General features: G+C 37.4%; 1 protein-coding gene across 3 annotated transcripts; it reads right to left on the minus strand.

Annotated features, from left to right (window-relative positions):
* Positions 1-8,580: 8,580 nt before the first annotated feature.
* On the minus strand, positions 8,581-44,773 carry SLC35F5 (solute carrier family 35 member F5). 3 transcript variants are annotated; one of them, XM_063341104.1, is made up of 17 exons: positions 44,683-44,773; positions 42,028-42,098; positions 39,784-39,860; positions 35,804-35,945; positions 34,539-34,682; positions 32,532-32,594; positions 30,875-30,956; positions 29,340-29,530; positions 27,647-27,728; positions 26,758-26,845; positions 26,146-26,210; positions 25,652-25,756; positions 25,022-25,181; positions 21,481-21,571; positions 16,465-16,619; positions 14,037-14,125; positions 8,581-13,187 (listed from the first exon to the last, which is right to left on the minus strand). In XM_063341104.1, exons 4-16 carry the CDS (start codon positions 35,936-35,938, stop codon positions 14,044-14,046), a joined length of 1,443 nt encoding a protein of 480 aa, XP_063197174.1. In that variant the 5' UTR covers positions 35,939-35,945; positions 39,784-39,860; positions 42,028-42,098; positions 44,683-44,773; the 3' UTR covers positions 8,581-13,187; positions 14,037-14,043. The 3 variants fall into 3 exon arrangements, with proteins under 3 accessions (XP_063197174.1, XP_063197176.1, XP_063197175.1); XM_063341106.1 differs by having other exon boundaries at positions 42,028-42,095; positions 44,683-44,718; XM_063341105.1 differs by lacking the exon at positions 44,683-44,773 and adding an exon at positions 44,428-44,661.
* Between the last annotated feature and the right edge of the window lie 12,706 nt (positions 44,774-57,479).

Raw genomic sequence — 57,479 nt, forward strand, 5'->3', positions numbered from 1 at the left:
AAAGGTCCTGGCCCAGCACTGGCAATAGCACTGATTTATTACTGTTGGCATCTCTAGTGAGGACTGATTAAGGACTTTGGGAAGTGAACTGACTGCCCATGTAGTACAGGTTGAACAGGGCAGGGAGATTTAAGGGAATATGAGAGAAAAGATGGCAATGTTGCTGAGTAGCTGAGGCATTCTTAAGGAAGTATAAGCTACAGCTTTCTGCCCAAGCCCCACAGCAACATTGCCAACAATTTGTTATCATGTTTTTACCTCATAAAGAAATAAAGTTATAATCACTACCATAATTTCAGGAAGGGGAAAACCCAAACCATGGAAGGGTGAGGGGACTTTCCCAAGAAGAATCAGTAATGATAAGGAAGACAAAGAGATAGTATGGCATCCACTCTCAACATTCAAAGCATCACATAAAAGATCTGGTCCTTGGTACGGGTCAAATTCAGAAGGAACACTATGGAGCTGACTGCAAGACTGTAGACTTTCTTTAGGGTCCATTTTGTGTTGAGTTTACACACAGCAACCTTCACCTCGAAAATATTGACCCTTACTGAAAACAAAACTAAGCAAGAAGTACAATATTCCCTACATGTAGAACAGCAAGCTCCCAGATACTGTTACGCAAAACAAGAAGCTTTGTTAAGAGCTTTCTTGAAGATAGCCTTCAAGGCCAGTGTATACTTTCAGATGTAAACGGTCTGGTATGTGAGGAGAAATGTGCAAAGCCAGCATTCTTAACTCTTCTCTATTTGTGCCTCTTCATTATACTGCTATGATGCCTCTGTTGCCAATTTTACAAACAGTCCATCATTAAACAGTCTTTTTTTAAATCTGTGAGAGAAAAATGAAGAATTTATGAAGGGAGACATAAATGTGGCAGTTTTAGAACTCATCTGCAAAGGGAGGAGGTAGACTGGCAGGTATAATGGCAGACCAGAGCCAGAAAGTGGAGACACATCATTAAAAGCATTAACTAGGTGTTTTGAGGAATTACTTTGGCAGAGCGCCAACACATTAGTATTATTTCATGACAGACTCCGTGCGTTACCAAAACTTTATATCAGTTAGACCCCTAAAAGCAAATTAATGTTTTTTTAACATAATGAAACACTTCTACCATTTAAGTTTTTGGGTGTTCTGAAACTTTTAATCCACAAGAATTTGAAGTTTATTCATCCTCTGTTCACAGAACAGTTCAGATTCTCAAAGTTGTTCTGTCTTGGACGTTTATCATGAACTCCACCTCTTACCCTACCCTCAAGTACAAAAGGAATGGACAAAGATAGAAATAATTTCAACTCAGGCTATCGCCTTTTGCAAGAGCTCAGGTATACCTCATTTACATACCTACTACATATACTCATTTGCCTCATTATGCATCTCCTCCTAGTTCTGAAGGGCTGTTCTTTTCCTTACCATGTCTCTCCATCAGCTCCTGGTAGATCATCACTTTATTCTTTTTCTTCTCTAGGTTAGGCTGGTCCTGATTGCCCTTTTGCATCTCAGAAAGGAGACTGGCTTAGTCCGTAACTATTTCCTTGAGAAAATACTTTGGTGAGACTCTGCTGCCCTGTTCTAGGAACACATTATTCAGGAGCTTCTCTTCCTACACTTGAAATTCACTGTGGCTGACACACTCCTATATGAAAAGTAATGAATCCAACTACATTTTTAAGCACTTTGTGCTTACAAGTATGAGCCACTTCAATTAAACAGTGCCAGATACTTAAGTCAAGATATATTTCCATTCACTGGTGGCTGATCATACGCAAATTATGGGGAAAACAGTCATATGCAAAAGAGTGACAGATGGAGATGTATCAGCTTTTACCTAATAGTGAAGAGGGGAGGGAGAACTCAGTGTCAGCACTTTTGTCAAAATGTGTTTTTAACAAAAGCCAGTTAAATCACTAACACAGTCCCAAAGTATTTTTAAATATTTATACTATGAACTAAATGTCCTCTCAATTAGTGAGGAGAGTCTTCTTTGTGAGTAAGGAAATACATAAAAAAGCAAGGAGGACTTGGGGAAAGGTATGATTAAGACCAAACTCCATTCATCAGTGGTCCTTACATTGAACTTCGTCATCTCCCACTCCTCTCAGATCACCACATGCCCCACTGTCAGAAACCTCTCTTGGAGCATTGCTTGCCTGTTTGCCTGCAACACCACAGCCACAAAAGCCATCTGCTTATAACTTGAATTTTTTTAAAAAAAATTTAATCTATTTTTTCCTTCCAATAGGATTTAAAAAAAATCTACTGGCAGATGAGCTTCTTTCTAAATGGGAACACTGGTACAGATCGACAGAATGCTCCTTCATGCTTATGAAGCTTCCTTTGCATTGTGTAAATGCACACTTGCAGTGCAATCATGAGTCTTCCATCATCATAAGCAGCGTGATCCTTGTAGTTAAATCAAAGAAGCTTAGTAAATGACACAATACTGGAAGGTTCTGACAAAGAGCCTACTTAGAAAATTAAGGAATCTTTATGGTACGAACTTCATGTCACAACAAATCTTAACACAGCAGATAACAGTACCAAAGAAGTCCTGAAAGCTTGCAAACCCACAAACTAGAACTTGCAGTAAAGATTGGGAGCAGAGCGGTGAAAACAAGGGGAAGAAAAGAAGAGTTCACACTGAGGTAATAAACCATCATTTCTTCGGAAACCTTAAAGCTTTGTCAAGCTTTTTAAAATCAATATAAATGGGATATACTTGGGTTGCAGATATAATTAAAACTGAAGAATGTCTCCCACATACATGCTATTGATAGAATAAGAAAAAATTTGAAAATAGGGTTTAAATCATCTTTCTCAGAAGCTTTAAAGCTCACCTACTAGAAACTAGAAACTACATTGAGCTGCTGGCAAGGGGCAGTTTCATGTATGAAATGTGTCTCCTGGAACTGAAAAGTAGAATAAAAGAATGTCAACAAATTATGTCCTAGAGATTGAAAGCAATCTAGCTAGCTTGCACTAGCTTATCCCATTGTATACACAAAAGTACTAGGTGTCAAGATATCACAGAAGATAGTTTAGATCTTACTAGCCTAATGGAATAAAGATACACCGATTCACATTTTGGATAAGGAAAACAAACAAAAAAAACCCAAAGCAAAACAAAAACCAAACAAACAAAACAACAAAACCCCCCCACAAAACAAAACAAAACCACAAAACTTCTCATCTCAGTCATTTACCCCGTAGCTCCCCGGCTCTTGGGGCTAAGTGACCGATGGCAAACCATTGTCGACTCCCAGCACTCCTTATGGGCCTCCACACATCTTCATCAAACCTTCCACTGAAAAGCCTCCTTCATATGGTTTTGTGACCACTGGCCCTGGCCGTTTATGCAGCTACTTGTTCACTCAGCACAACTCGTGAAGTACCGGTATAGCCTAAGAAAGTGTTAAATCTTAGCTTAAGTTTATGTTTTAAGGAGAGAACCTGCCAAAAATGGAAAATTATTCCACATTTTACGTATCACTGACTTAAAAATGGAGTGATAAGGCAGCGACTGAGATTCCAGCCATCAGTTAGGACACTAGAAAAAAACAACAGGCATGTTATTGCCAAGTTGCCTTTTCAAGTATATAGAAAATTTTTAAGCCAACTTGTTTCAAATTATCGAGTTCCAGAATTCCTGTTGCTTGTCAGGGAACACTATGAGATGAACTCCATGCTAATTACTTAAAACATCCATCCCAAACTCTAAGTACTGAAGTACACTACAGCCTTGACTAAAAAATTTTGCTACATTAAATGTCTCTCAAAGTTCTCTGCCAAGAAAGATAGAACAGAGACCTTTCCACATTGCAAAAAAAAAAAAAAAAAAAAAAGAAAAAAGGGGCATATATGATACTTGTCCATTTGGTGTCAAGAATAAATTGTTGCATGACAATTTCAGTGGATTTTTATAAGCCCTTTTTACAGTAATGTTTATCAAAGCAGTAAAGCAAGTAAGTTTCTTACCAAAATTTGTTAGTCTACTGTAAAAAAAAATAAAACATCACAGGGCTATTATTCTTTGATTCTACTAGTTCTTCCTGGTCCTGGAACATTCACAAGACAGCACAGTCACTGTACGAGCAGCTTCCAAGAAATAAGTGTTTTGATTACATCATCCTTGCTCATTCCAAGTTTTCATTTCAGACATTGGGACACAGTGGCAGGTAAACCCATGGCTCTCCCCAGGGGATTCCTGAAGGTGAAGATGGCTCAGACACAAATCCTTGCACTACACTGTCCCAAGACCTTAGCTAAATTGCCATTTGTTTCACGCACACTCTTGCTTCTCCACATCGTGATTTGTATTTGGCATGATGTCTTTATGCCTATGCTTTTAACTTTTTCTAAGAAACTCTGGTTTAAAACTTAAGATTCATCTATTTGGTACCTGCATTTTCAGTAACATCATATTGTATTTTTGCATAATTTAGATATGGCACAGCAAGTATCCCCTTGTTTTAGTGTAAAAATCTGCTTCTTGCTACAGCTGTGCAGCAGCATTAAATATATCAGTAAACAGAATTCAGCTGTAGGTAATCCAGAAAACTCAAAAAAGCACACAGTAGGAAAATACTTTTTCTAATTTTTTTATTAACTATTTAGGTAAATGCCCACCATCCGCAAGATATTTTTAATAATTAAAGACACTGAAAGTTCAGCTGCATGAATGAAGGTCAGCATCTAGTCCTGGTTAACTCCAAGAATCAAGGATGATAAACAGATAAAGTTAATTGTCTTTTTACCACTTATATCATTTCTCATAGTGGAGTTCAGGAATGCAGTAGAATAGATGGATACTACAGTAGCTCCCCCTGCTGATGAAGAGTCTTCTCGTATCTTTTATAATTCATGTATTAGCAAGTAAAACTCACCTGTAGCTGTGAAAATGGATTTTAAAAAAAATTGGTATTTTACTACTTAAAGTAATGGTCCAGCACGAGACCAAATTATAGCTTTTTGGCACCCTAGCTGACTTCACGTAAAATGAGACATCCTGAGACTCACTTTTAAGGGTGGAAGAGGGGAATTAGGTGGGTCAATTCATGGCCTTTTTACCACTGTGCTATTCTCACAAGGCAGCCCACCCATAGCGACCACTCATTTTTTCTTAACTGATGGTATAAGATATATTAAGTATTAACCCCAACCAAATACTAATTCCTGTTAAGAAAATAAGATTTATAATCTTTATTGTTTACTTACATATAATAAATATGATACAGAACACACATATCACACCCATTGATTGCATTACACAGGCTGTTTATCAGAATACATTACATTTTCTTTTCATTAGCCCTTTTATAGGGTTTTGGTATTAGATCTTAAGAATTTCAATTTATAAGCCTATCAACAGAAGAACAACCCTCCAATTTTCACCTTTATGTATGCTTCAAATTTTTCATATACATACTGATTTTCTTAAAAATATATATGCACTGTTCAATATTTTCAATATAAGCCTTTATTTTCCATTCATTAGATCTCTAGTAATATAGAGAATTTCAAAATAATTAATAGCTTAAATCTGAGTTTAATTAAAAATACTTATTCTGTATTTCTCACTTTACCGAGCGCCCTCCTAGAAAATGAAGTAACAGGACAAAAACTCCAGGCAAAAGCCAATATTCACTTTTAAAAACCAAAGCGTAAAAGTTCTGGTCCTTGCTTTACCTGTATATTTCTGGAATAATGGAGACATCAATTTGGTATAAAGAGGGAAGGAAGAAACCAGAAGCCAGAGTTTCCGAAGAGACATGCATCTTCATTTCAGATTTACTACCGCCATCCTGCTGTTTTCCTGGCTTAAAAATCACTGCATCGAGCCATAATTATATGTTTTTCTCTGCATGAATATACTTACCATTAAATGGAAACTAGATAAAAATGCTACATTTCTTTTTTTATCAAAAATAGATCAAGGTTTAACACACTCTGAAATCAGGTATTTAAGTGCAAATGCAATACACATCAGCAATTGAGGTCCTGGTCTCACTAAAGAAAATGGTTAAAAGATTATGCATAAAGGTATTCATAGAGGATATATACGTGGAACTAGCTGTGCTCTCAGAACACCTGCATTACCAGCAAACCGAACAGACTTCATGGAAATGAAAGTTTTCTTTAGTTGAAAGTTCTTCAGTGAAGAAGTCCAGAAGTCACTGAAACTTACTACAAAATGTAATGCTAAAGATCATTAAAATACTATTAGTTTTGTGCATCTTTTTAATGCACAAATGCATTAGAAGTTCCACAAATTAAACTGCATAAACAACTAAGAAAAAGTTTCATAAACAATTTTGTTTTACTAGTACCCACTCCAAAGGGAACTCACAGAAATTTTAAATCGTTACAAGGACGCCTTCAGCTGTACAATGCCAAAGTTGTATCGTGTACTCATTACACTTCTCCAATTCCATTCAGAGAACGTTAACTTGAACAACTGCCTAAGCTTTCAGTACAGCTTTGTATAAACAGCCTCTCATAATTTTCAGTTAATACAGCATTCATTTGTAACTGGACCGTATGTGAGACTTTTTAAACACTTTACGGAAAACCCCAAAATACAGAGTAGAAACTCCTTCGCATTTACACGCTCCCTCCAAATATCTTTTTTCCAGATTTTTTCCCAGATTTTTTTTATTTTTTTTTGAAACAATCACAGGGCTTAATTCAAGCATTCAGCTTTAATATGAAGTGATTATTTAAAAAAAAAAACCCTACATTCTATATTAAATCAAGTCAACCAGAGAGATCAATCCAATACACTACTGCCGAAGCACTTCCTATATGTAATTGTGCTATGTAAGAAATTACCCCGATGGTTTTACAGCTGACCCCACATGCTGCCCAGTAAGATTTTTTTTCTTTTCAATTAAGATTCCTGTTTCTATTTTATTTTTTAATTTTTTTTTTCTTCTCCAATAGGAAAGGGATACTGTTTGGCTGGACAGCCCCTGCTGCTTCCCTAGCTAGAGGAAAAAGAAGGAGATTCTAAAAATATTTTAGCAATTACTCATTCTGGTAGAGGAACTAGTTTAATTGGCATGCAAAAGGTCAGATTTAGGTAGAAGAGAAGGGTCACCTGTAACACAGACAAGGAAGAAAAGTAATATATTGAAAGATATCTCTAATAAAAACACAGTTGATTTGCATGTTATAAAATTAGTTCTACGCTAAATGGCTAATTCTCCTCAGCTTGATAAGTGTGGTTTTCTGGTTTTTTTTGTTTGGTTGGGTTTTTTTAATAAAAATGTGGAAAAAATTCAGGAATATATGTGAAGAACTACAGAAACATCTCCGAATTATTATTTCTGAGGCCATTCCAGTATCTAGCCATATTTCTTCTGTGGCACATATACCACATTTGTGCACCTTCCCTGATAAAACAGTCAAAAGTTCATTCAAAAATAAAACGAACATGGGATGCAACTTTATCAACTGAGATGCAGTTAAAGAACTCTGCACTTGGAGAGCTGCTTTCTACAAAAATCCTCAGGAAAAAAAACCCCAACTTTTATCTTTATAAAAAGTAGGAAGCAAAAATTAGATGACATTGTGGATGCGTTCCACATCACAGCATAGGAATTCCAGGAACAGTCTGGTTACCTACTAATACCAGATGTAATGATGCAATACTTTGCCTCGCAAGAGAGTGAGAGCACAGATAACTAAGCAGAGTCACATTTATATGTTAGGGTTATGTTTTATGTTAAATTTCTAACCATACAGAGAACTAGGGCAGTCAAAATACAATTTCTGTAGCCTTACCTAGAGAGGAAATGCCCTGTTACATTCTTTGCAAAGTGAATGTAAATGGAAATGTCAAATCAGAAATCAAGAGGAAGCTGATCCTCAAGGCTATGATGACTACAATCACATATTCTCACTATCAACAAAAAATTATTCTAGAAGTATACAACTAGGTGAAGCGGTTAACATTTCTTGTACTCCTGATTTTAAAGGAAAGTCACAGAGCAAGACAAGTTCGCCTTCTAAATAATTAAGCTGCATGCTGGCTATAGGGAAATATTTTTTGTGACCGGTTACAACAGTATGTTTACCAGTTTACATTTTTACCAGCACTAAAATCCCTCAGATTTATATTACTGAAGTCTTAAAGCAAACCACTCCAAATGTATGCTGCAGACAGAAATACTGCAAAGGCATAAAGGTCAACCTGACTGCAGAGTTTCTTTTCAATAAAATTCTACTTTATTAATGCTGTCTATGACTCTCATGGGCTTTGGATCAAATCCCAGTCTAGCCAAAGTAACTTTACCGGAAAAACAAACAAAAATCCCCAAAGTGAGCAGACTTTTTAAAAATTTAATGATATAAATGAATATGTTAGAAGATTTATACTGGTAGTCTAACCCAGACTCAGATCATGTATTACTATAGCCTTCCTAACCCTGAAAGTCACTGTCATGCCGTAAGTGCAGCTTTGAAATCAGCAGGGCAACTATTAACTTATATGGCGCATAGTACAATAAAGCAGAAAAGCCACACACAAATTGCAGCATCAGTTTAGAATGGATGTTTGTCCAAATAGTAACGAAGTGTTAGGTAGAGTGTATTTTATTCACACCTTTAAACACTCTTAACATTCTCATCATGATTTACTTAATAAGCCTAAGGAATTTCAACACAAAAGTCAGGTGATGTGAAATGTTTGAGTGAAACCTGAAAATATTTGTAACAGTTTTAAAAGCAGGAATTAGTTACCAGCTCTCACAACGCATGGTATCATCCATATTTCCCTGAGAAATCATGCCCTGCAATAACCATGTAAAACAAAATACACCATTAATGCAATCCTGGATTAGATAGGAAAAAAAATAAAAAGCATGCATAACAACTTCTTATGAACCAACACTTAAATGCTACTGCACTTATAACTATGGAATTGCAGACATTTCATCTGACTGCATAACAGAAACGGTAACCAACTAAAAACTTATCCCAAATAAAGAAACCTGATTAAAAGTACCATACTATAGTTAGCCACATAACTCAGTGTGATATTAACATTATTTTTTATTTCTTGATTTTTGAGTATGCCACTTCTTAACTTCATTTATAAACATACAAACGCTCTGCCTTACTGATGCCTATTTTCATATGAAATTTGAAAGTGTGTCCATAAACTCACCCTGTGTCTAAAATTTAACTGGGTTCCCCCCCTCCTCTGATAGGGAATTTAAGTTACTGAGCTAAACTAAGCTAAGATAGAAGGATCTTTTAGTAAGGAACAGGAATGATAACATACAACACAGAGAGATAGAACCAAGAATTACAAAGAAATCATTTTACCACCTTATTTAAAGCAATCACAGATGTGAATAGCAGTACCTGGGCACAATGGGGATCATGAGAGAGAATGACAATTACAACAGCACATACCAAGATAAGTAATTTGCAGACTCTCCCATTTTTGCCAGTACATTACAAGGAGGTACGCAATGCATATACCAGCATATTGAGTCAAGTATCGCACGCAGCACCATCGTTTGTCATTTGAATACCACTGCTTAACACTGCGTTTCTGCAAAATACTTCAGCATTTGCAAAACCGCAGTGAGATACCCAGGCAGTGCCAGTGCCGTAGCCTCCCTGCTTCTGAGTGTCAGTGTGCAGTCCACTCCAGCCCCACTTCGTGACAAACCAAATCAGTCATGTCGTACAGCCTCCACTCCCCTACATGGATCTCCACAGGCAAAAAACCAACAAGCAAGATGCAGTGCACACTGGGCAACAGAAACATGGGGCTCGCAGCGTCTTCAGTGGCATTCATGTGTCCCATACTAAGTAGTTGTTGAGTACCGACGTCGCATGTACTTTAGTCCTTTGCTGAACTAATTTTGCACCTACAGCAACCCCTCAAAGCAAACACATTTTCAGCATGTCTGAAACCTAACAGAAAGTAGCCAGAAAAACTCAAATCCTTTTTCCCCCCTTTGTTCTGTAGTGCAGTACATAGTACATCAAACTACGCAAGACTCACCAAAACCCTACGAGCACACCAAAACCTTAAAAGCAAAGGCAAGCTACATAGCATCTGGCAAATTATCATAATTTCCTCCATATATAAAACCTAAAAAGCTTCAAAACCTCATCACACACAGAAGAAATTGTTGGTTGTCTCACAGGATTACAGGAATTAGTTCAACTGTTTGACAGAGCGACACATGTAGTATTCATTTTCCATTTTGTAGGCATGGGAAATCACTGTTCCTTAAGCATCTAATGACATTCAAAGAAATGCTTAAGATAAAAATTCCTTTTTTTTTTTTAAAGTGTACGTGCTTCCTACAAGAAATAAGTCAGAATAAAGACATTTCCAAATTGAAACAGTAACAGCAATGACAGTTTATGCTAGCACACAGAGCTAAAGCATTTACGAGAGAGCTCCTTCACATTCCAGTTGTGTCATGAGGAAGAAAAACCCAGCATGTCTCCATTACATCAGAGGTACCTGAGAATCAAAGCTAAATCTCTTGTGCATTTATCAAGCACCCATTAGAGAGCTAAGCAATTTACATTTCAAATTAGACATTATATTTATAAAATATTATTGTACTAAAAATCACAGGATTCTATAGAAAAAAGCCTCATCACATTCTATTAAATGCAGGAACAATGTTACACGTCATAGCTTCCGTAATTAAAACTGTTCACACATTTCTTTTAACTACAGGGGCACCACTGTTTAAAAATCCTTTCAGGAAGGACAGTTTGCTTTGTTTCTTATTCGTTCATAACTGTAATTTCATGCAAAAAGACCACTCGAGCTACCTAGTGCCATGAGATTAAAGTATTTAATATCTTTTAAAAAACAAACAAAAAAGATTAACACATTTTTGTTAAAAAGAAAACCAGTGGGAAGGCCCTAACTTTGAGTTTACTGAATAGAAACATTATTCAACATTCCTGGGGTCAGAGACAGAAGAATATTCTCCTGGTACTTAGGAGACTATGATAATCTTTCACTTCAAGCCACGAACGTAAGGACAAATATGAATAGCAATTGCCCATTATACATTACAGCTCCAATTCTATCAGTATGACCAATTTCAAAAGACAGTATTAGAATATTTTGCTAAAAATACTGTAATTGCCCATCTGAAAGCAAATTCAGTTTTCCCAGGCTTAGTTTGTTGATACCAAGTCCCAGCTGATTTAAATTTGTAGTTTATGTCTGGTATTATATATTCAGTATGATCTCATTGAATTATTAATTGAAAGCAGACATTAGCTTTTTATTGCCAGTAGATCTTAACATTACTTCTTGGAAAAAAGCTGAAGCTAATATTCTCTAATTTGTACTAATTTATAAGAAAAAAAAATCCTTAAAAAAAAGCTAAGGAAATTCCACTTACCAAAAAATCTCTGAAAATTCTACCAAAGTCAAATGTAAAATTAGTCATACGTACTGCATTTTATCCCCTCTACTTATGGTGTTTGGGAATTGAAATGGGAAGTTTCTCAAAATGCCTACATAAATTTAATAAACTTCTTTGGGGTTTGTGGTTTTGCTCTTTGGATCTTTTTCATTCCTATTTCAGGCGTCCAAAGAAGCACTTGCTACCTCATCTTGAGGAGATGTCTCAGATCACTGAAACTTGCAATCCAATACTAAAAATTGGAAGGAAAAATTTGATAAAGGTACAATATTTGACCAGAATAGCCCCCAGGTTTTTTGTTTTGTTTTGTTTTTTTTCCCCTCTCCCTTTTCTACTTACAGGTTTTTACATTAAATTGTAGCTGCTGGCTAATCAATCCTTCTAAATGTATAGCTGCCCATGTTGCTTTCCTGCATTCCCTCTCGCCTAGTAGTTGAATCACCAAAACACCAAAATTTCTTTTGGAAGTATCATTACTGAGCGTCAAAACATGAAAATGCGTTTGTGTTATGTCCTCCTCCTGTATTTGTGTGGAAGGATGGTGGAAGTATGCTACTAATAATCTCATTATGTGGAAGAGAATACTGTTGGCTGAAAATCCATCCTTCATTCATTATAAAAAATAAAATCCATCAAAAGCCAAAGTTAACTTTAATTGAAGTGTCATACAGGCCAGAAGTTGGAAAATGGCACTGACTAATTTCAAATATTCCTGAATATAATTATTTATAACTTTTCAGAATCAAATAGGACAGAAGCACTGCAGTGGAAGGAAGATACAAGTTAAGGAAAATGATCACTTTTATAATAAATTTATTAATGCCACTGAAAAAAAAAATCAATGCAAACACCTTTATCTTTTTCAGATTGTTTAGCAGATTACTGTAGTGCCAACCCATTGACTGAAAAGTTCCACAATTAATTTGATCTCTTTCATAACTTGGCAGCTATACATGTCAAAATCTTCAAATTTAGTTTTTATGTAAGATAAATGGGAATAAGAATGGGTTACAGAATCAGTCTGTTTAAAACAAACACTGATCTTGAGACAGGACACCCAAATGTACTGTAATTAGAAACATTTTACCATTCACTAAAACTTTAAACACTCCAGATTGTTAGGTAACAAAAGATTTTTAAACATCGGCACCCATTGCCATTACAAGGCTTCTCAAAATGGCATCAGACAATATATATGTAGTGTTCCAGGACCCTACAAAGATCCTGCCTCAATAATTACAAGAATGCACTTAATAAATTATTTTTCTATTTTCTTCTATTAATATGCAAATAGTTTATACAACATAAAAAAGTTAATTTGTACCTACTACAGGTAACATATCTATTTAGCTTTTCATCTGAAAGCCTGTAAGACTTCATGACCTGCGAACTTATTTACATAACTCATTTGAAAGTATTTTTTAAAAATAATATTGTCCAGCATTTAACAAAATTGTGAGTTAAAAAGAGAAAGGAATCATTTAACAGCATTTGTTTTCTTGATTTTGTCAAGTAACTTCACCAGCTCAGTGTTATAAGGCAGGTTGGTTGCTCAGATGGACTAAGACTCCCTATGGTGATAGGCATGTAGTAAATTTGTTCATTTATAAAACCAGATGAAAGCAAGATAGAGGAAAAGTTTAGAGTTTCAAAAGAACTGAAACTTCTTATTTTTACTACAAATTCGGAATAGGCACTGAAACATGATTCCTTAGGACTTTTCCAGAAGATTGTCTCTTCGCTGGGCATCATTCCATTTTTAAACTAAGAAGAAGAAGAAAACAAAGAAGTTATCAGGGCTACGTAATTAAAGATCATAAAAAAGCAATCACCACATGTATTTAAAGCAAATAAGTTATCCCAATTACTGTTTTGGTTAGAACATTTTAAATTTCATTATTAGATTTAAGCAACATTGGAAAATAAAAATATACTTATGTAATTTGCATGTGCTACTTGAAACTAAAACCCTGTTCCTTTAGAGGTTTGCGTAACCTCCTCTTAGAGATGGGTAGTATGAAAACTCCCTAGCTAGTATGAAAACTCCCTAGCTAGTCTACTATAGTTTCCCTATCCTTATCATGAGAAATATTTTCCCAATGCAATTTAACAACTTAATTCTTGTCAACACAAAGAATCCTTTCCTTTTTCTAGATCCATAACGATAAAGTCTGGTTGTGGCCCCTAAACCTCCTCAAACAGTCAATATTTTCCATCAACTACAGTAGCCCAAACTGAGACCTCAATGGCATTAAAAAGAATGAAATAACTACTTCAGATCTCTTCCACACACATCATCCATACCAAGAAGTTGTATGCCTCTTCTGGTTTACTGATTCACATCCAATTTTTTTTATGAATGTTGTAATATTCTTAAGCAAAAAAAAAAAACTTTACATTTCAAAACCATCGACCAAGAACTGTGCCAAGGTAAGAATAATGCTTGGTAACAAATAATAAGAGTTCTGAAGGCTGTCTTCCAAGTTATTATCCATCAATACAGAACAAGATGAACTGTATGCTCTGTAAAAACGTGTGCTTGTATAACACAAATGCCATCATGAAAATCAATCCTCACGTCTCTCTGTATTGGCTGAAGTTTATTAAGCATACCTTTTGTCTATGAACAGCAACTGTCTCCATCTTGTGAAACACTATGCATAGGAATGAGACTTTCACACTGCTCATTTTCTTCTGGCATTCTTAAAAAAAGTAAAATTTATTTAAAGTTACACAGTAATATTAAATTGGTTGTTATGAAGCCAACATAAGTACTAAGTATGCTAGTTGTTTGAACTGCAGCCATTAAAACATACAAAGACCCCATAACTTCATAAAATATACTCAAGTTTGCACAATTTTCACTGCATGTTCTGGGAACATCAACTATCACTGAAGTATTAAGGGAAAAAGAGAAAATTGTGACAGCCACTAGGAAACTTCTTTACAAAGGTAAATGGACTTCATATATTTCCATTTTTTTGAGCATTACATAGGTTAATAAGTAGATTGGCAACTACTACTATTAATAAATTAGTACACCTGAATACATCTGAATATAAAATTAGATAAAAATAAGTACAGTATGAGTAGAATCATAGAATATTCATGGTTGGAAAGGACCTTTGAGATCATCGAGGCCAACCATACACACAAAAAAACCCCAAACCTACAATCTCTGACAGTAGAGCACGCCCTGAAGTGCCAAATCTACACGTTTCTTAAATACCTCTAGGGATGGTGACTCGACCCCCTCCCTGGGCAGGCTGTTCCAGGGCCTGACCACTCTTGCAGTAAAGTAATTCTTCCTAGTATCTAATCTAAACCTCCCCTGCCGCAACTTCAGACCATTTCCTCTGGTCCTGTCATTATTCCCTTGGGAGAAGAGGGCAACACCCACCTCTCTACACCCTCCTTTCAGGTAGTTGTAGAGGGCAATGAGGTCTCTCCTCAGTCTCCTCTTCTCCAAGCTAAACATGCCCAGCTCCCTCAGCCTCTCCTCATATGACCTGGTCTCCAGACCCCTCACCAGCCTGGGAGGTCTCCTCTGGACACGCTCCAGTGCCTCAATGTCCCTCTCGTACAGAGGGGCCCAGAACTGAACACAGCACTCGAGGTGGGGCCTCACCAGTGCCCAGTACAGAGGCACGGTCACTTCCCTACTCCTGCTGGCCACCCTGTTCCTGTTGCAAGCCAGAATGCTGTTGGCCTTCTTGCCCACCTGGGCACACTGCTGGCTCATGTTAAGCTGGCCATCCACCAGCACCCCCAAGTCCTTTTCTGCCGGGCAGCTTTCCAGCCACTCTTCCCCAAGCCTGTAGCGTTGCTTGGGGTTGTTGTGACCGAAATGCAGGACCCAGCACTTGGCCTTATCAAACCTCATACAATTGGCCTTGGGCCATCAATCCATCCTGTCCAGGTCCCTCCATAGAGCCGTCCTACCCTCAAGCAGATCAACACTCCCACCTAGCTTGGTGTCATCTGCAAACTTACTGAGGGTGCACTCAATCCCCTCATCCAGATCATCGATAAAGATACTAAACAAAACTGGCCCCAAAACTGAGCCCTGAGGGACACCACTGGTGACCGGCCACCAAGAGGGTTTCACCCCATTAATCACAACTCTCTGGGCACGGCCATCCACACAGTTTTTTACCCAGTGAAGAGTATACATGTCTATGCCATGATTTGCCAGCTTCTCCAGGAGAATGCTGTGGGGGACGGTGTCAAAGGCCTGGCCCAAGTCCAGATAGACAATGTCCACAGCCTTCCCCGCATCCAGAAGGCAGGTCACATGGTCACATAAAGAAATCAGGTTGGTTAAAGCAGGACCTCCCTTTCCTAAACCCATGCTGGCTGGCCCTGATCCCTTGGCTGCCCTGCATTTGCTGTGACAGCTTACTCAAGATGATCCTCTCCATGATCTTTCCTGGTACCAAGGTCAGGCTGACAGGCCTGTAGTTCCCCGGATCCTCCTTCTGACCCTTCTTGTAGATGGGCATCACATTAACCACCCTCCAGTCATCTGGTGCCTCCCCTGTTGACCAGGATTGTTGATAAATGATGGAGAGAGGCCTGGTGAGCTCTCCCGCCAGCTCCCTGAGTACTCTTGGGTGAATCCTATCCAGCCCCATAGACTTATGTGCATCTAGGTGCAGAAGCAGATCATCGACTACTTCCTCCTGGATTATGGGTGGGTTGTTCTGCTCTCCACCCTTATCTTCCAGCTCAGGAGACTGAACACTCTGGGGATAGCTGGTCTGACTATTGAAGACAGAGGCAAAGAAGGCATTAAGTATCTCAGCCTTCTCCTCGTCCTTGGTTGCAACACCCCCCCGGCCCCATCCAGTAAGGGATAGAGATTCTCCCTGACTCTCTTTTTGTTGATGTATTTATAAAAACTTTTTCTGTTGTCCTGTATGTTAGTGGCCAAGTTGAGCTCCAGCTGGGCTTATACTGTGTGAGTACCGTGGCTTAAGAAGAGTATAGGATACTGGAAAGGCTAAGAAAGACATAGGATTATACTTTGTGATTGCCCTACCTCTGAATTCGATGTTTTCTACAAATAAAGGCAAAAATTCTTCTGATCCCCACCATCACTGGATCCCAGTTGTTATAGTGACATAAGAGAGTTGCAATGAAAAAAGAGAAAAATACAGGTACTGCCCCTGCAAAAAATAACCAGGAAAACTGCACCTGGAATTAAAACACAAACATCATTCACTTAATAGTAAAAAAAAATTGGCATAGTGTATATTTGGAATTATTATTGTAAGTTTGAGTTCAGTTTCAGTTCTTTTAAACTGTGTGAAATATTACCAATATTTTTTTAAGTTATTTGGTACAATTTCTATAGACACTGCTGCTTCTAATAAATGAATAACCTTTCTTCACTGATTTGTTCTTTACAATGGAATATACTGTTTGCACTGTGGTGTGAATGAAGACTGCTATTTCCAAATGTTCTCATTTTTAAGTTTTAGCTGTCTGACTGGTACCAATGAGAGTCCCCTAGATACTTCAGAAGTTTCGAATTAGAGAACTCACCTGAAAGATTTGGGCACCTTTTTATTCACTATGAATATACTGTCACTGAATGGTAACTGGTGAAATCAATGCGCATAGAAGGACTAGCTATGGGAAATTTACAGTAATTATCTTTTTCATTTAAAAAAACGGCAGGGCACATTATTTGCCCAATTTACATTAAATTCTACTCGTATCTATCTACTACTACACTCCGCAGTGATGATCTGAGATAATTTAAAATTTAAAATTATAGAACGTTAGCGAAATCAAAAGGTGCAAGAACAAGAACTAGCCTCTGCAATGCCTTTAAGGCTAACAGAGCCATGAACCATGAGCACGGCTCCCTCTTGTGGACAAAGTCTCCAAAGTTGAAGACTTCAGAGAAAAAAGGTACAGTTTTGATACCTAGCACTAATGTTCACTCTCAAAAATCTAATAAACTGCAGTTGTTAGAGCCTTATGCTATCTTTATTGATTTCTAATAGAAATTCATACACACATAATTTACCAAAAGGAATATTTAAATAGTTGTTAATAATTTGGTTGTAATTTCTTAAAATTCAGATTTATGTCAAATTATTACAGAATATTAAATACCCAGAAAGTTAGTAATATGCATATTGGATAATTACCATAATATTTGACAGTCATATGAAGACTGCATATATTCATAGTTTAAACTTTACATTATTAGCCATGCCAGTGGCATTCCTACCTCGGTTCCTTCTAAGGAAACTGAAATGTGGTGTAACAACAGGGCTGCCCAGAAGAAGCACTAAGTAGAAAGCTTGAAGTTGGAAGCTTAAATTCTATCAGCCTAACTTGAACACCTGAGACTTCAGTGAGCATAGAGCTTGGCTTAGGATATTTTAATGTTTGTAGAACAGAGACATACTTGTGCAAACAACCTCAAGGTCTAGAGGAGTTTGCATTAAATTAGGGTCACTCATTTGTGCTTCTAATAGTAGCAATTCTTTTTTTAAAAAAAAAAAACAAGAGACAGAGGATTTGCCTCCAATAGCAGGAGAAGATACAGTAGGAAATTCATTTTGTTGTCAAGGTCAAGTCCCAATGGCCCCATGGCCTCATGCTCAGAAGTTCAGTACCAGAAGGTGGTGTTTACACACTCAAACACACAAGAAGCAGCCACAAACCAAAAGCACCAAACAGACAGGAAAGTAGAAACTTGGACAGCAACTACATAACAGCCAGGGGAAGAAGGAAGAACAGTAGTGTGTAATGCATATATGAAATGGAAAAGGAATAAAAAGAGAATGAACCCCCAACCCCTCCCTGTTTACTCTCCCACATATGGCAAGACACAAGAGGCATCACCTGATGGCCAGCTGCCTAAAACCAGTCAGGTTCTGTATTTGTCCAGAGGAAGACAAAGCAGCCTTTTCAAATAGAGAAAGAAAAACTAAACGAATAGAAGGAAGGAAGCAAGTACATGGACCACAAACTTCAGAAAGAAGCAAGTGGTAGCAAATGAAAATGGTGGATGAAATGGAAGAGGCATGAAGATTCAGACCATGAAAGATGTTGCCACCACATAAACTGAGACAACACAGGAAGGTGAAGATTTGAGATGAGAAACAGGAAAAGAGCAAATACAAGGTGTACAGAAAGTTAGACTGATAGTTACCTACATTTGTGGGGCTTTTTTATTTGTTTATAAATACCAGATACATAAACATTGGAGCAACTCTAATAGTGATAAACTATACACGAGTTAGAAGTGTAACTTGGCCTTACGTTACCAACATCAACTGAAAGTCATCCAACAGAGCCTTTAAGATGTTTCTGCTATTTCAAATGCCTCAATATCACATAAAGACATGATGAATAAGTTAAGAGATCTGGACTCTGTGTTTACTGATAAAGTAGCCTAGACATGAAGCTGTTTACTGAGAATTAGAAAAGCATATTCCATTTTTCCAGGTATTCCAGAAGAAACATTAGATGAATCACTTCAGAAGACAACTTAAGCTTTTAATATATTGATATATGTAACTATATATAGATATATGTACACACACCTCTCTACAGACGTATTTGCACATATAGACGTATATATAAAATATGTCTTAATGCACACACATATGCATAAAAAATTTTGGGCTTTGCTACCAGCGTTAGCTCACATATAAACCTAATTCCACCTCACTAAAGTGAATTCTTTGGGGAGAAGCCTACAGACTTTTTTCCTTGTTTCTTTAATAGCTATCATTAGTTGTTTACTTTCCTGTTACAATTTATGTCCCAAGTGTATACTGCAGATACTTTAACAGCAACACAAATGCAGTTATCTTACCAACAAATGCTCTATTATTGTTGGAATCACTGCAACGTTTTGCTGTACTTCCACATTTGAATATGCAGCTAATGCTAATATGAAACATACTTCTCTCACATCTTCATTACACAAGTATTTATTCAGGGTCCAACTCTCCTTTTATTTTCCAATTTGACTTTCCTTTTTCTATATTTATCCTTTTATTTTTCCACTTCATTTTCCAAAATCCGCACTGACATGAAGAGTGAAATACAAGTTGTGTGGGGTGTTTTTCCCCCCCCATTCTTACATGCCCAACAGAATTCAGAAGTCAAAAGGTTCTCATTAGAATTTACATTTTGCTTGTCAAAACATTGACTAGTAAAGCTTTGTTTTGACAGGAAACATTCTAAATGCAAGACTTGACTGATTTCTTGTACATAAGTCAGTCTTGTACAAACAAGTAAAGCCTCAAACGAAAAACTTAAGTGTAATGACTGAAAAGTCATAAATTGGACCACCATGGATAATGCATGAACCCCACTTGCTTCAGGGAAGCCACTACTCGGAGAACACTCAATTTAAGCTGTGTTCCATACATAGTCAGATTTTTTTTCACTTCTCATACTTACACACTTCTATTTGCACGTAGCTTAGAAACTAAGTATAATGCCATTTGCTCCAAGACTCAAATGAACATCAAAGCAGTGTAAGCAAGCAGCAGCTGGCAGAGCAAGACCACCAGTCTATTCAAAATTTCAACAGTTAGTTTTAAGTTGGGTCAGTTTTGCCCATTTTTATTTATATTTTATTGATACCATTTTCAGCTCAACTATTACATGACTAAACTGCTTCCTAATTCACGTAAAGATTTATCATCTCAGTAAAGACCTTCTTGTATTTCAGTAACAAACTGTACTTAGGCCAAGGTGTTCAAATGCTGACTAATTCACTATTTTTAGCCCAGAAAACAAATTAACCTGGCACATAATTTTACTCCCTGCTTTCTAAAAATCTCCCACAGCCTCTCCATACCACATGAATATATGCACATTTAACATCAATGAAATACAGTTGTCGCCAATGGTCAAAATGCACACAAGCATGTGATGGGAAATGCTTACACTTTAACCAAGTGACAAATACACCTGCGTCTACACTGAGAGGTGTCAAAAAGCACAGCCATAATGGACTACGTGGGGATGCCCAGACAAAAAAGGCCATTATCAGTGTAAGAAAAATTAAGCTTTCTTTAACAACAGATGCATTATAAAATTAGGTTGAAAGCTATTTCAGGGTTAAATGGGTAGTTTAACTTTCAAATTAAGATTTTTGGCAGTAGGGATTATTTAAATGCAAAATAGCAGGAACAAGTCATCCTGCCTTCAGGAAATAGAAACAGTTAGGTGACCACAATTTAAAGAAAAAAACCAAAACAAAACCCCAATAATTGCCTGCTTGCAATATATGCTAAATAATCGTTATTCACATGAAATTAAGAATTTCATGTTCCTTGCCACTGATTAAATATTAAATTCAAACATTCAAAGTTAAAGTTCAGACACAATTAAATAATTAAATCTGAAAATTCTACACCATCAAAAGTATCTACACAGCTTGAAGAGTAATATAAACTAACTTCACATAGTTTCTATTCTAAACTCATATTACCAGATTCTTTTCTTTTCATGCAGGGGTTTTTCCACAGCTATTACCTCAACACCAGTGAAACTAGACTAACTTAAAGTAGGACAGTTAAATGGAAGCCTAACATCCACATGAATCTAATAATGTCCAATTAAGCCTTGTACGTTCCTTGCTACATTCCTTTGTGGTAAACCTGCAGATTTTTGGTTTTGTTGCTAATTGAATATTTTCAAGATAGACAGTCTATAACAATGCTATAATTGTAAAGGTATTAAATTAAGGTGCGCTCTACCTGCAGTTGTTCTTTAATTCTGAGAAGTGCCTGTTCAAGGTAAAGCATTTGACCAGGCATTGCTGATGACTCTGGGTACTTTTCAGACAAGCTGCATCTTAATCAAATATATTCAAGTGTGAAAGTGCATGCTTGCAAGTGCAAAGTTATTGTAACTGTCAATATCAAGAGAGTAGTAATAATGATGTAGTTCAACAATTATTGACAAGTGACAAAGGTAAAAAACTGTTGATTATATACATTGTTAAAAGTAACACTGACAGTTAATTCAAAGAAATTCTGTTAATAATGCTCAAAACTTCATAGTACATTACCTTTTGCATGCACATGTCAGCTATTATGGACAGAGGTATTGTAAGGCTTAGCGCAAGTGTGCCTATCAGTGATGAGGTAAGAAAGCATCCCCTAAAAGATAATAAAAAAATTATAATAATTAAAAATAAAAATAATGAGGTCTTATTTAAAAGTTAAGAGACAACTGAAGTAACACATCAAACTGCAGAAGACATTTAATCAAGCTAACTGTTAGCCATTGTTTGTTTTAATAATAAAAAATTGAGATACCCACACTCTGTCATAAATCTGCAAAACTGCATAAAATTCTTAAATAGACTACTGATGTCTTCTGGAGTGAGGTTTAATTCCAATACAAACCTGTTGAGATGATGGAAAATTCACTACTTCCTGTGTAGTGACTTCACCCTGAAAAATCTGCATTTTGTTTCCATTTTAATACCAGCTTATAGCAATTAAGTCTGGTTTGCCCCAGTCTGGTTAATTAAAAAAAGGTTATTGATGTCTATAAATCCTACCCAAATAGACAAATTCTTAAGTTAACAGACTCTGCTTTTTAAATCTCATTCTAAAATACGCCCTTGAAATCATTCTTTGGAGTCTCAGCAACACTCCTCTGCATTCTACAAGTGGTCTCATCATACTTGCTAAGCAGGACTAAAGCTGTTAGACTGCTCTAGATCACTGCATCACACAAAGCCATTACAATGTATTTAAGTGACAGAACAACAAAACTACATGCAGACGTCAGAGCAGTACTCATTAACAGCCACAGAAAACTAACCCTTTTTCCAAAATTCTTTGCAAGTCATATTTAGTTTGCAAACGACTGATTTACTAAGTGAAGCTTTTTTTAAAAAAATGAAAAAAACCCCAAAGAACAACAAAACAACCCAGAGAACCTCAAAGTGTATGTAGAACAGACCTAAGAGAACACATGAGCTCCCGTAATCCTCAGCATTTCTATATAAACCTAAGGCTCTATAAATAAAACTTGAGTAGCCTGAGCCATTTTGATACCAAGTGAAGAGCGTAACATCCAATATAAGAACGGCAATTCCCATTTTGTGATTGGCCAAGTCAAAAGCTACCAAGGATAGTGAGGCTTGTTAGCAAATACTCATCAAAGGAATAGCCCATTCTACCATAAGAAGAAAATAAATACGAGAGGGTCTCTACCTAATTCAAATCAGTAATGTCCAACTACTGAGTCAGCCTCTTATTTCAAAGCCATCCAGAATTTATTCATTTATTAAGATAAAGGCAATTCTTCTCATCCTTGGCACGTAGTGAAAACAATACCAGCTATGCCTTTTTGTGGAACTGCAATTAGTTCAGCACACAACTAATTTTAAAGAAGGAAAATCCTGTAGCTACAGTATTTATTAGAATTCTGAAATTTGTTTTTTACCTACGCAGTCTTTATTCTGGTTACTGTAAAAATTAAACAGATGCAGCATGACGGAAACTATATTCATGAAATGTGGTTCACTGAAGAAAATGTTGTTTTAATTGACCTCACAGAAATTTGTTAACACTTTTTAAACAAAAAGATTTGAACACACATTTGGAAAACATTTTCTAGAGCATGACTTCATGCATGTATTTCTCTAACTAAACTAGAAGAATACTTCCAAACCAAACCATTAGGTCCTCCCATACGACTGACTTTCAGCCAAGCAAAACCAACTAGTTTGGATATTTATCATCACTTTGCATTGTTCTGTGTCTTTAAAACAAAGAAAAACATATGCAGATGAAAAAGGAACAGAATGGAGAAAGTATTTTAGATACTCTGCATTTTTGCAAATGTTCTCCCAGTATTCTAAATTCCCTTCTATACCGTAAGAGAATACTTTTCTGCACCGACTGCTTCTGAATTAGAACCAACCTGTCCACCAGAACACTGTAAATGCATAAACGATACAGAATCCAATGAAAACTTATCAGTGGGTTAAAAAAAAAATAATTAAGAGTCACATCTACCACTACATTATTTCATTGCCAGTATGTGGTTGGGTGGAGTAAACAAGTAGGTTAAACAATACTATTTACTTCCAAAGAAAGAGTAGACGACCATACCAGCGGCACACTGGATAGGTAAAAGGATGATGTCAGCACAAACTCTGAAATTAGTCCTAGTCCAAAATTCCAGGGAAAAGGAACCAGAAATAAAAATGGCTCTTTAACTAACTGGATTATCATTCTGAGTAATTACACAAGAAATACATCTATAAAAAAAAAGCCTGTGCACATCCATGTACTTAAACCTACACTAGTACCCGATTTTGGGACAAGAGTCAAGTTTGTGGTGTTTCGGGTTTTTTTGTGTTTTTGTTTTTATTTTATTTTGCCTATGTTGAATTTGCACTCAGCCTTTTTACCAACTGATACTGCAGTCTAATTTTACAGGATGGCATTAACACCACAAAAATATTCCATCAGTAAAATCAAATTACAAAAGGAACATATGCTGCAATGCATTTGAAACGTGGCCTGGTGTAAGAGTTTGCCAATAAACAAGGAATGTCATGATTAAATTTCCTAAATAGCTTTAAACTTGATCTGAATCACCCCACCCCCCAAAAAAAAGAAAAAGGTTCTCGTGGAACTCCACCTACATGAACTTAGGATCCTCTCTACCACAGAGTTGAGATGCTTGATGAATGCCAAGGGTTCTCAGGCAAAAGATCACAAACTGCTACACCTATTCAAAATACAGCACTGAAACTAACATCGTTCACTGAATAACTGTATGCCATTGGAAGCATGTGTCTGTTTGGAAACTCTTCCTCAGTGTTTCCAGAATAAAATAGGACTTTTCAACTTGTAGAATTTTCCGTTACACCCCTATTTTAGCCTAATGCTGGCCCAGAAGAAACTCCGTTCTCTCAAGCTGGGAACTGTGACTTACCAAACAGTTCACTAACACCACTGTCCTTCTAACAGCTATACAACAGTTTACGTAAGTTACAGCTTTTGAGTCGTTCATCTAAAAGCCTCATGTTCAAGCCTCTGTTGCTGACCTGTCCAGACAATCATATAGTTAAATTAAACCAAATCTAGGCCAATTTATGAATTGCCATATCTTCATGATTAATGCATGCTAATGAGATGTAACTCATTAAGTCTTTGAGGATTTAAACAAACACATCAACTACAGAATACTAGACTCTGACTCATGTACATCCAACACACACAAGGCCTTTGAAATTGAAGAACTGTTGCAACAGAAATTCATGCTTTCCTATTACTACTGTAACCCTATGCCACAAAGCCTTTCCATCTCAAAATGTTAGTTCTAGAATGAGCTAAACACACAATATCTTAATAAATACTACAAGACCACATCAACTGCTTTTTAAAGTTAGCTATTGCTTTTAAATGGGACATTGTGACATGATAGATGACATCCTCTAACTCAAACTGCATATATGGACAGGAAAATAGCAAAAAAAAAAAAAGAGGCAAAAAAGCTACCCAGGCAATTTGACATCTCAACATTTGAGAACACAGGTAAGACTATTTACGTGAAATATATACAAAGCATGTAGTACATACCACAGCCAGAGGAACTCTGACAGAACTGTTCCGATAAGGCCATTAATGACAATGCACATCCATATCAGCTTATTGGGAAACTCAAACGCTTCAAACCCAGTATAGTGAAGCAGGAAAAACCCTGGCCACAGCAGCAACAGGTTAAACAGCCCTACAAAACCTGAGTATAAAAACAGTATTAAGTAAATCACAATAAATACCCTTCAAAATAACGAAAATGTCAGCTAAACTCTGCTATTTTGACAACATGCACCCATAAAAGCTGCAACAAAGCAATATTTTATATCTTTCAAATGAAAGGAATGTAAGAAACTTCACTTGACATTCACAAACAATGATTACATCAGATATTTACAAGTTTTAAAATAAAATAATTAAATTTCCATTAAGTCCAAAGGGGCTGTCTGCATTCCTACAGGCAGTGTTATCTTTCCTTGTTAAGAGTGTAAACAAGAAACAATTCCCATAACCCATCTCTAAAGTACTCATAACCACAGGAACAACAGGCTTTCTCCACTTCCTTGTCTCTTCTGAACCTGTTTACCACTCATACACAGTTCAGTGCCTGAAAGCAAACAATTTAATCACACACGGAATTAAAACTTTCAATAGAGTTATTTTCAGTCTTACCAAAGAACATTGGTATGTCAAGTTTATCTTCTCTATCTACTTTCCTTTTGATCATTACTATGTACACAGCATACAGCATTGCTCCTACAAGAGACCAAAGGGAACCTGGAAAGATGAAAAAAAAAAAACCACACAACACTCAAGACATGCCAAACATGTTATGCACATTAGGATCAACTCTCCTAAATATACACCTATTATAAAACTGTCAAGAGAAACAATCTGTTAGAGAATTCATTACTATATGAAAAGCACAGAATACTGCAGAAAGCTTGAAAATATAAATACTTTCCCAATTAAGCTATATACATGGAGGTGAAAAAATCCCCATAAATGTCCAGTTTCAGAAGTTGAAACTAAAAAGCCAGTGTGAAGTGTTACAAGAGTAAGAAATACATAGCTTGCTATACGACCTGCTGAGTATTGTCAAAAGATGGTACCCATTACTGTGTATCTTATGATTAAAAAATAACAATAAAAAAATAATTAAATACCTAGTGTATCTTTTCCAGCAGACTTCTCAGATCCAGAAAGGTTAACAAGTACCACACCACCAATGCTATCAAAAAAAGAAGAAATGCAAAATGCTATGTAAAACCAAGAACTTGTTTTACAAAGACAGACAAAAAGAGGGAGAAGAGTATCAAAACAGAGTTCTATCTTTAGGTATTTTTAGTTAACCAAATCCCACTTTTAGCAAAGCCAAATGGAGTTCTCTCTTGCTAAGGTCTGATCCTAAGCTAAAACCAAACCAGCCTACCCCACTTTTAACTTCCCTGAACAACGCACCAGCCAGTTAATGAAACAGGCTGACAGCACTGAATGTCAAGCCTCTTCTTTTTTCCCATTTATACAAAAATAGAGAAATCATAATTAAACAAGAAGAAAATAAGTTCACATACTTCCAACAGAAACTCAATTAATTTTATTTCCTACAGGAGCATGGGATTTGCTAACTGTTCATGATACAAAGTATTTAAAAAGAAACCACGGTTCTGAAGCAAAGCATATCATATATTGTCACAGATATCACAGGTATAGTAGGCACGACTATGCTATCACCATATCAGGGAGTTTTGATCAAATGTTCCATCCCATTGTCTTACCTTAAAATAACAGCTAATAATTTGGACAGGGTAAACCTATCTCCACTGTTACTGGGAAAGACTGCAGCTAAGATTAAAGTAAAAAGCCCTGCAAGAGAAATTAAGAAGAGTTTATACAATCAAGTTTTGCTACTAGTTTGTTCAGAATCACAGACATTTTCTTTTTTATATTTCACATACTTGTTTTAATTACTTGATCTTAGCATCCATAATTTTAATTGGAATTATTATGAAACTAACACCTCGTGATGTGAATCCTCAGATGAGCAAATACATACTCCACTTTGAGAAAGGCTAGGCGTACTAAAAAAATAAACTGCAATAAGCTTGAAAAGTCAGTGAAAGAGATCACATAATTGTGCTTTTAAAACTGATTTTGTAAAAGAACAAAAGTTACTCCTCAAAACATGGACTGTCACATGATTTACATATTTTAAAGCTCATATTAAAGCCTTTCATAAAACTTGTAAATATCATGCATATCAATTGCTTTAAGTGTTTTAAGTTCTTTACCCTTAAAACCATTTTTATAAAAACCCGCAGTTAGCAATAAGACTTTACTCTGAATTGTATCTATTTTGACAAAAAGCTATACCACCTTTCCTTCAAACCTATTACACTCCCAATATATCTCTTTAATACACAGACATAACCACAGAAGCGTGTGCACACACACACACAAACTTGAAAAGCAGAAAGCAGGGGAATTGCGAAAACAGCTTAAACCCCTGCAATTACATAGTGAAATTATTAAATGCACATATTCAATGGCTTTAAGACTTACTATTCCCCCCAAACCACAGGTAAATCATTACACAAGTCCATTGTAAAGATTTTTATGTTATAAACAGCCTTATAATGCACATCTGGTGGTGTAAATAAAACTTACCAGAAGTTGAAGACAAGATATTAACTATAGCAACTTGAGTATCTGACAGAGCTTCTTGATAAGAGAAATTTGCCAAGAACCACTGGGGGGGTAAGAAAAATAATCTTGTGTTTATATAGATAGCAACAGCAGAGCTTAAGTTAATCAGTGCAATAAAATCCTGCTTAAAGAAAAAAAACAAACAACTATTTGTGCAAAAAGAAAATCAAAACAAGACTTCTACCTCAAATAGACTTCCAACTTCTATTAGAGTGGCAGGTACATTAAAAAACAGAGGCAAAATTAGAACTGGCCCAAACCAACAATGTTCAACTATATGTTTAATAATGAAATAACATACTATATAGCTATTCTATAGTAACTGAAGGCACTTTTAACTTGTTTTGCAAGTGCTTCGAGATGATTACTGCACAAGGGCTGCAAAGAATTTCAGAGATTCATGGGACATAAATACACTAAAAAAAATTTTGATTAGACTGACTAAAAACAGGCACACATCTCCACCCTTAAAAACAAGCATCACTTACATTCAATATCTCAAAAATATATTAGAAGAATTAATCCCTGAATTCCTTCATAAGTATAAAAAACAAGTGTTTTATCTTTTCTTGATTGAGAAGTCATTAATAAGATCTCAAATATATCCTCAGGGAGGTTACCATCCGCTAAAGTCTTAGGTGGAAATACTTAGACCATCCAAGAAGAAATACACATACATGCCAGTCATAGCAGCATCCACAAATAGCATAAGCAGAATTTGTTTTGAACATAAGGTCTCTATCCCAGAAAATCTGCATGCGTATATGTATGGAAATACACTCAGACACACAGAATTTTAACTATTTTTTAAAAATCTATTTCATCCACCCAAAAATCATTAATAAGTGGCTTATTATTCTCGTGCTGCTGTGTGCACGTTCTTTATGTATACACACAGAAAATTACATCACCATTTTCTGGTCTATGCATCAATAGTACTAATAATTTTTTTAATTATTATCATGATTTTACATAAAGAGCACAGCTTCCTAAGGAAAAGCTGTAGTGGGTCCACACTACATACAACCTATTCATCAGCATCAGTGAAGCTACTTCTAGAAAAGCGATCACAGATCTGCTCTCTACATTTTTACTCCCTCTCAAAAATCCAGCCACCATTTTCTCTCTCCCCCTAAACCTAAGGCACGGTGCAAAACCACGAGCAACTAACAGATTCATAAGTAAATCTTGCAGCCCTCAATGGAGCTGAAGGACAATTAACTTATCTTCTGGTGACACTACTGGAGGGCACAATGCTACAAAGTGTCATATGATGGTACTTTCTGTGATGGCCCAGGGAGAAGCCATAATGACATTCACCCATTTCATGCAGTGTCACTGCAGCTGTTAACAGCCTGGATACGCATAATCCCAGATTTTGCTGTACCAACTGTACCCAACATTGGACAACATGGCATAAAAGCATGGCATATCTTCCAACTGACCTTAGAGTTAACTACACCCCAAGGATCTCTTTTTATTACTCTCCCTTTAAGAAGTTGCACCTTCAAGTCCAACACATGAGGAAGGTTTTACTTCTTCTAGCATATTTATAAAATGAGGCACAAATACAAGTCATCTTAATACAGTTTCACTATTATACAAGTCTTAATTGCATCTATACTTAAGTTTTCTGAAAAAATGGAGCACATACCACGAAGCAAAAGAAAAAGCTAATTTTTGCTACTTGAGTTGCAGTGAGTTTTCCTACAGTTTTTAATATTGATTCCTGCTCCTTAACTGTTGGATATGACATACGAGACAACTTTGCTTCCAATGCATGGCTCGATGGAAGTTGTCGAATCTCCATAATATTACTGAACCTTACACGAGGCTTTTTGGGAGCTTAAGAAAAAAGGAAAAAAAAAAAAAGAAAAAAGAGAGAAAAAAGGCTGCATATTATCATTAAACTTCACAAGCCAACACAATATGCAAATAAAACTATGATGTTCTAGTATGGCATTGATTACAATATTTCATAAATAACATGTTTTTATCCAAATAGAAGACATGCCATTATTTTTATTTATTAAACTAGCATTCTGCTATTTGATACGTCACTAATAAGACAAAGCACAATTATTGTTTTCAATCAGTACAGTTGCCCGTCCACAAAAACCTCACTGAAAAGCACCACCCCTCCTCCCTGTCAAATAAAATCCCAAGATGACAACAAATTTTTAGGTAAGAATTACTCTGTATTGATACATATTACATATAAGGTTTTCTTTAACTGTTTAATAGTCAAACAGAAGAAACTGCACACAACTATACCTAACTGCAAGGACTGTTTTTTTCAGAGGATGAGAGTGTCTAAGAGACCTCAGAGCTCAGCAGAGATCATAAGGGCACTTGCTCATTTGAAACCTTCCTCTAACTAATCTTGCAAACCAGGATCAGATTTATTTATAAGGGTATTTTAGGTATCATCACCATGTAAAGAAAACACTATATGCTACATACAAATATTAGCCTAATTCAACATGAACTCATATCTAATTTTCTAAAAAAAAGGAAAGAGAAAAGCCACAGCTCAAACAACCCTGAAGTGACTGGTGCATGTTATCCTAGGACAGCAGACCTACCCAAAGTGGTTCTGCACATGTGTCATCTAGAAATTAACAAAGAAACTTTCCCTTTTATAAGCAGGGACTCTTTTGCTGAGGATCAGATAATCGGGTTCTTTTACGGCCCACCTTCCTATAATTGTCTGGGACAATTAGTTCTATTTCAGCTACTATCACAAGATAGTGAGGCTTAAATAAAATCAGAATGCACATAGACTGTTAAAATTCTTACTTTGACTGCTTTGCTCCTGCTCTAAAAAGGACAATAGCTTGTTTTTCCAGAGGCTGACTCACTGCTGCTGGTCATACAAGCCCAGAAGGAAAGAATCACAAGTACTGAACCCAGTTGGTCCCTTGAGATAAACATAGGCTGGATCTGTAGTGACCAAGAAAGGTAAACTGAACGATAGGCCTATGTTTTCTCTACCTGAAAGTAAATATATGAGACTGCAATTCATGCAATAAGAGATTTAAAGAAAAAAAAGAAAAAAAAATGAAAAAAGTACAAAAAAAAAAAAAGAGAGGCAAGTCCTGCAACATGACAGCAGTTACACCAACAAAGAGGAAAGTAATTCATTCACCAAAGAACTAGCATTTCAGCATTCCAAAAGTCTTTACTCACTTTTCTCTGCATCACTATTATTACTGCCATTTTTTTCAGTTGGCAAATCATGAAACTTTACAGGAACATATAAAGGTTCACTCTGAAATGAATCAGTATAAGTAAAAATACAGTTAAGCAGCATATTTAAATTATAAGCAATAGAATTAATGTAGTGAAATAGAAAACTAAATAAAGAAAAGCTTGGTAAATATTAAGAGAAGTGAATTTAACAAAGTGGTTTTGCACACAGTGGATAAGCTTGTCAAAAGTGTTCATACATAATATGTATTTTATGTTAAACATATTGGTAAAATGAATACTCAAAAATAACCGTGCAATTTTGCATGTATCCTCATGAACGCAAAACTCATCCCCAGAAAATTCAAACCTACTCATTTAAAATTAAAAAAAATAACTCATCAAAACCACAGACTTTTCATTAGATCTAACACTTCTGTCCAAATGATAAACTAGAAACATAAATACAGAATACATATACAGAAATTAATACATACTCATCTTCCTCCCATGACTGTAAAAGCTCATGAACTAGAAGTCAAAATAACTTTGTGAAAGGTACTCAAATATATAAGGCACTTAACAGAAGTTTTAATTGCTTAAAGTACTTCTAACAAGACAAGTTTTAACCTTCTTGTTTAAATTAAATTAATAACCTGTAAAAGTGAAGTAATGAAAGATATCTGGTAGCTGCATTTTTATTAGGCTCCTTGTTTAGGAACAGAATTTTTGTGGACGTTTAAATTAATGCCAAATTGTCCAAGGTTAACAATGAATCCTGCTTCTAGAGCAGGATGATCTTAATGAATTAAGCAGACTAAGAAGATTTTATTTTTAAATGCAGACAACTAAAGTTGGAAAAGAACAAAGAATGAAGTGAAGAATACTTCTGAAAAATCTCTCTTCAGCTCCCTATTCAGCATAAAATAACCATGTGGTAGTTTGTCAACACTCAATTGCCTCCCCCTACTTTATCACAGAGATGGTGCAAACTTTAGACGTTCTATGTTTTGGGTACGTTTCTGCATGCAGCTTCCGATGTAAGTATGCAGATTAAGCAGCAATCTGCAATCAACAGGAGCATAACAAACCATCACTTATGGATGATGAAAATCACCACAAAAATGCCATCTGGCAATGCAGCTTATCCGCAGAATACAAGTACTGATATTTGATTCAGTAGACAGTAGTCACTCTGTCCACTGGAAGGAAGCAAGCAGTCCATTTCTCTTTCGAAGTGCAATGGAGGATCACAGTACACAAGCTAGTCGACTAACTGAATGACTCCCTTGTGGATTTTAGTCTTGAAAACTGTGTGGTTTTATCACTAGCTCTCCATGTTTTGCTTTGGCAGCTACCGAGCTAAATACGTAAAGGTTTCCTTTGTAAGTCATAAATATTTCTTTCACAAACTACTACAGAAACATTCAAGTAAGCGTTATATTAAGCTGAGAACTTGTATTTCTCAAAATAAGCACTGTCATAATAATGACAAATAACTGTCATTATTTGCAGCATATATTAGTAACACATAAGTCACCAATCCCCTTTGCCAAACACTATTACACTTAAGACCACCATATTTTAAAAACAGTAAGTCATGACAATGGTGTCGTGTTACCGTAAAGCATTAACCTTCACAAATGAAAGCACTTACCAGAGAACTGTTTACAGTGTTATCTGTTGTACAAGCAGCAAAATAACCTTCAGCATCTGCAAACTAATTACAGAACCGTAAATGTAATAATGTATCAAGGCAGAGTTATTAATAACTGAAATTTTTTGATAATTAGTTCTTTAATATTTTTTTTTCCATAATTCGATCACAATTCCCTCTCCTCCTCCAGCCCTCCTCCCCAGTAACAAGAGGGCTTACAAATTCGGTAAATAATTTCAATAATTCCTTGTACCTCTTGGAGAGCCTCTTTGAATTCAACTACCCAGGTTTCAATGCAGGATCAGGTTGTTAGAATGCCAAACCCTGTAACGTTCAGTCTTAGCGAGACATGCTTCACTGAATTATTGTGCATGGATTAGCAACAAGGCTCTTGTTTCTTCATTTTATTGAGACAAAGTTCCTTCGCACAAAAACCTGGAACTTTGCCTTAGTTTTAACAAGACTTAAATTAGGATGTGGTCAAGTATCATTTTTTCCTCTTCCTTTCTGCATCTTAACAAGCACTACTACCCCTGTTCCCTGACCTGCAGCTTGCTGTTCCACCACGCTGGTAAGAAATCTGTTAAGCAAAGCTTCTAACGTGGAAGAAGGCTTAAAAGTAAGGTATGAGTGTTTACCTAAAGAATCATTATTGAAATAAAAATCTATGAACGTATAATTTTTGTTCCAGATTAATAAACACAAGACATTTTAAAACCACATGTAGTAATTACACAGTTGAATATTTAAATTCCTTGGATGGGGTGGAATCTTCTAACTGTGCACTACAGTCCTGCCTCTGCACTGTTCTTTTGAAATATACTAACATCAAAAGTAATGGCTATTTCCTACAAATTATTCTAAAAATTACTTTTTATAGGATTAGAAAGAAAAAATACTGAGATTCTAATAGCTGTGCCATGACTGACATACAAATGTGACAGATTCAGCACTCTTACTCATTGCTGTCCAGTTCAAATCACCTCTTTCACACTAGGCAATAGACCCTTATTTTACACATCTGCTCAGATTAATAGATTTGATCACTATAATTGCTCTGTACAACTGATCATCCTTTAGCGCTTTCATCATTCTTATTTGTCATTACTGCCAGTAAAGAATCTGTAAATTCTGTTTATTTCCTGATTATCTTATGAAGATACTGAACAGCAAGTCAGTTTCTTTCATATAAGCTGTTTTCTATAAAGACATGTTGATTAACAGCATGTTCTTGGATCAGACTTTCTGTTATTTTAATGCAAGATTAATATCAGGCCAAATGCCTTACTGCTTCCTGAGTCCTGCTGTTCAGCATTCTGAAACACTGGCACAGAACAAGCGCTCTTCCAGGCATCTCTAATTGCCTTGGAAAAAAGTGTATGTTTCTGTAATATGCCAACAATTTTAGGCTCTAGCATAAACTATACCTAGTCCTAGAATGGGCAACAGAATGTCACTCCTGCATAAAGGCTATAAAAACACAATATTAACAACAAAAACATAATTCTACCACCTTTCCTAAATATGACTTAAAAAACATCAAAACCTCGTAGCAAATAGTTCATAGTTCTGCCTGAAACAAGAAGAGTCAGTAACAAAAATCAACTACAAAGTTCAAATACTGATTCCATTGGTTACAGGTGCTGGGAAAGTAGAAGAGAACCAACAGCCAACAGTGGTGATTCTCATAAGCTCTTCTTAAAAAAAATTATCCTCTGCAACTGTCCAAGATAAAATACCAGGCCAGATGGGCCAATAGTCTGGCCCAGTAGACCATTTCTGATGATTCCTGACGTATTTCATACTGCTTTTTCCTTTCTTTTCTTCCTCTCAAGCGTACTATTATGATTGCCATGTCTTCCTCTACCACAATTCAGTTCGTAACTGTTTTTCTGAAAGCACTATTTCACAAATACGTAAACTTCACCTTTCTCTAGTCCCTATTTTAAGGTTTTTGTGTACAAGCTTCAACATATATCAAAATATTTATAAAGTTAAAATACTTACAAAAGCTGCATGCCTTCCACGAAACCCACGAGTACACTGTTGCCTCCATGGTTTCCAAACAATAAATCCCAAGAGGTATAGAACAAACATGGATGTTTTTGCAAACGTACTGAAAAAAGGTTTGTTGTACTTTGTAAAAACATACTGTGGAAAGAAAATAATTGCAGTATCCAAAGTTACCAATTAGGTGAGAACCCACAAAATGAATAAACAGTTTCAAGTACTTAGTCCAAAACTGCCTGGTTCCCAAAGTGACAGTGCTGCTAGTATTGGCACGTATGACCAAAAGACTCCAAGTGGCCTTACTTATTCTGGGTACCCCCAGAACATCTTAAATGCCAACAAGAAGGTACTGAGCCATTTTGTAAGACGCTATACCACTGCAGAAAAGCTACATATTCATTGTATCTAACCAAGCAACATACTGATATGCCACTGAACTCAGAGGACTGAGAATACATTTACATACAAATATTTTCTAAATGAAAGACCACTTTTATAAGGAATAGCACAGTAATCATAAATTAGAGATTACTTTGATTAAGTAATATTTCAGTATCAATAGTGATTCCACGAGCTCACTGGAAAAGTTTTATTAATATAATAGCATCTTAAGCATATTTTTATATGCTTAGTTTGAAAAACTGGTATAGAACATAACAACTTAATGACAATTCAGAAACCTGAATTTGACAAGAATTTATCAAAAACTCAATTTCCATTGCTAAAGCTCTGTTTTAAGTCCTAAAACTTAACAAGAAGTAAATACCAGATCAGTTTCAAGATGGTAAATATATGAACGAGATTATGACATACTTCTCTGCAAATATAGGGCTTAACTCCATGACCCTGAGTCCTTTGGTAGACTTGCAGATGTTCCAAATTATAATCTACCATACCACCTAGCCTGCCATATTACAGCTAATTTACTACTTCTTGGGAAAAACACAGGCATTATTTTAATACAGCAACAAACAAAATAAGCTCATAACTATGTACTGTAATTAGGTAGTTCATGTTTAATTTTAAAGTCATCAATATCACCTTGTCTTGAAAGCAACAGTCACTGAACTGAGCTTTTTCATAACTTTCAGTGGATACAGGTTAGTTCACTAACCCAAAGTATATTGTCTTCCCTATACTGAAAAGGTGGTCAAACGTTACACTAGAACACTCATTGAGTGTTTGAGTGACCATGTTTCTGCTGTATCTTTCTCTTAAATAGGCATTTATTTTCTTTTTAAGATTCATGGAACAATACTTACAGAAGTGAGTTCTGAAGAGGCAACCCATATCACGTCAACAAGGAGAAGAATGACAATTCCTAGAGCCATTCGCCTACGCTGAGTGTATGAACTGCTCTGGGAGCTCATTCGATTCATGATAAAAACCCACACCATTTGTAACCTATTCAAGATCAATAAAGGAATAAAACACAAAAGGTTACAAGTGGTGACCAAAAGAAAAAGAAAAAAGAAAAACAGTCGGGGCAAATGTTTCATATATATGAAATGGACCCAATACGCCAGGAAACACATGCTTGTGTTTATTAAAAAGCAGATCTTTCACAGATCTGTCATGAGATTTTCAGAGATAGTAGGTGCAATTAGAAAGTAAACCTAGACTTCTCAAGAATTTATCAACTGTTCTACCACTGAAGTAAGCAAAAGTAGGTGAAACATACAATGCCTTTTTGGAATTTCCACTCTACCAGTTCTGCAAAATTTGAAACCACTATGTTTTAGTGGTAAATTCCATATACTCCAAGCTGACAGGAGAAATTATTTTGATGCGTTGTGTCAAATACAATTCTACTAAAGGTAATCAGAAACATGTTTAAACTTTAGCATTCAACAAACATTCCTGAAGACATAGCAACACATTTAGGTAAATCATGATGCCCCAAACTGTAAAGTAATTCAAGAAAAAAAAACCCAAAGAATACTTAATTTTAAACTTATAAAGTTAGATTATACATGCACTGAAACTTAAGAGATTTATGTACCTATTTGGCAATTCATGAAATACAGGCATGCACCAATTCTAGTGAAACCCTATCAAACTAAGAGTAAGCATGTAATATATGCAACAGAAAGCTTGGCCTGTTAAAAAGACCCAAAACACTGGTAATGATTTTGACTGCACCCCAGTATGTTACACCTAGGAATCATCAATTAAGAATACTTCGTATTCTGAGAAATCAAAACTACAGCAGTAAACTAGGTTTATGCTTGTCATCTGGTACAAAAGCGCCTTAAAAAGTCATACAGACTTGCCAGAAATTACAGTATAAACAAGTCTGGATTTTGACGTGCATAAACCTATCATCCTTTTCACATACACACCTCACAGCTCCTAGAAATCTTTGTTCAAGGTAGTAATAGAAAAGTCTCAATTTAAGCAATTCTGCTGAATTATCAGAGAAGAACAGTTGTTATTTAAATGCTTACAGCCAACTGCTTTTACGTACTGGAAGAGCATACAGCTCAACAGAGAATTCTGAAGATATGGCTTGGGCTGCAAAAATTCCTACTAGGAAGACAACTATTTGCAGTTAAAACATTAAAATGTATGCAGATGAGCACTACAACAATCTGTAAATAGATCATGACCAACCTTCTTTCCTTTTCCTTCAGTAGGCAGAGTACTTCTGCTTTATTCAATGCACAGAGTAAACACAAGAGAACAGAACTTATATTGTTTGGGTTGGCCAAAATAGTGATACATTGTGATTTTAGAGGGTGTGGCTTTAGAAGGCTTGACTCTGCATAACTTGCACTAAAAGTAAGTATTAACATTACTGAAAACACTAAAGTTATGTTAAGAGATCAATAAAGTATTTTCCAAAAAAATAGGAAAGATAAGGCAAACAAGCTTTTTAAAATGCTGCTTGTGTTTCAACTCAAAAAAATTCCAAGATTCACTGGACCTACTCCAAACAAATGCTAATCATGAGCACACCAGACCTAGATGCATTCTTATATCCACTATGCTACTAGAAGCTGATTCAGACTTGTGATACAACTTTACGACTGCCCATTAGAAGAACTAAATTTAGGAAACCCTTCAATTTTATAATTAAAAAGCTTCAAAAACAAGTGAGAGAGACTGATGTCTCATTCACTGATGTACTCATACTAGAATTTTTTACATAGTTCCTAATGAACCTCAGTAAGATATGCATACAGCAGTTCCATGATTAACATTATTTATGTATCTATTTTAAGAACCAGTTTATTAAAAGTTAATTTGCTACAGATTACATAACATACCTTGCTATTTTTCATCATAAAGATAGTGAGTGTTTGAGAGAACTTGTCAAGGAACTGAAATCTAATTCACCTTTATGGAGCAAATCCTGACTTTTGCAGTAAATAGAGGTGACCTGCTTTGCTAATACAGTTCAGTGAGTTTAAATTACAATTATTTTTTTTTCTGCATGTGTCAATACACACTTACTGTCTTTTCATTAGTTACAAATTACTTATGAATGAGACTGTGCCACAAGGTCTTCAGTGAGCAAGCTACATGATTTTTTCCCACACACTAGTCTATTCCTCAGATTAATGACTTAAATGCCCAGATGTGCCCACGTGCATTTGAGATCACTACACTGTTTCCCACCTTTGACCCATGCCTCTCCTTTGCAATACAGTCTTTGACACGTTCAAGTCTTGCCACTTTTTCCTCCATTTCTTAAAGGGCTTCTTTACCAAGAAAGATCAACAGGCAGAGTTCCTGAATCATAATTATACCACTAAATCTATGCTGATATATTCCATGTGTGGGCATCAGTTTTGGATAATTATTCTGCTTTTCTGATAAAATGGTGGGATTGACAAAAGAAAGCAGAAGTCTGTAAGCAGGGAGGGGCAACATTATGAAAGACTCGGCAAGGAATGGCAGTTTTTATTTGATATGGAACAAAGGAGAAAACATTTGTTCTCGAAGAAAGAACAAATAGGGATATTATCTTAAACATGAGTAAGCTAAAAGAAAGGGTTTCATGCTTGAAAGCTTACAAGGGTATTTTCAGTTTTTATGAGTTGGTCTAATAGACGCTACATATTATAGTCTACAAACTTTGGCTTCATTTTATTACGACTAATAGCCTACAAGCCATTATATTAAGTTATATTATATGTAGCCTACAAATTGCTCATGTGTTGCGTAATATACAGCAAAAATGGAAGCCGGGCATAAAAAAGTTCCAAAGGAGCTAGGAAGAGGATATCTCATTCCTAGTGAGGCTACAGCATGACACGTGAACAGTGGTAAGGCATACCAGAAATGTTAACCACTCCACCTGGCCACCAGTTATGTGCTGCAGGTAGGATAGAGGGGGAGAGGTAGCTGGCGACAGGAAGGAACTGTAGTAGCCTGATCAATCTGACATCTCTACATCACATGCTCGCATCCCTAGATCTTCTGTTCTCACCACAAACTGCTTCAAAGCACATATACACTGTGCACAGAGATCACGCACAGATATTGTGCACATTCTGTAGTTGCTTAATATTGTACTCAGTTTGTCTACATTAGGCTTGTACAAATCCCTTGCTTTAAGATCCCTCAGCAGGAGAAAAGTAAAGGATGCTAGAATATCTAGCACTTCTTAGGTAAGAGGCTATGTATGAAGTCATTCAGAGTTAATGTACACATTGTACCATTTCTTTTCTACCTATAAGCAGATTTTAAAATTCCAATTAAAGACCCCATACTTATGTCTTGAAGTTTTTTCTACGTTTCAGTAATAGCTGCTATTACTTTCTCATCTGACTACGAAGTGTCTAACATTCCTGTGCACCTAATACAGCCTTTTGCTTGGTTCCTCCATAACAAGGCAAAAAGCTTACCAAGGAAGGGTGACTACAAAGTCTTCATCATGCAGCAAAATGCAACTTCAAGGTAGTTGACTAAAAAAATTACGAAGCAGCAATACTAAAATGCCTATAATGTTCAGCAGAAAAACAGAACCCTATTGAAACTTACACACTGAGTTTTAAGGCATAATTAAAACCTGTAAAACCTCACAAAAAATGCAAAGACAGATAGGAACTACTATTTTGAGAAGTTTTAAGACAAACACATTATCCCACTTATTGATAAAGCACTAGTATGCCTGAACTTGTACTGAAATACAATTCCTTGCGTTTCTTTATATTTGGCTTCTGTATGTTGACAACAATATGCTCTAACAATAAATGAACATAGAAAGAACAAGATTTACTTTTCTCATGCATACCTTCCACAATAACTGTAAAAAAAGAATCAAAAAATGCTAACAAACTTCACACATCATGTCAAAGTGAAGACAGTCTCCTAAAAAGAAAAAAAAAAAAAAGAAAAATTAGTGTGTATGTGTTTATTAAGCACTTATCATTGCAAAACATTTTCTAAAATTTGAAGTTCAACAAGTGTCTGTGGCAGCTTAGGTCTTAGATGTTAGGGATATACAGATATAGAACCTCAAGAATCAGTCCACATCAAAAATGCTACCAGGATAGCACTGAATTGCAAGAAAACAGGAACATTTACGGTTTTCGATATTTCAAAAAACTTGATCCCTTCCTTATTAATTGAATATAAAACGCTCACATGAGAAAGAAGAGGCTGACAATCTTCAATTCTAAATGCTATGCAGAGTAAGGCCATATTTCTTAAGCCTACGCTCCTAAGCAAAGAATTTAAACGTCAGAATTAGGAAAGTAGTGGAAGAGCACATAGGTGTGTTGACTGTGAAATAATCCAGAAAGATAAGACACCTCCACATTATTTCTTACGAAATTCTTTCATTAATTTGTTATGGCGTTATGACTGTATCCAAAAATAAAAAACACTTAGATTTTTTTTTTTGTTATTTTTAACTCAGATCCTATAAAGACATTCAACAAAACCCACTTTAAAATTGTTATACAGGGAAAGAAACATTATACATAAGGGACTTCAGAAAATTACGTTATACTAGACCAACCGGAAGCCCATCTAATCTGCAACTATTTGCAAATCCACTATTTGCACATACTTGCAATTAGCAAGTATATGGTGCCTTCAAAAGAAGGCACAACAAAACTGGAACTGACAACCAAGAATAATCAAGCTGCAAATTTTATTGCCCGGAAGTGCTGGAATTTTCTTCTTTCCTTATTCATGTGAAACCTTTCTAAGTTCTGTTTTAGGGATATCCTGTATCAACAGGATTCACACCCGAAATTAATGCCACAAATTAACGTCACAAAATAGAACAGAGGTAGCAGCAAGGGCAAAATGAAATGTTTACCCTAAATTTTGCCTTTGATTACCTGTCATGCACAGCTAACAGTTTATAAACTGCGAATAGGAGGGAAGAGTTAAACCAATGCTTTTCATCTATTGCAAATTAGACTGACAGGTAGACTATAAACATGGACCACAAAAGCCTATGATTCAGCCTCCACCGAACTCATCAAGATTTACACACTGCTTAGCATCCAGCAAATTCAAGTCGTTTACCACACAGTTTACCAAATGACTCTAGTCTAGCTGGTTAAAAAAAAGTAAACTGAAGATGTAGTTTTAAGACACAGGCATGTGGTTATCCACCCTCTATACCGCAAAGCCTATGCTCACAGTAAGTTCTGAACACCTATTTAGTTCAGTGTCCTCTCAAACAGTAGCTGCTGGTCATACTTTTCTTACGCTACCGATCTCATTAGAGATTCAGATCAGTATCTCAGATAATCAAGACTTACACCAGAAGACTTTTATCCATACAAAGCTCGACCAGTTTGTGCATGCCTAATTTATGCACCCCTAAGAACTGAATATAAACAATAACAAAAATAAATAGAAAGCAAAAAAGATGCTTAAAAATTCCTATTCTTCCCTCCATGCACACTAAACCAAATACCACTAAGAGAAAGGTACTATTCAGTTGCTTACTTTCAGCCCCTACTTAATCCATATTAGCTGTACTTAAGCAACCAGGTACAGAACTTGCACCTAAATTCAGTTATTATGCAAGACATATACCTTACCCTCCATCAGCATGCAAGATCTGCTGTGGGCTGTAGTCCTGACTGGAGCTGATCACACAGAACCCTGATCAATGCTTATTACCAACAATTAACCCATTTCAGAATAAGGATAAAAGTTTAGTACATTAACATCTGACACCTAAACCGAGAACTGTATAAGACACTTCTCCCTAAGAACATGGCTTACAAAACATTTAATTCGTCAAGTGCTCAGAGTTACAAATTTAAGCCACCAGGACATGCATAGGCTGAAGTAGAAATTATGGTCAACGTAAATACAATATACAGTAGAAACTTCAGCATATGTTTGCCTTTTGTTTCCATTATTAGGAAATAAATACCCTTTCCACATGGTGTAACTTTAAACATACCAGTTGAAATTTGATATTTGAAGGAATATTCATCTAAAAGGCATTTCTTAATATCATTACAGTTCTCAGCAAATAGCAGGGAGATTTTTTTTTTTTATTTACCATTTTAACAGTGTTAGAGTTGGTGCTGTCATCTTGCGGAACCATTTTTCAGCCAGTTACATGAAGATCTTCTGAAAAAAACCACAAAAAATATACTCAACTTTCCTGGTTATGACACTGTATTTTGTTTTTAAAATGTTATAGTATCCTAGATCACTTAAACTGAGTCCCCACTTTGATTTATGATACACAAAAAACGGTCTCGCTATGTAGTCTACAACGTATATTCACATAGCTGATTACACCAAAGCCAACTTGTCCAACTCTACTGCTCTGAACATGCAGTAAGTGACTTCTGAGAACAGGATGTATAACTCCACCACTGATACCTAATGGGCAGTCTTATTTCTATGGCACTAAATGTTTCTTTGTACAGATTATCACTTTTTTCATATTAAAAGTTCCATCCTAAAAGAGAAATTCATATGAAGTTTACAAAATATAAAATAGCTTTTATTGTACTGACAATTAGGAAAGAGAACATTATAAATAAAAGAACGGCCAAATCACTGCAAAACAGGAGTACTGCTTCTAGATGTTCTATGAAAAACAACAGCCACCTCAAAAAAAGTACATAATAACAACAAACCCAGAATAGCAGCTCAGTCACAAGCCATGGTGCAAGGAAGTCAACTTGAAATTCTTCCTTGTATTTACTCAAGATTGTTTCATACACAATTTGCAAAACAACATACCAAGATAAGGTTTGCACACAGAAGAAATGGTTTTAGTTTTTCCAGTTATACCGGCTGCTCCAATAATACGAGTTCTGGGATACAACTCCCCCTTTAACATGTACTGTCATCAGGTGATTCTCATTTCATATTTGATTACTTTTGAGATAAGATAAACAGAAATACTGCTTTAACTCTAACCAGAAAAAAAGCTGAAAGTAAACTGTCAGACATTTTACACCCACCCTTCTAAATCTGGAAATATACATTAAAGCAGCATTAATTTAACGCAACTCTGACCTCCACTTAACTTTCAAGGGGTATCACAGGATTAGAGCAAAGGCAAGAATCTCCAGAAGGGACGGAAAGGTGAGCCTTATGCAACATAACAATTATATTCACTACAGCCCTGTAATCTTTACTTAAGGGAAGTTCTGTGGAATACAGTGAAACAAAAGATACAGAAAAAGAAATTGAAGCCAAGTTTTTCATGCCAGGACTGCGTACTGCAAGTAGAGATCACTATTCCTAGCTAAATAAAAAGTTACACAAGACCAAAATTTGCACAGAACACACATTAATTTTAGTATCAAAATAAGAGATTTTAGTTTCATATAAAGAGATATTTCAGGAATCTGGCAGTGCACAATGTAACAGTCATACAATCCAATTGTCACTGCACAGCTGGATTCTCATATCTAAGGAATAAAAGAAACACTTGAAGTTTCCTATTCAGCACTTACTCAAAATTCACAAAACAAAGTTTCAAGCAAGTTTTCTTACACAGAAGTAGGAAGGCAGAATATTACTCTACTGCATACTTAAGAGTCTTTACCAGCTACCGGAGTATCTAACCACATACTTCTCAGGTTCATGCATATAGCATCCCAGCATGACTACAACAACCCTTTGGACATGAACATCTCTGACCATATAGAGTTGGACACATACTAGTCCCAGGTGAGCAGAGTGAAAGTTGACAAGCGAAACTAACATTGCCCTCCTTCTTATGCTCTTACAATAACACTAGAAGGAAAAACTTCATGGCAAGCTGCCAAGGCCTCTTTAAGTGTTACCATGTACAAAGCAATCTCTTAGCTACCAGTAGCTATATATTTAATGTTAGCTAAGAATTACAAGTGACATCTATTTCACATGCTACTCATCTAATCTTGTCTTGTGCAAGATCTAAACATATCACGCTTTGTCACAGGACAGTCGGCCACAGATAAGATCAAGCACAGCAGCCTACACGTCACTCTTCCATCTGAAAGCCGAGCCTTCCAGGCATGCTGGAAATCGGCAAATCCCCGCATTCAGAAACGTGCTTTCAGAGTGAAGGGGATCTTCTCCTTCCTTCCCGCCGACGCATATCTTTGGGGAAAAGCAGCAGGAACAAAGAAGATAAGGAAACGAGTAAAGCTCTTTAACACACTCAAGAAAAAAAGTGTACGCCTGAGGAGAAAGAAACATGGCTCAAGCCCTGGGGATGACAGAGGAGGAAGAACGAGTACCCGTCCTCCCCTCGCACGTACAACACACACTGGAGACCGCGGGCGGGCGGGGGGGAGACGCGGCCCACACAGGGGGAAGCAGGAACCTCCTCGCACCTCAGGCGAGGCCGGACCGAGCGCTCGCCACCTGCCCGCCCGCTCCCGGGAACGCCGAGCCCCTCCACACGCCTCCCCTCCCTCCCCGGACAGCCTCCCACAGCCCGCCAGCCGACCGAGGCAGGGAGAGGAGAGCGCTTTCTCCAACACAAGCGTGGGTGAGACGGGGCAAAGTTCCCTTCCCGGAGCCAGGCGGGGCCCCGTCTCGCCCCCCTCAGCCCCGCGGGACGGGGCGGGCGAGGCCTCTTCCCCTCGACACCCCCGACGGCGGCTGACAGGCGCGGCAGGGCCGAGGAGGGGGCGGCGGCGGCAGCAGCCGCAGAACCCGCGGCCTGTCTCCCACAGCCCCATCCCCGCGACGGCGGAGGTACCTGAGGCCGCGAAGAGGCCCGGAGCTCCGTCCGGCGGCAGCACCGCCCGCTCCCCTCCCCTCGCCTCCTTCCCGCCCGCCCTCTAAGATGGTGGCAGGCGGCGGCAGCTGCGCCCAAAATCCATCCCCGAGACGGCGAGCGAGCGCCGGCCCCGCCCCCGCCCGCAGCCCGGCCCCATCGAGCCGCTCGGCCAGCCGCTGGCCACCCCTGGCGGCGGCGGGCGCTGAGGCGGAAGCAAACGGGGAAGTGGGATGGGGAAGTGGGATGGGGCTGGGAACCGTCCGTGGGAGAAGGGGAAGGAGGAGCGGCCGTGGGGAGCCGGGCCCCTGGGGCACGTCCCGCGGCGCGTTGAGGGCGTGGAACCTTTGGCTTCATAGTTACACTCATCTTTACAGCCTGCCAGGCAAAGTCCGGCGGGACCGGGAGGCAGTGGCAACTAACTGAAGTCTCAAAACAAATGTCTGCTTCGCTATCAACACGCTTTTAATAGCATAAAAAAGTGAAATTCATAGAATCACAGAATGGTTTGGGTTGGAAAGGACCTTAAAGATCATCTAGTTCCAACTGTAAGAAAGGCAGGTATTGCTTTTGCAGAGGAGAACAGCCGTTTCCACCAGAGGTGACATGATAAGGGAATGACTAAGACAAGGAGGCTCCAGCAAAGGCTTGTAGAACATCTCTTATCACACAGACAAAAGGACAAACTGATTCATACTGGATTAGTGCCTAGAAGGGTAGTCAAACATTTAACCAGGGCTAATGACATTGAGCAATTTTTTTTACCAAAAAGGAAAGAAGGAAACTAGTCAGATAATCCCTTTAGATGTTGCATAAAGAGAAGTAAACAGGCAGGACATCCAGGAAGAATTTTAGGCACCTCAGGCAGACTGTGGACCCTGGAGCACCCAACCAATGGGAAACAGGGGAGGGAAAAATTTGGCCGGGATTAGGAAATAAAAAGGTGTGTTTCAAGAACTGAAAGTGTGCCTACTTGCTAGGTCACCCCCTCTTGAAAGAATGTGAATAAAAATGTGCTTCACAGAGGATTCTGCCTGAGCCTATTTCATTCAGACCAGAACTTATTTCTCACACAACCCCCTGCCCTGGGCAGGGACACCTCCCACCAGACCAGGCTGCACCAAGCCCCATCCAGCCTGGCCTTGAACACCTCCAGGGATGGCGCAGCCACAGCTTCTCTGGGCAACCTGTTCCAGTGCCTCACCACCCTCACAGTAAAGAATTTCTTCCAAATATCTAATTAAATCTCCCCTCTTCCAGTTTGAAGCCATTACTCCTCATCCTATCATTACACTCCCTGATCAAGAGTCCCTCCCCATCTTTTCTTTAGGCCCCCTTTAGGTACTGGAAGGCTGCTATAAGGTCTCCTCGGAGCCTTCTCTTCTCCAGGCTGAACAGCCTCAACTCCCTCAGCCTATCTTCATAGGAGCGGTGCTCCAGCCCTCTGAACATCTTCCTGCCCCTCCTCTAGACCCACTCCAACAGGTCCATGTCCTCCTTATGTTCAGGGCTCCAGAGCTGGACACAGCACTCCAGGTGGGGTCTCAACAGAGCAGCATAGAGGGGCAGAATCACCTCCCTCAACCTGATGGCCACGTTTCTTTTGATGCAGCCCAGGATGCGGTTGGCTTTCTGGGTTGTGAGTGCACATTGCCAGTTCATGTTGAGCTTCTCATCCGCCAACACCCCCAAATCCTTCTCCTCAGGGCTGCTTTCAATCCATTCTTTACCCAGCCTGTATTTGTGCCTGGGATTTCCATGACCCAGGTGCAGGACCTTGCACTTGGCCTTGTTGAACTTCATGAGCTTTTCACAGGCCCACCTCTCAAGCCTGTACAGGTCCCTCTGGATGGCATCCCTTCCCTCCAGCACGTTGACCGCACCACACACCTTGGTGTTGTTGGCGAACTTGCTGGGGGTGCACTCAATTGTAGAGATGCATAAGCTACATTAAAGCACAGTTACCTTATTTTTGAGATGCATAAGTTATTGAATGACCAAGCTGTAAAAGGAAATATTAGGCAAACTTAAAATCTACCAAAAAATAGAGATTAAAATAAACTAGCATAGGCTTAGATGAAATTCCAAAATCAGGCTCTGGTCTTATTTGTGTTGGTTTTGTAGTCCACACTACCTCCTTGTAGTCAGTGTTGATTAAGAACTGAGTTCGTAATACCAACCTGAAGATGGATACCACCTAAAAATGGTGCGTGTAATGTGCTGCAAATTATTCAGTAGTCACCTGCTAACATAAATGCATCTTTTTGCAAAATTCAACTGTTAGATATTTTGGGAATTTTAGAGTAAAAACTGCTTGGAAATAACAGTAAGTGATGTTATACAGATGAGTGGAAAGGTAAACGATATTTACTTGTAATTAGGTGATACATATGATATACCTGTGAAATTAATTTAAGTGCTATTCACACTTACAAACTGTTGAAATAAAACAAGGTGTTTTGCCCTTCCTACAAGTTAGTGATTGAAGAGATCTGTTATCTCTCATATAATAATGTTACATCTTATCATCACGCGTCTGGATGAGTGTTCCTGTTGGACTTGAATTATTCCCTGTATATAAATAAAAGTTAATTCTTAAGAAGAAAAGAAAAACCTTTTTAAGAACTTTCAGTCTGAAACAGGTTTGGGGTTTTTTGTGAGCCTTCATTTCTTAATATAGCTGTGTTTTATTTGCATACAGTAGAACTAAGAGACATCCAACAATCTTGATGCCTTATAAAACTGCTTGTTAGAAGTAGTAAGATACAGTCCGTACCCTGAAGCATTTATAGTCTAAACGACACAAGGAAATGCAGTGAATTATGCTCTTGGTTCAAACTGTCTTTTTTGGATGTATTCTGAATATATACTAAAAATGATACTGTATTGATTTGTTGTGCATCTGTCCTCACTATCTTCTGCCTTGAAGCCAAAATTGACAAAATATGCAATATGAAATCCTGACTTTACAACTTTGAAAGAGTAAAATTAATTTCTTAGACAAAACTGCAGGAAAACAGCAGTCCTCTTAAAATGGTGCTTTCTATGGAATTTGGAGGAGCTGAAAATGATACAAAATGCAATTACAAAACTGTGTATGCATCGCACAGCATCTAATTTTCTTAGGTCTTGCACATATTTCCTCCAAGGATTTATACTGAGACTTGGTAAACTTACATGGCTTATCCAAGGTCAGTTAGTTAATAAGCACTGAAACCTGAGAAGTCAACCAAAGAGTTATGACTACAGTACTCTGACAGAGTAACTACACATAATACTTTTTTATAGCTAATGGTGCTTTTACTAAATAATATCTTGAAATTTATTATGCATAATTTATATTAAAACAAGGTGAACATTTTATATTAAAAAAAGGCACGTGTTCTTGGTAGCAGGGAGAATAAATAAGGCAACAGGGAAGGTGCAGATTCTCAGCCTCTTCTGTCTTACCTGATCTTGCAGTGACAGAAAAGCTCTGGAAAAGGAGAATTCCCTTTTGAGAGCCAGCATAATAAATCTCAACTTGCTTTGCTGCCCCTGGCAAGTGCTGTCCCACAGCGAGTGGCAGTAGCTGGTGCTAGGGATGGCAAAATATCTGGAGATGCACAGATTTTATATCTTTTCCTTTAGTCTCCTTAGATAGTGGAAAGCATATGAAATCCCAACTGTGAGTTAAAACCATCTTTCTGAGTGTAGGTCCACATGTCCTCTCTTGTATGTGAGTTTTCTTCTTTATTTTTTTATGAAGCTACGCAATGGCAACACAGCTAAATCCAGCTTGTTAATGTTTTGGTTTTAAACATTTTGAATGATGCAGGCAAACAGGAGAAAACTGCAGTTCTTCAGGTGGAGTGCCAAGCTTCTCTTCGTCACAGGATGAGGCACTTATGCTGTTGTTCCTGAGGACCTTGAAGAAAAATGGGTGAACATTGTCAGGAACCCAGAAGTTTGTACATTTTACACTTAGAAATGTCACAGGACTTCTGTATTTTTAGGTCTTGACTAAGTAATTTGCTTCCTATTGTAAAATTTCACATGATGATCTTGTGTCTTCTCTGAAAGAAACTATTATAAGAACGATTTCCCCTTTTTTATTACTGTTCCTTTTTTTAGGAATTAGAGTTTCAGTAATCACATGTAATAAAACTGTATGTATATTGCAAATACACACATATTGCATATTTATTTTTCTTGCTGGGAATATTTTAGTTAGATAAATAGCACTTTTACAGACAAAACAAAATTATATGTACTTCCCAGCAGCACTGTAATATTTTCATAAGAGAAAACATCCTCAATTTTATTTTACAGACCTGCTAAATTGCACTTATAAAGGAAATTTGAATTTAGTTTCTGCTCATGTATATTCTACTTACAAGAATGTAATAGCTGATTTGGATCAAATAGACCATTTCCAAGAAAGAAATGTAATACTCTGTAGGGCTTATAATAGATCTCTACAAAGGAATTGAATCTACCTATTTTAGAGAAATGCTTCCTTCAGAAGGATTTGGATCAGATCTTTGATAAACAAGATGTTCGTGTTAATGAACAAGACAAAGCAGCAGAAGAAACTGTATTAAAATTTAAACTGACAAAGTCAGTTTTGATCAACTTCTGTCCTCCGTAGGGGAAGGATGTAGTCTAAGTGTTCAGGACTAGATTTGGCGTAGGACGCATGACAGCAGAGCTTTCCCCTGTTCTGTTGGGTTTGGCCAAAAGTCCATCTAGCTCAGAATCATGACTCCACAATGACTGGTAATGAATGCCTGGGAAAAGGATATTGTAAACAAGGCACTTAGAGAGTAATTGTTTCCATGGCACAATCTCGTAGTTTTTAAAAATAAATGTTTTAGAGCATCCTTATCTGGAAGTCTGTAATTCAGACAATATATTTAATAGCTCTTGATTGATCTATGAACTTGGCTAATCCCTTCTGTGAACCCAGTTATATCGTAAAACATTAGCTGTTAAGGATTTATTTAGGTAGAGTCTTGTGGCGCAAAAGAAAATGCTTTGTTTTGCTTGGGTTTAGCCCACTGGTTAATAGTCTTATCACATAACTTGTAGTAGTTGTTCCACTTCACCTTCTTTGCAACATCTGAGTTTTTAATGTGTCTTATAGTTGTCCTCAACTGCCCTTAGAGTGTTCTCGAATCCTAAGCCCCACAGTGCCTGAAGCCACTTGTGACTGAGGGGATGGTTCTATTTCTCAACAATCTTCATTGCCTTCCCCTGTTCCCGATCCAATTCTTGAGATGCTGAATTGAAAACAACAAAATTTGGGTATTACGAGTTACACTGTGGTAGTTACAATTTGCATTTTGTTCTCAGTCCTCTTTTGTGTATTTACAAAGATTTTGTATTTTTGACCCTTGATGAGCTGTTACATGGCTGTTTTCATAACCGTTTTACCTTATGACAAGGCTCTAAGAAACTCGAGTGCTTAAAACTGTATTATTTTGAATAAAATTTATGCTGATTGCTATGAAAACTTCCAGTGCTTACAGGAAAAATGTTATGCTGCAGATGTATTAGAAGCAAAGCCCACAAATATTTTTGCAATGTAGCTTTTCATCAACCATTACTTTTAATAGCTGTAGAAAATGAACTAGAATTGAGAGTTTCTTCTGCTTCCTACTGAACATTACTTGCAAATATTAGCTAGTAATACGATTACAGACTAGTAAAACAATCCGTTTGGGGAACTTGTCATCACTTCTTTCAGTTTCTTTACTCTGCTGATTTATAATAGTAAAGAAAACAGGAATCTTAATTGGCAATGGGATTTCCCAGACTGAAAATTACTAAATTGCTATCACTCAATTATTTTCAGTAGATTAATTGTGATCATAATTTGTTAACAAAAGACAATTTAAAAAACCATTTGGAAGCCTATCCAAGCAAAACAAAAAGTAAATGGAAAGTAAACCTTTCGGAAGCGTTCTGACTTACAGAATTACTATGCCATCGAGAAAAATCATATGCAGGAGGTGACTGCACGCGTAACCTTCATGTGTGTTGACAAGCAGAGAGTCATTTGAATCCCATAGCTAGCAGAAATGCATGTGTGAGCATGAGTACCTGCTGTCTCTGGAGATGCAATCCAAAAAAACAAACAGGCCTTCACATAGAGTCAAATGTAATTTTTACTTACGCTGAATATTCCCATAAAAGCAACTTTCTAGTGGTCGTCAGGCAGTTTTCCCAGCACAAGGCTAAACAGTTGGAATTGCGTGTCGTCTGCCCCTGTGTGTTCGGGAGAACACAGAACAGATTTTGATATTTGTGCTTTTGCGCATTCCTGTGTGAATAATCACAATGATTCACTGAGGCTCATTGCAACATAAGGTACCATTCAAAGCGAATTGCAGTATTACCCAATATGGTAATAGTTAACTGATCCCTTGCTGGGCATGCATAATATTCAAGGTAAGTCAGGTATTCTCATAAGAAGGGCCTAAAGCAAAGGAACAAATGTCCCATATTGATTCTTACAGTATTAGCATGGGAGATGTACTGTGTATATATAAGTTCTATATATAGAGCATGCAAATGGATTAAACTGGAAGTTATTCTTCAGGGAAATACAGGAGGGAAAGTTTCTGTTTTTTCACATTTTGTAACGTTAACAAGTACCTATGGTCTTTTCAATGCAGATGCTCTTAAACTGCACCAAAAATGAAAGTTTATCAGATGAGAAATTGCACTGACAGAGCTACTGATTTGGGGCTTTGCTGGTGCATTGTTTTCAGGTAGTAAGGTTTCAAAATATGTTGTCCTTAAAGGTCAAGTCAATTGGTTTGTCAGCATGGCACACCAATTTGAAAAGGCATGTAGGGCTCTAAGTAGGTATTTTAATGCCCCTATTCTTACAATAGGGCTAACATAATTCATGGAATCTGTTTGTTTATAACATTTTGCCCAACTTACATATTCATTAGCATCATTTGTCACAGTGTTTGTTTTTAGTACATTTTTTTGAAGCAGCAGAGTGAGTGAAATGCTTGGATACAGTCTTTCTGTTAGTTTTGATATATTTCTGATACTAGATATGCGAAGAACATATTCTTACAAACTGCCTGTGGTCTTCTTCAGAGATATCCATATAATCCCTACAGTGGCTGAAATAGCACTGCAGAGTTGCAAATCAGCTTTTATACTTTTTGATGATCCATTAAGGTATTATTTCAGGAGAATTTCCTACTGTCTTTCAGCAGGACAAGCAAGAAACCCCAACTTTACAGAAATGAGTTAACAGTTTCTTTCTTTATATATTACGAAAAGGACTGAATAAACCCAGCATTCAGAAACAGTGCTTTGAAATTGTTTCCATTTTTATGCATGCAGCATTATCACTAGAAGTAGATCAATTTATTTATTTATGTATTAAGGAACACAGTATTTTTAAAGTGCTTCCACTGTTGACTACTTTGACTATTATTGTTCATTGTTCCTAAATAAATCATGCATCTTAACAAGAAACTTGAGCTCCAGATAGCTGTGATAATTGAAAAAGGCACTGCACGAGCTGTTCATTGCTATCCCCCAGCGCTGCTGGAGAGAGTGTTCCTTATTCTGCTACAGAGAACATTCCTTATCCTGCTAGAAAGAAGGCAGCCAAATTATTTAACCCATCAGAGAGGATATTTTTAGTTATGTCTCATTTTGTCTGGAGACAATTAGGGAGTGCTTATGCATGCTTCTGCCAAGAGAACTGTGGATGCTATAATATCCAGCTGACTGGAAAGGCTGGTACCATTTTCAAGCAGCACACTGCTGCATCCAGAGAAGGACAGCTGTCTATGTGAGTTCCAAATTTTCCTCCTAGTTCTCCTCTCCTCCCTGCATTATCTTGAAGTAAGTACAAAAAGAGTAACATGGCACAATGACCATAGTTGTGATATAGTAGCCTTTAACATCTATTGTCTCCTAAAAGCTTATTTGAGGAGTCAACAGTTTGGATCAACTGAAGAGAATATATTTTTTCAAAAGTCACAAGGAAAAAACCTCAAAAAGGTATAATACAAGCGTTTCTAAACAATCCTCTTATGAAAAGCAAAATTAAATGGTTCATGACATGCTGAACGTGAAAGTTGATGCCTAAAGTACAACTGCTAAGGCAAGTCAGGTAATTACATCTGTGATTGATTTAGGTTCTCGGTTCTGTTGAAGTATATAATAAGTTATATGAAAAAGGTAGCAATACGTGTTTCTTGCAGCGAAGAAAGTAAATAGGTACAATTGAGAACACATAATGATGTTTCCATTACCTGAGACAGCATAGATTTTCTGATCATGGCCAAGCTATGTATTACTATTACTTGGCTCCCATGTGTGGCTGTGTGGAGCCTGTGCAGGATGGATGCAACCCAGAGGCAGAGAATCGTACCCTCTTTTGCTGTTGTAGGAACCCTGCTGCCATCGTTCTGCTAACTCACCTACAGAAGCTTTATAAAGGAACGAGATGTATTCATTATGAGGAAGCACAGAAAAGCAGCATAAAGATAAAAAATTTTGAACAGAAAAGCAAGGTCTAAATAAGAATGCAGTGTTTCTCTGAGCAGCATGACTTTTGCAGATTTTGCCTCTGTCCGGAACATCAACTTCCTATTTAACTCATCACATTTTCAGCCAAATTCTTCCTTTGTATTTTCTGGGCTGATCTTTTGACATACATTTTGCTGTTATTCCTAGCAAATATAATAGGCAATAGTGGTGTTATCATCATAATAGTCCAAGGATATAAACAAGCCCCGGTTTGTAAGTTTCTCTCTCTCCTTACATACCTTGTTTCAGTACGTGAAGAATCATATTTTTTTTTCTATTTGTTATTTAAAAAAAAAAAGGTTGGACTAATTATATTTTGAAAGTTAATGGTTTTAGTTGATCTAAGTCAGAACTCTTGGAGAGTAGCCACATCAAATGAGATGCTGGTAATTTGCCATGACTTCACCATGTGCAGCTCCATGAAATTACATGCTCCCATATGGCTGTTGCTATAGCTATGCCAAAATCAACTAATAACACTATAATTTTGCTCGTGGCCCTTCCTGGAAGAAATCTACATACACCATATATCAGGCTAGATAAAATGTTTTCTTGTTTAGCTCTCTGTAGTATTCCACCAACTATTGTAAAACTTATTTTTATTAAAATACTTACAATGTGATGGATAAATTATTAAGCAATGTACTTTATAATACTTACAATAAAGTGAATATTGTCTAATGGATAATTTAGACCTGATTTTCCTTGGCTTGTTTCTGTAGGTTTATTGTCAGCTTTACCTGGGCTTCAAGGATGTTCAGCGTGATGTACTAGATATTATCCTGCCTTTTAAATTCAGTTTATACCAATCTAAATGACAACATGCTAATGCAGGCAAGATCAGATTCTCAGCCCTCTTGGACACTTGCAAAATCCTTTTGCCCCTGCAACTTTTACTTCCTTTTGTTTTCTTCTTGTTCCTTGCACTTTACTGTGCTTCCCAGGCCTTGATCTATATATGGATTCACGGAGTTGTTCTTTCTGCATTCTCAAGGGCAGGCCATTAGCTGTGTGAAAACCATCCAGAACAAGCAGGATGCTGAAATGCTTCCCATATAGCTTAGCAAGTGATTTCACAGAATCCCAGAATGGTAGGGGTTGGAAGGGACCAAATTTGGAAGGGATTTGTAATGCTTTTGTCTAGGTATGCACTTCTTCAGGCTGAAGGCCTTGAGAAATTTTAATATGTAGCATTACTGGAGCTAGTAAAACGTACCCGCATCATGGAAAAGTCTGGAGCCCCAAGACATGTTTACATGAAAATTACGGAAAGTTGTCTGAAAATTCCCTCCGTTCAAATCAAACTGTTAGACTGCTCCTGTGTTTACTTGTTGACTAATAGAAATACTTTCCTTCTGAGCTTTTATCTTCTCATTCCTTATGCATTTGTATTCATCTGCATTCTCTTTTTTTACAGTTACATTGTAAACTGCCTGGAGGCAGACAGCAACAGAAGGAGGATGCTCTGCAATGGTAATTACTTCTGTTATCATGGATATTCAGGAAAAGATCACCTGCAACCCAACTGTGCTTATAAAAGCCGGACTGTGATGCATCATAGAATGATGATATTGCTGGATTATGTGTGCTGTATAGGATGGTACCAGATAAGGCAATTTAGGGTTTTATTCCACCCATTCCATGGTGAGATTAAGAACATACTAAGACATTGCCTCTATACATTAAAAATTTGATTTCTAGTACACCCTGGAACAGTGAAAAGCTTTGCCTAAGTTTGGAACTCGCTTCTGGCCAAATGAGGATGTAAAGATTCAGAAAATTACACCATGAAAACAGACAGTAGGCTTTTCCAACTGCTGCTGTACTGAAGAAATAAGTGAGGATTGGAAACTATTTCAATGCAAGAAAGTTTTGAAATGTATCAGTCAGCACTGCAATCCTGCTGGATATAGCTGAATTTTAACTTTATAAGCTCAATTTGGTAATTTAAGCACAAGACTTCTACGCTAAAAATATCCACCAAGATAATCTAGATGCCAATGCACGAAAGTACAAAGGGTACTTTGTACGGAGTATTACAGGAAGCAGTACTGAAATTAGATTGATCTATTTGAATTTTGATGAGTAATATGCCAAATGTGTTTAGTGTAGAACAACGTGAAATAATATTGCTTTAAGAGAAATCTTGCACCTTTATTTTATTGGAACGGGGCCTGGCTCCACGGCCACCTGAAGAACTGCATCTGGCCAGACTAATAAAATGAAACATGAGATCTCATGGCAAGGGAGTTTAGTCTTTCAACTCCTTCCCTTGCAAAACTGTGATTGACTTGGCACCTTGATATTGAGAGAAATTCTATGCTTTTTGGTGCTCACACATAAATTCCACTGTAATTCAGTAACACAAAATGCACCGGCACTGCTCTTTTTCAACGTCCTTCTTAATGCAGACTCAGGAAGAACACAAACTGATAGCAAGAGATTGCAATGGAGTTACTCAACAGATTTGTTTCACTTTCCATATGAAATACGGTACTTTTTTTTTCCTGCTCAGTGTCCTACCATTTCGCAGAAAACACTTGCACTCACAAGGAGGCAAAAAATAACTCCAGCTCTGGGAGATTTTCTGTACAGTGCATTACTGTAAGCGCTTGTGGGTGTGATTTAATGTTTTATAGTGAAATGATGCTTCTGTTAGCAAAAAGTCATTAGCGTGCTTTTATAGCAGTTCTACTATTTGTCCTTTGATTTGCTATTAAAGTTTAGCTAGACTGATCAGCAGCATTATTTGGAAATATTAGGTAATAAAGAACAGCAGCTATGGTACACTAATGATTGCACTGTTCGAAACTCACTACAGCTGGGCAGACTAACTCGGTGGTGCTGACCCCCTCTGTGCCGGCTCTACAACAAGGACAAGACCTGCCAGCTCCACGCTGTCTGTATGCCACAGGTTTTTGGCCCTTGTCTCACACATCTCTGAGGGGCTACCTGAACTCCTGCAACAGGAGCACTCAGCCCCTCTCTTCTTCCAGGACTCCATCTGCCCAACACAGCTGTTGAACCTGCTGCGTGTGTAACCCTGAACACCAGGTAATAAAACCAAGAGGAAAGTGAAAAGTCCACATGGTACTTTACATACTAACTGTATTTATTTTAGATAAATATGTACCTATGCACACACAGGCATGTGCATTTAAAAAAAAAAGGGCTGTTTGCACTTCCTCTGTAAAGCTTTCAGAGATACTAATCTTTCATATTCTAGCACAGCATAGCTCACAGGCTACACAATATCCTGCAAAAATCCCTTTCATTATCTGTAAACCCCCTCATAATGTTCTATTCATAATTTGCTTTGACATTAAAATAAAAATGTTAAGATTCTCACTATCTCCTTTCCTTGCTTATGTTCCTCAGGAAGGTCTGGCAGCCCACAGAAGCCAGATGGTGGCTTGAACTTCACAACTGAACTGTCTAGCTGCTGGTACAAAAAGGGATGGGTTTGTTCGCTCTTATCTCAACCTGAAGGGCATCTACTTTGCACTCACACCGACTCCTGTCTAACCCTACAGTGAGCTCAGGGAGTGACCCTATTAATTAGAGATAGCTTAAACTAAGTGAGGAGGACCAACGCTTGAAGAAGGAAGCAAGACCACTGTGGGGATACCTCGAGGGCTGGTGGCTCCCTAAGGGACATGGAGCCACCTGCAGTAACGCAGCCAGCGGAGCTGGGGACTCACCAGCCTGGCCAGGTCCCATAGTTCATGGTTGAGGTGAGATGAGCAGACCCAAAGGTAGTGGTCAGGCTCAGCCAAGAGCCCAGATCATCAGACCAAGTTCATGGTGGTAAAACAGGCCCGAGGTGAAGGCGGGATGTCAGTCTGCAGCCCAGGACTAGGGCCCGTGATGGTAACCAGGGAGGCCCATAGGGACAAGGAAAGTCTAGTATCAAGCCCAAAAGCAAGGTTGGGACAGCACACACCTATGGACAAGAACTGGGGATGGGTCTCCTGTGCCCTCGGGCAGGAAGCTTGGGGTGGAGGCCCCAGGTGAGGCTCATTAGGGCCATTAAGGCCCATTGGAGCACTCTGAGCCCTGACAATTACTCTTTTTCATGGGTTACCTAATCTGTCCTCAATTTGAGATGGGATTACACCACGAACCTCACATTTTTGCCAGGGCAGTCGCAACAAGCAAAGGACTGAAAATACCCAAAAGCTGCAATACCAGAACTGTAAAACATCAAAATACTTTGAAAGCAAATACGA

The sequence above is a fragment of the Chroicocephalus ridibundus genome, chromosome 7 (assembly GCF_963924245.1).
Source record: "Chroicocephalus ridibundus chromosome 7, bChrRid1.1, whole genome shotgun sequence".
Classification (NCBI taxonomy): Eukaryota; Metazoa; Chordata; class Aves; order Charadriiformes; family Laridae; genus Chroicocephalus; species Chroicocephalus ridibundus.

Bases quoted from the DNA above. Each gene is read 5' to 3' on its own strand.
- SLC35F5 (XM_063341104.1), bottom strand. From the start codon at position 35,938: ATGGTGTGGGTTTTTATCATGAATCGAATGAGCTCCCAGAGCAGTTCA. The intron at 25,182-25,651 runs GTAAGACTGAAA...TTTTATACTCAG, and splicing joins TGACATACCAATGTTCTTTG to GTTTTGTAGGGCTGTTTAAC. The intron at 21,572-25,021 runs GTATGTACTACA...ATTATCTTTTAG, and splicing joins TCAGAGTTCCTCTGGCTGTG to GGGATGCTTTCTTACCTCAT.